This window comes from Nicotiana tabacum, chromosome 7 (genome assembly GCF_000715075.1).
Source record: "Nicotiana tabacum cultivar K326 chromosome 7, ASM71507v2, whole genome shotgun sequence".
Taxonomy (NCBI): Eukaryota; Viridiplantae; Streptophyta; class Magnoliopsida; order Solanales; family Solanaceae; genus Nicotiana; species Nicotiana tabacum.
This window is the reverse complement of record NC_134086.1, coordinates 149,305,478-149,377,226: the sequence shown is the minus strand read 5'-3', so window position 1 is coordinate 149,377,226 and position 71,749 is coordinate 149,305,478. Positions and strand designations below refer to the sequence as shown.

The 71,749-nt window shown below is 37.8% G+C and overlaps 5 protein-coding genes across 10 annotated transcripts; 3 read left to right on the top strand and 2 right to left on the bottom strand.

The window, feature by feature from the left end:
• Positions 1-38,288: 38,288 nt before the first annotated feature.
• On the top strand, positions 38,289-40,250 carry LOC107807320 (WRKY transcription factor 22-like). The gene is made up of 3 exons (XM_016631674.2): positions 38,289-38,929; positions 39,118-39,228; positions 39,363-40,250. Exons 1-3 carry the CDS (start codon positions 38,442-38,444, stop codon positions 39,853-39,855), a joined length of 1,092 nt encoding a protein of 363 aa, XP_016487160.1. The 5' UTR covers positions 38,289-38,441; the 3' UTR covers positions 39,856-40,250.
• Positions 40,251-40,921: 671 nt separating this feature from the next.
• On the bottom strand, positions 40,922-44,328 carry LOC107807319 (uncharacterized). 2 transcript variants are annotated; one of them, XR_012693592.1, is made up of 2 exons: positions 41,626-44,328; positions 40,922-41,075 (listed from the first exon to the last, which is right to left on the bottom strand). XR_012693592.1 is itself a non-coding variant. In XM_016631673.2 (1 exon), exon 1 carries the CDS (start codon positions 44,198-44,200, stop codon positions 41,933-41,935), a length of 2,268 nt encoding a protein of 755 aa, XP_016487159.2. In that variant the 5' UTR covers positions 44,201-44,328; the 3' UTR covers positions 41,543-41,932. The 2 variants fall into 2 exon arrangements, 1 of the variants encoding a protein (XP_016487159.2); XM_016631673.2 differs by lacking the exon at positions 40,922-41,075 and having other exon boundaries at positions 41,543-44,328.
• Positions 44,329-45,016: 688 nt separating this feature from the next.
• On the top strand, positions 45,017-51,573 carry LOC107807317 (uncharacterized). 3 transcript variants are annotated; one of them, XR_001652866.2, is made up of 11 exons: positions 45,017-45,380; positions 45,904-46,040; positions 46,141-46,314; positions 46,571-46,807; positions 46,942-47,042; positions 47,131-47,203; positions 48,056-48,124; positions 48,268-48,375; positions 49,503-49,628; positions 49,798-50,061; positions 51,296-51,573. XR_001652866.2 is itself a non-coding variant. In XM_016631670.2 (10 exons), the coding sequence occupies exons 1-10, from the start codon at positions 45,047-45,049 to the stop codon at positions 49,922-49,924; spliced, it is 1,404 nt and encodes a 467-aa protein (XP_016487156.1). In that variant the 5' UTR covers positions 45,017-45,046; the 3' UTR covers positions 49,925-50,087. The 3 variants fall into 3 exon arrangements, 2 of the variants coding, with proteins under 2 accessions (XP_016487156.1, XP_016487155.1); XM_016631670.2 differs by lacking the exon at positions 51,296-51,573 and having other exon boundaries at positions 49,880-50,087; XM_016631669.2 differs by lacking the exon at positions 51,296-51,573 and having other exon boundaries at positions 49,798-50,087.
• Positions 50,933-58,183, bottom strand: LOC107807314 (E4 SUMO-protein ligase PIAL2-like). 3 transcript variants are annotated; one of them, XM_075217848.1, is made up of 13 exons: positions 57,705-58,183; positions 56,722-56,794; positions 56,349-56,414; positions 54,731-54,796; positions 54,556-54,638; positions 54,088-54,139; positions 53,941-54,012; positions 53,302-53,369; positions 53,161-53,200; positions 52,945-53,029; positions 52,759-52,857; positions 52,572-52,623; positions 50,933-51,623 (listed from the first exon to the last, which is right to left on the bottom strand). In XM_075217848.1, exons 1-13 carry the CDS (start codon positions 57,857-57,859, stop codon positions 51,617-51,619), a joined length of 918 nt encoding a protein of 305 aa, XP_075073949.1. In that variant the 5' UTR covers positions 57,860-58,183; the 3' UTR covers positions 50,933-51,616. The 3 variants fall into 3 exon arrangements, with proteins under 3 accessions (XP_075073949.1, XP_075073947.1, XP_075073948.1); XM_075217846.1 differs by having other exon boundaries at positions 51,112-51,636; XM_075217847.1 differs by lacking the exons at positions 53,161-53,200; positions 53,302-53,369 and having other exon boundaries at positions 51,112-51,636.
• Positions 58,184-68,744: 10,561 nt separating this feature from the next.
• LOC107817682 (desiccation protectant protein Lea14 homolog) lies at positions 68,745-70,548 on the top strand. The gene is made up of 2 exons (XM_016643546.2): positions 68,745-69,022; positions 70,126-70,548. The coding sequence occupies exons 1-2, from the start codon at positions 68,817-68,819 to the stop codon at positions 70,424-70,426; spliced, it is 507 nt and encodes a 168-aa protein (XP_016499032.1). The 5' UTR covers positions 68,745-68,816; the 3' UTR covers positions 70,427-70,548.
• The last annotated feature ends 1,201 nt before the right edge of the window (positions 70,549-71,749 follow it).

The following is a 71,749-nucleotide window of genomic DNA, read 5'->3' as shown; positions in this document are numbered from 1 at the left end:
TGAATGTGCAGAAGACTCATTTGGAACTCCAGCTTTCATTTCATTTTCAATACCAAAACCTTGTGTGAAATAGTCTAAAAACATGTACATGGAAGTAAAGATGAAACAGATGGGTAAGGATTTCAGCAGTAACAACAGTAGAATTAAAATTCAGCAGCAACAGGTGACCAACAAACCAATTTCAAACTTAGGAGGTAATATACAGCAGCCCATAAATCAGTTTTGATCGAACAACAAACCAGATTCAGTCAACTTTCGATGAAATTGACTCAAAATTAGTGAATAAAGATGCAGGATATCTCTATGTATATGAATTCAGTCTATATATTTCCCTCTCTTTGGTCTGTCTCCCTTCCCTTAGGTTGGTATCTCTCTCAGAAAGTTTTCTTCCTTTCAATCTCCTAAACTCTCCAACTCTTCTCTCTAAACCCCCTAACTCTGTCCTAAGTCCCTCCATTTATACCCAAACACTGACCCTGCCAGCTCGTAAGAGCACTCAAGCAGAATTAAGAAACTAATTCTACCCATGATATTCTTTAGAACTCCACTAGAGTATGTTTTGTTCCCCATTAATCCTTGTTTTTCCTTTATTTAACGCTCTAGCAGGTATGGGCAACATATTTTAATCAATTCCTTTTAAGCCTCCCCATACCATCATGTTTTGTTCCGCACTAACACATTAGATTAATGGTTAATTAAGTACTTTATTGATAGCCCACTTAGCAAGACCATTTGCCAAACTTTTAAACCCCCAAAATACCCCTGAAGACCCTGTGACTGCAGCTATAACCAATTATCCTAAGTTTTGAATGCAACCTTATAACTCACTACTATCTAATTAACATTATCATACCAACACTGAATTAAAACCAATGTCAGATTCATTTCAGCCCCTAAATAGTAGGATTCAATTCATCAAACTCAACAACAGCTTAAGCTTGAACCAGATTGAATCAAATAGCAACAAAATAAAGGCCAAGGATTTTAATGATTCCGAACACCCTTACAGGGAATGACACAGTAGGTTCAGGTGACAACCCAAACAACAGTTCATGTATTTTCAAAGCATTTCAACTGACCAAGCAATTCAAAATAATGTGACGACCGACTAAGCGCTTCAAACATTGTGATGAACCAATCCTTAATTTTAACAAACAGACAAACTTAGTTTATCGATTGCGAAATCGGAAATGTTCTAACAAATCGACAAACTGACTAGCTTCAACAATTGACTAAAAGTAACGAGTCAACACCAATTACCAAACCAAAACAAATTGACGTGACAGGAAATTAATCCGAAAAGATACATATCGAATGAAGCCTAAAAAATGAGATGAAATAAAGAAAAGAGAAAATGAGAAAAACGAAAGCTAAATGGCAAACTCCAAATGGAAATGGGAAATACCTAAAATGAACGACCAGCTCGGCTTGAACAAAATCCGACATCTTTTGATTTTGGTCGGAATAGGTCTTAATCACGAGTTCTCCAACGAGAACACACGAATAAAACCTATTTCGGACTCAAATCTTCAATACAGGCTCTCGATTTGAAAACTCAGCGTTCGTTCATTCGAATTGAGATTCGACAAGCTCCGGTTTGATTCGAGTGGAACTAGGGGTGGTTTAGGGCGAGGGAAGTCAGGTGGTGGTATGGTGTTAATTTGGGACTGATTGGGTAGGTTTAAGGTTTAAGGTCTTGTCTTCGATCTAAGATTCGAAGCAGTCGGCCATGATTCGAGGGTGATGGTTAGAGGGGTTAGGTTGGGGAGGTCGAGGGGAAGCTGAGGTATGAATTTGGTGGCTATTGGAGTACCGGCCGCCGGGTTTTGGGCGGTGGAGCAGGTCGGCGACGTCTAGGGTTTTGGGGGCGGGATTCCGGTCTCTGAAGAGACGATTGGAACGATTGGAACGGGGGGATTTGGGAATGGAGACGGGTTTAAGGGTATGGGGGTGTGACATATTAAAACCAAAAGCTTAATCTGGACCGTTGGATGGAAACCAACGGTCCCGATTGAGTCGCTTAACAAAACGGGGCCGTTTGGTTTAGGGTTGGGGACTGGGTCGGGTTGTACCGGGTACAGGGGTGTTGGAATTGGGCTGTAAGGATTTGGGCCTTGGGGATTTAAATTAATTTTGGCCCAATTCTGATTTTCTTTTCTCTTATTAATTATTTTCTTCCTAAATTGTCTAAAAAAAATTAAAACCAAAATCCCAACTCAAATTATAAAACCAAAATTGACTTAAAATACTAATCCACTTCAAATAATATTTATCACAAGTAATTAAATACTAAAAATAAAACAATCACACAATTTGACATTAAACACTTTAAAAATGTAAAGTACGTTATTTTTTGTGCATTTTTCATTTTTTTGTAAAAATAACATTTTACTAAATTAACAAAAAATGTAAAATCAAATCTTAAGTGCAGATGCTATATTTTGGTATTTTTAATTTAAAATTAAATATGCAAACAATCAAGAAAATTGCACAGTAATTCCTAGAATAACACATAATTAAAGCAAAGACCTAATTTGAGAATTCTTTTGGAGTAATTCGTATGAGGCAAAAATTACGTGCTCACAGCTGCCCCTCTTTGCCCGGAAACATGAAGAGTTTTCGTGCAAAGATTAAGTTAGCGAATATGAGCGATTTTTGCCCGTTCGAATACTCCGTGGGAGGCATTTTTTGAAATATTTGACCGGACCTCTGCTTCAAAGGTTTCCTACATATCGTTGGCTATAAAGGAATCATGTCAATGTAGTTCAGGAAGTTTTGGTAGCTGGGACTACCATGGGACTGTGATTTTGCTGTTACTGCTGTTGCATGCTGCTGCTACTGCTTACCGACCTCCTTATTACACCATGCTATAAGAAAACAAGAAGTTAGACTATACTATGAATTACAAATTCCTATATCTTCAGCTTGATCTTGCATCTCTTGTTGCCTTGTTGTCTTGTTGATTTGTGTTTCCTCCGTTGTTTCTTTACTTCTGGATCGACTTGTGTTCTTCCTTCTGATTTCTGCTGGGGATTTTTGTTGTAACCATCCGCTTTACTGACTTCAAACTGATTGCTAGACTTGAAATGTATTCCCTACTCTCCAGGCGGGCTCCTGACTGCTAACTTGAAATGTATTCCCTGCTCTTCAGGCGGGCTCCTGACTTCAACCAAAATAGACGAAAACAAAGGAAATTTTTCTGCCCCAGTTTGGGTATTCCCTTGTTCTCCAGGCGGGCTCCTGACTGCTGAACTTGAATGTATTCCCTACTCTCCAGGCGGGCTCATGACTGCTAACTTGAAATGTATTCCCTGCTCTCTAGGCGGGCTCCTAACTGCTAACTTGAAATTATTCCTTGCTCTCCAGGCGGGCTCCTGACTTCAATGAAACAGATAAAACAAAGAAAACTTTCTGTCCTAGTTTGGAGGTTGGGCACATATGTGAGTGTTAAACTGAATTATACCAAATATTACTAAGAATTCGAAAGCTAGGTCCCATTATCCAGGGGGTCCTGACAATTCTTACCTAAACGACAATTTTAAATCTAAGTTATATCTTCTAAAGGTGTGACTTCCGCTAAATCTTGTTATCTAAGTGGGTCTTAAAGCTACATTCCATTATCTAGGAGGGTCCTGAAAACTCCTAATTACATCCTATCTTAAACATGCAAACTTTGAAACCAACTTATATTCCTTGGGGTATATTTATGCTACTTATGATTGTTTTGATTTTTAAACTAGGTCCCATTTTACAGGAGGGTCCTGAAAATTTCTGACTAATTTTACAAAAGGCGGAAAAAGATGTCATAATCATTAATCTGGGAAAGAAGAGAAGTCAGAATCTTTGTTCTCATGGGGTAATGTCCAAAGTGTATCTCAAACATACAAACTTCAAAGTTCCACTTATAATCTTCTAGGGTGCACTCATGCCAAATTCCGCTACTCATGATTATTTTGAATTTTAAACTAAGTCCTATTTTCCAGGATGGTCCTGAGAATTTCCGTGATCAATTCTGCCTAGTACTTACTCTTCCTACAGATGATTTCCCGAAACAAATGTCATTTTTGCCCCTGTTTCAAATCAAAGAAAATTTCGTCAGTTTAAAACGTGGTGGTTCATCGTGGCATTCCTGCTGGAGGTGGTTTTCTCCTTGCCATTCTTTGCTTCGTCCAACTGTTTTGGACTGATCGAAAAGATTGTTTTGACCTCCTGACTGATCTTTAACTGCAAAATCCCCAACTGCTATTCTCCCCTCCCGACCTTTCTGCCTGAAACCGTACATCTCCCGCGACATTACTGAACCATTCCACAGTTTAAACTTTTGCTTACACCATAGGTCCCATTTTCATCATATTATTTTTTGCATGTTCCAGCTGTATTTTGCTTTGTGCAATTCCGAAACTGGTAGTAAGCTTTGAAATTCCTTCTTACAAGGCTAAACTTGGTAGAGCTTTAGAGAAGTAAAATTAACAACAATGAAATGCAAGGATTTTAAGAATAAAGAAAAGAATCCAAATTTGGATGACTGTTGGAGACAGGAAAGAGGACTTATCTGAGCGGAATCACCGACACCAATGATCATGGTATGCATTTGGATTAATCAGCCCAGTCTATTTAACCAATCTCCTTTCCAATTGTTTTACTTTGTTCTCCAAGATTTCCACAACCCAATTTTACTTTCCGCCAACTTACGGACCTCGTTCGACTTGCAGTGCCCTGAAGTGTTTTCACCGACAAACCTCTCTCATTTGTTGATTCCTCAATTACTTGTCGCCTGATGGTGCCCGTGAAGATTTTTACCAATAAGACTCTCTCATTTTTATTTTCTCTCAGCTTTCGTCGCCTCATGGTGCCCATGAGGGTTTTCACCAATAAGACTCTCTCATTTTTTGATTTTTCTTACTTAAACTGGAGTGTTGCCCCTGATATGAATTCTTTGTACATTGCTTGACTTGACATCTCTCAAAGACTGATCGGAAGGTCTTTCTTTGGACCGTAATGTGTGCTTTTGTATGGGGTTAGAAAGAAAGGATATCAAAGGCTCAAAGCAATTTTGACACGGGTTTAAAGTTACAACTCTTGGAATCACTTTTCTTATTACAAGTACAACTTCTGCCCCAGTTTCTTGCTTGGGGATCTTTTGATATTTTATTTCACTATGACCGAGTCGGGAAGCTGCCTATGTATCCTCAACAGGAATCAGGTCAAACATAGTTCACACGTGAATTTTCTTGTTGTTATACTTTTCACTTCTTTTCTCTTCTCTCTTTCTTTTCTTTCTTTTTCTCTCTTTCTCGTTATTGATTCCAAAAGAGGGGTATGAACGAAATAAATAAGGCTCAAAAAGGGGAACAATGGGTGAAGTATTTAGATAACAGAACAAATTGCCTTCGTCATTCCAATCTTCGAAATAATACCAAATACAAACAATCAACAGTTATAACAAAGAAATCATACATAATATCTTTTTACTGCATCAGAATTGATAGCCATGTCTATGCATTTTCCTTCGATATCCATTAAACATAAAGCATCATTGGACAATACTCTGGTCACAACGAATAACCCTTGCCAATTTGGGGCGAACTTGCCTTTCGCTTCAGCCTGGTGTGGAAGGATACATTTCAGCACCTGCTGGCCCACTTCAAACTTCCTAGGACGTACATTTTTGTTGTATGCTCTTGCCATTCTCTTTTAATACAACTAGCCATGACACACTGCTGCTCATCTTTTTTTATCAATCAAATTCAACTGCTCCAAACGGGTCTTGACCCACTCATTATCATCGATTTCAGCCTCAGCAACAATTCGAAGGGACGAGATTTCAACTTCCGCAGGTATCACTGCTTCAGTTCCATATACCAACAAATAAGGAGTCGCACCTACTGAAGTACGGACAGTAGTGCGATAGCCCAGCAACGCAAACGGTAATTTTTCATGCCATTGCCTGGAACTTTCTACCATTTTCTGAAGTATCTTCTTTATGTTTTTGTTGGCGGCCTCAACTGCTCCATTCGCCTTGGGACGATATGGGGGTAGAATTGCGATGTGTAATCTTAAACTGTTGGCATACCTCTTCCATCAATTTACTGTTAAGATTAGCACAATTATCCGTGATGATCACCTTTGGGATGCCGAATCGACAGATGATATTTGAGTGAACGAAATCGACCACTGCTTTCTTGGTCACCGATTTGAAAGTTTTGGCCTCAACCCACTTGGTGAAATAATCAATGGCTACTAGAATGAATCTATGCCTGTTGGATGTTACTGGCTCAATTGGTCCAATGACATCCATGCCCCAAGCAACGAAGGGCCATGGTGACGACATCGTGTGCAATTCCGATGGTAGAGAATGAATCAAATCTCCGTGTATCTGCCATTGATGACATTTGCGCATAAAACCAATACAATCTCGCTCCATGGTGAGCCAATAATAACCTGCTTGGAGAATTTTCTTTGCCAGCACATACCCGCTCATATGTGGTCCGCAAACTCCTGAATGTACTTCAGACATGACAGCCATAGCTTGTCTAGCATCTATGCATCTTAACAATCCAAGGTCTGGTGTTCTTTTATACAAAACTCCTCCACTTAAGAAGAATCCACTTGCCAACCGTCGAATTGTTCTCTTCTGATCCCCCGTGGCTTGCACTGGATATATCCGCATTCTGATGTACTTCTGGATATCATGAAACCATGGTTCGCCATCAAGTTCTTCTTCAATCACATTACAGTAAGCATGCTGATCTCGGACTTAAATATGCAGAGGATCAACATAAGCTTTGTCCGGATGGTGCAACATTGATGCCAAGGTAGCCAAAGCATCGGCGACCTCATTATGGACCCTTGGAATATGCCTGAACTCCACTGATCGAAACCGTTGACAAAGATCATGTAAACATTGTCGATACGGTATGAGCTTCAAGTCTCGCGTTTCCCATTCTCCTTGAATTTGGTGTACCAGAAGATCCGAGTCTCCCAAGACCAAGACTTCTTGGACATCCATGTCTGTAGCTAGCCTTAAACCCAAAATGCATGCCTCGTACTCAACCATATTGTTGGTGCAGTAGAAACAAAGTTGAGCTGTAACAGGATAGTGATGCCCTATTTCAGAAATAAGCACAACTCCTATCCCTACTCCTTTCATGTTAGCAGCCCCATCGAAGAAAATTTTCCAACCTGGTTTTTCGGCATGTTCTAGCTCGTCAATATGCATCACCTCTTCATCAGGAAAATAAGTCCTCAGTGGCTCATACTCTACATCTACCGGGTTTTCAGCCAAATGATCGGCCAATGCTTGGGCTTTTGTTGCAGTCTGAGTCACATAGATTATGTCAAACTGTATGAGCAAAATCTGCCACTTCGCCTGTCTTCCTGTCGGCATAGGCTTTTGAAAGATATTCTTCAATGGATGCAAGCGTGAAATGAGGTAAGTAGTGTAGGATGACAAATAATGTTTCAATTTCTGTGCCACCCAAGTTAGGGCGCAACATGTCCTTTCTAGGTGAGTGTACTTAACCTCATAAGCTGTGAACTTCTTGCTAAGATAGTAGATGGCTTGTTCTTTCCTGCCGGTGACGTCATGCTGCCCCAGTACACAACCAAATGAATTTTCCAGGATAGTCAAGTAAAGAATCAAAGGTCTCCCTGGTTCTGGTGGTACCAACACAGGCGGGTTAGACAAGTATCTCTTTATCTCGTTGAATGCTTCTTGACACTCATCAGTCCACTTGATCGCATCGTCCTTCTTCAGCAACTTGAAAATAGGCTCACAAGTTGTCGTGAGCTGAGCAATAAATCTGCTGATATAGTTCAGCCTTCCTAACAGACTCATCACTTCAGTCTTGTTCCTCGGAGGGGGCAATTCTTGAATGGCTTTGATCTTCGATGGGTCCAACTCGATGCCTCGCCGTCTACTATGAATCCCAATAGTTTTTCGGATGGAACACCAAATGCACACTTGGCGGGGTTAAGCTTGAGGCTGTACCTGCGAAGCCTCTGGAAGAATTTCCTCAAATCCTCGACGTGGTCGGCCTGATGTTTTGATTTTATGATCACATCATCTACATATACCTCAATCTCCTTGTGTATCATATCATGAAACACAATAGTCATTGCTCTCATATAAGTTGCCCCAACATTCTTCAACCCAAATGGCATTACCCGGTAGCAATAAGTTCCCCATGACGTGATGAAGGCTGTCTTTTCCGCATTTTCTTCGTCCATTAGAATTTGATGATACCCGGCATAGCAATCCACGAAAGATCCAATCTCGCGCTTGGCACAATTGTCAATCAGAATGTGGATATTGGATAGTGGGAAGTTATCCTTCGGACTTGCTTTGTTGAGATTGCGGTAATCGACGCATACTCTGATCTTGCCGTCCTTCTTCGGTACAGGCACAACATTAGCCAACCAAACAGGATATCGAGTGACCCCAATAACCTTTGCATCCAACTGCTTGGTAACTTCTTCTTTAATTATTCATACTCATATCAGTTTTGAATTTCCTCAACTTTTGCTTGACGGGAGGGAATGCTGGATCAGTGGGCAATCTGTGGACCACTAAATCAGTGCTTAAACTCGGTATGTCGTCATATGACCATGCAAAAATATCTTTTTACTCGATGAGTGTTTTGATTAACTCATCCCAGGATTTTCTGCTCGAGGTGGACACTTATTTTAGTCTCTCGGACATTGTCTGTGTCCCCTAAATTGAAGGCTTCTGTGTCATTCAGGTTGGGTTTAGGCTTTTCTTCGAAGTGAATTAACTCCTTACTAATTTCTTCGAAGGCTTCATCCTCATCATCGTATTCTGATTCGTAATCACAATCTACTTCTTGAACTAAAATTTCGGAATCAGATTGATTTTTAAGACTGGGCTAAGGATTCCTTATGCATACCACGTCATTAGAACCAACGTAAAGAGAACTGTATAGGAAAGAAAATAAAAGGAAAACCATCAGGAATAATGAAGAAAGGAAAATTGTATTTTATTTAATGATAAAAGATAACAAGGTTTGCACACTCAAACAGACTGAAAAATGAAATCCGAATTACAACCCTGGAATAATCCGCACAAACTTAAAGAAAAATCAAAGCAAACTACCAAGACTCCTTTCGAGTAGGGAGATGAGTAGCCTTCCAATTATTAAGCTTTGTTGTTGGCCCAAAAAAGTGCACTTCCGCGTTGCTAGAACCTTTTCCAATTTCTACCATGTTCACACTGTCGAACAACTTCTCAAATCTTTCAATTAACTCCTTGTCCGGATCAATCACAGAACTGGGAATTGCTGTCACTGGGCGACTCCTTGTACCAGACTTGACAAATGATCTGGAAAGATGTAGGACCGGCTTTGGAAGGACCTATGTCCTCTGTTTCAATTTCCTGGCTCTTTTTACGTCTGCGGCTGTGGGCTTGAATCCTAGACCAAATGTTCCCAAGTTTTCGGGAAGAGACACGGGTTGTATGATGCCTTTCAGAGCCGATCCCAAACCCTTTCCTGGTACAAAACCATTCTTCAACATTTCATACGCTACCATGACTGATACGACGGTTATCTCCGGATTTGGGATACACTTCCCCTTTGGAACTTTCTCGACTGACATTGTGTCAGAAACGTGGTAGACCCATTGTCTCTTGTCATCTTCCACCTCAATGAATGGCACAATGGTGTTGCTGTGAGCGCACAAATTATCTTCGCCGTGCACAACTATTTCCTGTCTGTCCCATTCAAATTTGACCATCTGATGGAGTATTGATGGTACTTCTTTAGCAACGTGGATCCATGGTCAACGTAATAGAAAATTGTAGGAAACAACTATATCCAGCACTTGGAATTCTATTGCGAATTCTACCGGACCTATAGTTAGTTCCAACATTATGTCCCCGACTGAGTCTTTGCCTCCGCCGTCAAATCCTCGCACACAGATACTGTTCTTATGGATCCACTCATCTTCTACTTTCAGCTTGCTTAGAGTGGAGAGAGGACAAATGTTCGCACTTGAACCGTTGTCAGCCAATACTCGGGTAACCACGGAATACTCACATTTTACTGTCAGGTAAAGGGCTTTGTTGTGCTCAGTACCTTCTACGGGATTTTCATCATCGAAAAAAGTGACTCTGTTTATTTCAAAAATCTTGTTGGCTATATTTTCCAGATGGTTTACCGAGATCTTGTCGGGGACATGGGCCTCATTCAAGATTTTCATCAACGACTGACGGTGCTCATCTGAATGGATTAGAAATGAGAGCAATGAGATCTGAGCGGGCGTTTTCCTCAACTGCTCTACAACAGAATAGTCATGCACTTTCATTTTCCTCAAAAATTCCTCTGCCTCTTCTTTAGTTACAACTTTTTTCACCGACGTTGGATCATCTTTAGTTCTTCTTAACTCTTCGGGAGTAAAACACCTTCCTGAGCGAGTCAAACCTTGTGCTTCACAAACTTCTTCTTTGATTTCTTTTCCTTTGTAAATCACGGTCACATGTTCATAATTCCAAGGAACAGCTTTGTTGTTGATCACTGGAAGCTGAGTTACTGGTTTTATAATAACAAGCTTTGTGCGAGCCCCCTTCACGACCACAACAGGTTTACTTGCAACCCTGGTACTACCACTTTAGCTTTCTCGGGTTTCATTGCAACAATGTTTGAGGACCCTTTCTCGGCTACCACAGTTGGCTTATTGTCTACCCCTTTCAACTGGATCATTGATTTCCCATTAGTTACCTATGAGCTGGTTTCACTGGAACGGACCATCATTACCATCTGCGATGGCTTCTTGGGATCCCCTCCTTTATGTATCAACTCAATCATATGGGTCTTATGGTGAGCTGGCAGTGGATTCTGATTGATATTTGGTGCTTCTGGGGCCTGAACCTCGATCCGATGAGTATCAATAAGCTCTTGCACAGCTGTTTTCAGTTTCCAACATTTCTCTGTATCATGCCCCAGGGCTCCTGACTAGTACTCACAACTCACCGAGTGGTCAAGATTTCTTGGAGGAGGATTTGACATTTTAGGCTCAATTGGATTCAGCATGCCCAACTGCCTCAACCTGTGGAAAAGACTGGTATATGATTCCCCCAGTGGAGTGAAAGTCTTTTGCTTCTGTAACATCTCATTCTTGAAGGCTTGGTTTGGTCGGAAACCCGTTCCAGGGAGGGGGGGGTTTCTATAGGCTCTTGGGGGTGGATATGTATTTTGTGGAGCTGGGTATGGATTTTGTGGAGACGGAGCACGCCATTGTGCGTGTGCCGGAGTTTGGGTATAAGTTTGTGCATGATGGACGGATTTTGAACCCCGTCGCAATCAATGCACCCGCGATTGTCAACACATTTCGACTTCATCGAGATTTGGATTTGGGTCGCATCAATGCGCACCCGAGTTTAAGAAAGTGATTTAATTAAGGGTGTACTTAAAGATTCTAACGTATTGTTATTTTGGAAATACGGTGAAATTCGCTAAACACCATTTCCTAGCCTATACAATAGAATAATTGTGTCATTAACTACTTAAGGACTTTAATTAATTGGGCCCATAATTTGCTGAATTTGAAGTAGAAAATACGGACGAAATACCAAACGAATGGGCCCTGAGCTCACGAAGCCCAACCAGGCCAAGGCTGCGGACACAGCCCCTTTAGAGCCCATTGGCGTCAGGCCCACAGCAGGCCCAAGACTGGGCTTGCATTCACACAGCCCAGGGAGTGAATCCTTGGACCCTATTTCAATCCCTTGTATAACCACAGTCTGGGCTGCCTGCACATCCACCAGGCCCAAAATTGGTTTATCATGAAACTGTACCCAACTCATTTTAGATCCACAATTAAAACAGCATACTGTGAAACTTAAGCAACAGAAAATAATAATCAGTATAAACATGCAATGCTCATTTTCAAAGAACTTCACCCCGGATTATACACAAGAATTTGAATGCCCAGCTGCCCAATTAAACAATTCTAAACATGTAATCTACTCTAATAAACAAGTTTAACATACATATTCTGCCAATTACATAACAAAGGAGTACACTACTGCTATTATTAAAGAGACAGACTACTTTCAATTGAATAACAAGCCTTGAAACACTTCATTTCAACTTCAACACACCATTGAGATTCAGGGAAATGTACCTGGAAATTTGAATATGAAATAGAGAAAAGGTGAGGGTTCAAGTATTTTGAACGACAGCAGCAACAACCCAGCAACACAGACAGATTACTTAAAAATCAGAAATGCAAGCCCATTTCCACAACTAAGGCTGACGTACCCCTGTCCCTCACAACTGAAACCCAATACTGAGAATGAAACTCTGGAACTGTTTCAAATTTCCATTTTTGATGTTTTGTTTTCTGAATAACTTAAAATTGAAATGCCAACTAGAATACAGAACAATAATGAATGCTCAGATTAAAACTTAAGGCTCAAGGCAGAAAATCTGAGAGCCCCGCTTTTCCAAGGCATCTAATGCCCTTTTATAGGCAAAGACCCCTAAGAATGATCTAAGTTCTGATTTCTTTAATTAGTCCCTTTCTATTTTTATTTTGGTCCCTCTATTCTTATCTTGCTAAACAAGTAACTGTAGTGTACTTATTAAAATTTACACTTGAAACCCTTTCTAGAAGGTCCTCAAGCATTCCTCCAACCCTACAATACCCATACTGCCCTTCTTTATACCTAGATATTACTATTCTTATCAAAACTACCATTTTCCCTACCCAGACTACCCCTGAAGCCTCTCAGAATCACTGATCTTACCCTTACCCTTAATAACTAAAACCCAATACCTTAAACCAGTCTAAAACCAATCTAAATCAATTAATTACAATCAGAACCAACTAAAATTAATCAATTAACAAACAGAGATCAGCTAATCAGACTGACTAACTCAAATGTTGTTCAACTAACCAACTCAAATAAGCTAAAACGAAAATAGACTATGATTAAGCTGCCATGAATAACATTAAAAGAACTTAAACTAATTATTAATCCACAAAATTATAATCATTCAATCAATTAACAAACTCAGAAAAATTAACAGAACCCAAAGTTAAACCAAAATTAACAGGACAATAATGAAACAATGACTGTAAGTAACATTTTAACCATGCGAGTAAAGAAACAATAAAGAAAGAACAGAAAAACTCACAAATGCAGAAAGGGCTCCGGTCAGTCAAAAACATACGAACCTTTTCAGATTTTTGATGCGTAACATCCCTAACCATGTGTTCTTACACGAGAACACATGGTTAAGGGTGCTACGGTTCGAAATCAGAAAGGTTTGATTTTAGGGTTCGGGCCAGAATTCTTAGATCTAAAATTTGGAACACTTCAGGGTGATTCGAAAGGAAACAACCATAGATTGGGGTTAAGGAAGGGCTGGGGGTTGTAGGGTGTGAATTTGGGCCGAGTTGGACAAACTATCGATCTGACCGGAAAACTTCAAATCAAGATTCGAAGAGTTCCGGCCATATTTGAGGCAAACCAACGAGTGTAGTGGCAAGAGGAAGGTGAGGGGAACCCATGGTGTTATTTTCAGGGTGAACGGGGTAAGTCACGTTCACCGCCGGCAAGGGTTTTTAGGGCGGTGCAGATTAGGGCTAGGCGAGAAAGGTTGGGGTGGGGAAGACGACGTAAATGGGGTAGGGGGGGGGGGTCTGATTCGGACTATATACTTGAAACCTCGTTAGTTCCGGACCGTTGGATTGATGAGATCCAACGGTCCTGATCCAAGGGCCCCGAAACGACGTCGTTTCATTTTAAAAAAGGACGGACCGGGTATGGACTTGGGCTGGACTTACTTCTCCAATCAAATGCGTTTGGGCCGGGGGGATTTTATGTATTTGGCCCAAATTTCCGGGTTTCACACAAGTTAATTCCATTATGTATTTTATTTCATTTTTGTTTTCTTTTTCTCGTTGTTACAATTTTTCTAATTTTTTCTAATTTTTATTAAGATGTAAAACCTACATAAAATCCTAATTATTTCAAAACAAAGATTAATTAATTCCTAAAAATATGTTTTAAACAAGTAAAAAAAACTATTTCATGACAAATGCAAAAGTGAATTTTTTTTGTGATTTTCATGTTTTGTTCTAAACAATTTAAACCTTAATGGATACTAAAAATGTAAAACTAAACCCTAAATGCCAAAATGCACATTTTTTGTATTTTATAAAAATTAACATGCGCAAATAAAAATGCAACAATTATCAGAAAATGACACTAAAATTCACAAAAATTGTAAAAATCAAGGCAAATTATTTTGTTTGGGATTTTGGGAATTATTCATATATAGGGCAAAAATCACATGCTCACAGTTGCCCCTCTTTGCTCGGAAACGCGAAAGGTTTCCGGGCAAAGACAAGTGAGCAAATACGAGCGATTTTTGCCCATTCGAAAATTCCGTGCGAAGCATTTTTGAAAAGCTTGACCGCATCCTACTTCAAAGGTTGCCTACATATCCTGGGCTAAACAGGAATCAGGTCAGTGTAGTTCGGGAGTGTCTGGTAGCTGGGACTACCAGGAACTGTGATTGCGCTGTGCTTGTTGCTGTTACTGCTGCTGACCTCCCTTATTACATCGTGCCAAAGGTAAAAGAAGCTATACTAACTATGCTCTATAAATTATAAAAATCCTATCTAAATTCTTCACACTTGCTCTTGCACTTCCTTGTAGCCTTGTTCTTTCTCGATAAAAATCCATGATGCTATGCCCTGGTTGGCTGAGATGTTATTCCCTTTCTCCCTACTACGAAATTTAAATAAACTCGATCTTGAATGTATTCCTCTGTTATTCAGGCGGGCTTCTGACTGCTGAACTTAAAATATCTAACACCTCTATTTTCCAGGCGGGCATCCTGATTATTTGAAATTCAAAATACGTGTCTCTGTTTTTCAGGCGGACTCCTGACTTCCAAATGTAACTTGTATGTCTCTGTTCTTCAGGCGGACTCCTGATTGCTAAAATTAAAATGTATGTCTCTGTTTTCCAGGCGGACTCCTGATTACCAAACTTGAAAAGTATGTCTCTGTTCTCCAGGCGGACATCCTGATTTTAAAAACTTGAAAAATATGTCTCTATTCTCCAGGCGGACATCCTGATTTTAAACACTTGAAAAATATGTCTCTATTCTCCAGGCGGACATCCTGATTTTAAAAACTTGAAAAATATGTCTCTATTCTCCAGGCGGACATCCTGATTGTTAAATTTCAAAAGACTTGTCTCTGTCATTTCCTTATGTACTTCAAGATTATCTTGTATTCAATCAAACCGCACTTTGCCATTCCCTTTTCAATAACTGACTTTCTGCCCCTGTTACAATCAAAGAAAATTTTGTTAGTTTAAAATGGTGGTTAGTTGATGGCATTTTTGCTGAAAAATCCTTCCCCTGCAATGCTTTGTGTTGACTGACTTCTGCATGCTGTTTCTGAACCGCTTGACTTTCTAACCAACTTTTAAATTTCCCTACATCCAGCGACCTAAGTGTTTTACACCCCTGCTGTTGTTTTACTTTTCTGACCTTTTGTTTGAGCTTTGCCTTTCCCACGATATTTCCCAATCATTTCCCCAATAAGGCATCCGTTAATTCCCCGATTTCTGACCACCTGAATGCTTTTATACCCATACTGTTGTCTCATCTTTCTGACCCTTTTGCCTAAACCTTCACATTTCCCATAACGTTTCCCAAATATTCTGCCAATGCAACTTCCGGCGCCTTCCCCTATTCCATTTACACCATGTTGTTTTTGGCATGCTCTGACCACGTTGTGCTTTACAATTCCGGAAGAAGGTAGTGAGCTTTGAAGTCTCTTCTGCCCGCTTTGGCCCAAACTAGTACTGGAGTATCTCTGCTAAATGAAGACCCTCAGTAGAAAATGAAATGCAACGATTTTTGAATTAAGGATAAGAAGAATCCAAAACCAGATGACTGTTTTTAAGAAGAGAAGGAAAAGAAACTTATCTGAGCGAGACAGCTGGTACCCATGGTCATGACATGCATTTTGGATTAATCGCCCCAATCTGTCCAAATAACCAACCTTTCAATTGCCATACTTTATTGCCCAGAACTTCCGTCAATTGTTTAAACTACCCAAACCTTTCCCTAGTTTTCGTGCAGTACCTCGAAACATTCTTCAACCAACAAACTTTTGCCTTTTAACTGTCTTCCAACTCACTTTCGCCTCTAGGTGCCCGGGAGGGTTTTCACCCATAAGACTCTCTCGTTTATTTTTCTCTCAGCTCCCGTCGCCTTACGGTGCCCATGAGGGTTTTCACCGATAAGACTCTCTCATTTATTTTCGTTCTTTCTTGCTTGAACCAAAGTGTGGCCGTTGTCACGAATTACTGCTACCTGCTCAATTTGGCATTTATCAAAAATTGATCAGAAGGTCTTTCTTGGACCGTAATGTAGGCTTTTGGATTGGGTTAGAAAGAAAGGTATGAAAGGCTCAAAACAATTCAACTGGGTTCAAATTACAACTTCCGGAATCCAAATTTCATAGCAATCACAATTTCTGCCCCAGTTTCTTGCTTGGGGATTTTAGGATTTTTATTTGATATGACTGAGCCTCGGAATAAGGCTGCCTACGTACCCTTTCGGGATCAAGTCAAACGTAGTTCATTGTATTTAACTTTTGTTGTTGTGATTTTCTTTCTTCCCTTTTCTTTCTTTTCTTTTGTTTTCTCTTCTTTCTCTTCCTTTTGTTTTTCTCTTTTTCCTTTTTCTTTCTTTTCTTTTGTTTTCTCTTCTTTCTCTTCCTTTTGTTTTTCTTTTTTCCTTTATGTTCGGCACCTGTGTTCCTTGATAGTGCCGCTTATTCCGAAAGAGGGGTATGAAAAATAAGTAAATCTCGAAGGGGATAACAAAGGATAAGAGTGTTTGGATAGCAGGACAAAATGCCTTCATCATTTCAATCTTTAAGACACGCCAAATACAAACAAATATATTCAGAAAATAAGGAAATCATACATAATATCTCTTGACCGGGTCAGAATTGATGGCCATTTCTACACATTTTCTTTCTACATCGGTCAGATACAATGCTCCATTAGACAACACTCTGGTTACTACAAATGGTCCCTGCCAGTTTGGTGCGAATTTTCCTTTTGCTTCAGCCCAATGAGGCAAGATCCGCCTCAGTACTAATTGCCCGACTTCAAATTTCCTTGGACGTACTTTCTTGTTGTATGCTCTTGCCATTCTTCGTTGGTACAGTTGGCCGTGACACACTGATGCTAATCTTTTCTCGTCGATCAAACTCAAATGCTCAAGACGGCTTTTCGCCCATTCATCATCATCGATCTCAGCCTCTGCAATGATTCGCAGAGATGGGATTTCTACTTCTGCGGGTATTACTGCCTCGGTACCGTATACCAATGAGTAAGGAGTCGCCCCTACTGAAGTACGCACGGTGGTGCGATATCCTAACAATGCAAAAGGCAATTTCTCGTGCCATTGTCTGGATCCTTCAACCATCTTCCAGAGTATTTTCTTTATATTCTTATTGGCCGCTTCAACCGCACCATTTGCCTTGGGATGGTATGGAGTCGAATGTTTGTGAGTAATCTTAAACTACTCGCATGTCTCTTTCATCAGATGACTATTAAGATTAGCCCCATTATCTGTGATGATTACCTTTGGGATCCCAAACCGACAAATGATATTTGCATGCACAAAATCAACTACAGCCTTCTTGGTCACAGACTTGAATGTCTTAGCTTCCACCCATTTGGTGAAATAATCTATAGCTACCAAGATAAACCTGTGCCCATTTGATGCTGCTGGGTCAATTGGCCCAATGACATCCATGCCCCACGCCACAAAAGGCCATGGTGCGGACATCGTATGTAACTCTGACGGCGGAGAATGAATCAAATCTCCATGCACTTGGCATTGATAACACTTGCGCACAAAACTGATACAGTCCCGCTCCATCGTGAGCCAATAATAACCTGCTCGGAGAATCTTCTTTGCTAGAACATACCCACTCATATGCGGTCCACAAAATCCGGAATGCACCTCAGTTATGATAGTTGTGGCCTGCTGTGCATCTATATATCTCAACAACCCGAGATCTGGCGTTCTTTTGTATAGTACCCCTCCACTAAAGAAGAACCCACTCGCCAACCGTCGAATTGTTCTTTTCTGATCGCCAGTGGCCTGTGTTTTATATGTTCCTGCTTTGATGTACTCTTTGATGTCATGGAACCACGACTCTCCATCGATTTCCTCTTCTATCACATTACAGTAAGCATGCTGATCACGGACCTAAATCTGCAACGGATCAACGTAAGCCTTATCTGGATGGTGCAACATTGACACCAAAGTAGCCAAAGCGTCAACAACCTCATTATGAACCCTTGGAATATGCCTGAATTCTATGGCCTGAAAACGCTGGCAAAGCTCATGCAGGAATTGCCGATACGGTATAAGTTTCAAGTCCCGTGTTTCCCACTCCCCTTGAATCTGGTGTACTAGTAGGTCCGAGTCACCCATGACCAAGACTTCCCGTACACCCATATCCACCGCTAATCTCAATCCCAATATACACGCCTCATATTTTGCCATGTTATTTGTACAGTAGAAACGAAGCCGAGATGTAACGGGGTAATGCTGACCTGTTTCTGAAATAAGTACTGCTCCTATCCCCACGCCCTTCATATTTGCAACCCCATTAAAGAAAAGTTTCCATCCAGACTTCTCGGCTTGTTCTAATTCATCAATGTGCATCACTTCTTCGTCAGGGAAATAGGTTTTCAAAGGCTCATAATCTTCATCAACGGGGTTCTCCGCCAAGTGATCAGCTAATGCCTGTGCTTTCATGGCAGTCCGTGTCACATAAACAATGTCGAATTCTGTAAGTAAGATCTGCCATTTTGCAAGCCTTCCTGTGGGCATGGGTTTCTGAAAAATATATACTTCAGCGGGTCCAGGCGAGATATAAGGTAAGTGGTGTAGGATGACAAATAATGTTTCAATTTCTGTGCTACCCAAGTTAGGGCACAACATGTCCTTTCCAGATGCGTATACTTGACCTCGTAAGATATGAACTTCTTACTGAGATAGTAGATAGCCTGCTCCTTTCTGCCCGTAACATCATGCTGTCCCAGTACACAGCCGAAGGAACTGTCCACAACTGTTAGATATAAAATCAAAGGTCTCCCTAGTTCTGGCGGGACCAACACAGGTGGGTTTGACAAATACTCCTTTATCTTATCAAAAGCCTCCTGACATTCTTCAGTCCATTTGACCGCGGCATCTTTTTTCAGTAACTTGAAAATTAGTTCACACGTTGCCGTGAGCTGAGCAATGAATCTGCTGATATAATTCAATCGTCCCAACAAACTCATCACCTCGGTTTTGTTTTTTTGAGGTGGCAACTCCTGAATAGCTTTGATCTTTGACGGGTCTAATTCAATACCCATTCGGCTGACTACAAATCCCAACAACTTCCCCGATGGCACCCCGAAAGCACATTTCGCAGGATTGAGCTTAAGATTATACCTGCGAAGCCTTTGAAAGAATTTTCTCAAATCCCTGACATGGTCGGATTGTTGTCTAGACTTCACGATCACATCATCCACGTATACCTCGATTTCCTTATGTATCATATCATGGAATATGGTTGTCATGACCCTCATATAAGTTGCCCCAGCGTTTTTCAAACCAAAGGGCATGACTCGATAACAATATGTTCCCCACGACGTGATGAATGCCGTCTTTTCCGCATCTTCCTTGTCCATTAGAATCTGATGATAACCCGCATAACAATCCACAAACGAGCCAATATCATGTTTGGCACAATTGTCGATCAGTATATGGATGTTGGGCAATGGGAAATTATCTTTTGGGCTTGCCTTGTTAAGGTCTCGATAATCGACGCACACCCTGGTCTTGCCATCTTTCTTTGGCACAAGCACAACATTAGCTAACCAGGTGGGGTATTGTGTCACCTGAATGACTTTTGCCTCAAACTGCTTGGTAATCTCTTCCTTGATTTTCACACTTATGTCTGTTTTGAACTTTCTCAACTTCTGCTTGACAGAGAGGAGTGTTGGATCGGTGGGCAATTCATGAACCACCATATCGGTGCTTAAACCCGACATATCATCATAAGACCATGCAAAAATGTCTTTGTACTCATGCAACACCCCAATTATCTCTTCCTTGAGTTGCGGCTCCAAATGAACACTTATTTTAGTTTCCCGAACATTGTCTTGGTCCCCTAGATTAACCGCTTCTGTGTCATTTAGGTTAGGTTTGGGTTTTTCTTCAAAATGACTTAATTCTTTACTAATTTCCTCGTAAGCTTCATCACTGTTACAATCCAACTCATCAGCACACCCAATTTCTTGTATTATTATTTCAGAGTTAGATTGTCTTTTAAAACTGGGCCGAAGATTCCTCATGCATGTCATGTCATTGATATCAGCATAAAAAGAACTGTACAAAGAAAGAAAAGAAAAGAAAAATGGAAAGAGAATTAGGGGCGAGGAAAATTGCATTTCATTAAACATAAAGACAACAAGGTTTTAACTCATCCAAACGGACGGAACATAACGACTAGACTACAAACCCTGGAATAATCCAGGTGACAAAAAGGAAAACAAAACCCACTACCACGACTCCCTCCGAACTGGAAGAGGAGTAGCTTCCCAATTGTTGATGTTAGCACGTGGTCCGATGTACTGTATGTCTGCTCTGCTTGACCCTTCCCCGGCCTCAACCATGTTTACTTCAGCAAATATTTTCTCGAACACCTTATCCAAATTACCTTCCGCCTCAATTAACGAGCCCGATATTTTTGCCAATGACTGTTTCTTGATACCCGGCCTGACGAAGGACCTGGACAATCGAGGAATTGGTTTAGGGAGCACCCAAGCTTTCTTCTTCAACTTACGGGCCTTTCTGACATCTGCCGCTGTTGGTTTGAACCCTAACCCGAAGGTGTCCACATTTTTGGGCAAGGACACGGGCTGAGTAATGCCCTGCAGTTCAACCCCCAAACTCTTCCCGGGAACGAACCCGTTATTCATCATTTCTGATACTACCATGACGGTCGCAGCTGACACCCTGGGACATGGCACGCTTTTACCCTCGGGCACCCTGCTCACCGGAACTGTGTCAAGGATCTGATACACCCATGGACCCTTATCATCTTCGGTCTGTATAAAGGGCACAATGGCATCATTCATGGCGCATGTGGGGTCTTCCCCATGTAACACAATTTCTTGTCGGTCCCACTCAAATTTGACCACTTGGTGCAGCGTGGAGGGCACGGCTTTTGCTGCATGAATCCATGGTCGACCCAACAACAGATTATATGATACTACAACATCCGGCACCTGAAATTCCATCATGAATTCGACTGGGCCAATAGTCAATTTGAGTACAATATCCCCTACCGTGTTTGTTCCTCCTCCGTCGAACCCCCGAACATAGATGCTATTCTTGCGGATTCTATCCTCATCAATCTTTAACTTGTTCAATGTGGATAACGTGCAAATATTAGCACTCGACCCGTTATCAATTAGTGCCCGAGAAACCATTGAACCTTCACATTTGACCGTCAAATACAGAGCCTTGTTATGTTCTGTGCCTTCCATAGGCAATTCATCATCAGAAAATGTTACCCTGTTCACTTCAAAGATTTTGTTGGCAATTGTCTCTAAATGGTCCACTGAAATTTTGTCAGGCACATGAGCCTCATTCAATATCTTCATCAAAGCTCGGCAATGCTCCTCAGAGTGAAGTAACAACGACAACAGCGAATAATGGAATAATCTTGTACCTTCATCCTTTTCAGAAACACTTCTGCCTCTTCTTCCGTTACAGCTTTTTTAACTGGCACTGGATTGTCTTTTGCGCCTTTAGCCTTTCTCAACTCCTCAAGAGCGAAGCAACGTCCCGACCGGGTTAGTCCTTATGCTTCACAACTCTCTTCCTCAATCTCCTTTCCTTTGTATGTCACCACTACCTTGTCATATTTCCACGGTACGGCTTTGCTATCTACCAATGGTAACTGGACTACCGGTTTTATGACAACCGGTTCTACATAAGTTCCCTTCACAAACACCACGGGCGCCGATACTGACCCTGGTACCACTATCTTGACTAGCTCCTACTTTTTCTCCGATACAAACGGTACTTTCCCCATTACTGACACTGGCTTGTCTTTCATTGCTTTTAACTGAACCCCTGGCCTTGCACTCAATGTTTTTCCCTTGGTCTCCGTAGAACAAATCATCATCACCACCTGCGAAGGTTTCTTAGGCTCTGCCCCCTTATGTATCAGTTCGATCATGTTGGCCTCATAATGTGCTGGAAACGGATTTTGATTGATGTTTGGAGCCTCTGGAGCCTGTACCTCAATACGGAGATTATCAATGAGCTCTTGGATTGCGTTTTTCAATTTCCAACACTTTTCAGTGTCGTGCCCCGGCATCCCTGAGCAATACTCGCAGCTAACAGAGTGGTCCAAGTTTCTGGGAAGAGGGTTTGGTGCTTTGGATTCAACTGGGGTCAACATCCCCAACTGTTTCAATCGGTGAAAAAGAGAAGTGTAAGATTCTCCCAACGGAGTAAACATTTTTCTGTTTGGGGCCTTCTCATTTCTAAAAGCTTGGTTTGGGCGGAAGTTGGTTCCTGGTCTGTTATCCCTGGGAGGTGGATAGGTGTTTTGTGAGGGTGGATGGATGTTTTGGGGGTTCGGTGCACGCCATTGTGAGTGCACTGGGGGCTGAGTGTAGGTCTGGGCGTGGTGAATAGAAAAGTGTGGTTCTGATGGTGGATAATAATGTTGCGTTGAACCGTATGGGGTATATTGATAGTTTGGGTGGTGGGGTCTGGGTTGGTTGTAGTAGTGTGGGTGGTTATTGTGCCTAGACCAAACATTAGCTTCAACTGCAGCAACTTCTTCTACAGCACAAGAGAATGCATCAGGATGGTCTTTTCATTTCAGGTTGCTAGTCCTAGACGGACCCAACCCCTGTGTTGAGTCCCCTAAGTCAAAATGCAACGTGATGCAAATAACCGTTCCTACTAGGGATCCGTCATGAAGTCATGTTATTCTATGTTCAAAACCTGGGTCAGTGTTCTAGACTGTGTACCCGAGCGGACGACTCGAGTCGAGGAGGGGGCAACTTACCGGGAACCAAAAGGCCATCCGGCTTCGTAACTTGTCCGACCTCTTTCTTATTTCAAGGTATGACACTAACAGAATAGGGAGTCTCAACCAATAAGCACATCCCCGGAGGTGAAGAGAGAAGGGTGTCGGCACAGTTCATGTACAGTTCAGATAATATCAAAGCGGTAACATTTAACACATTCAGCATGAAACATGTAGGAAAATCAGCTACAATCAAATACAACAATCTATCTAAGCTCGAATTCTGAACCCTGAACCAGAGATTCTGGGTTCGGTCCCCAGCAGAGTCGCCAGAGCTGTCACACCTCCTTTTTCACTACCTACACCCCCGCAAGGGGCGAAAAGGAGTTTTTCCATTTAAAGGACAATCGGAGCGGGATTTAATTATTAATTAATTCAGAGTCGCCACTTGGGAGATTAATGGTGTCCCAAGTCACCGGTTGAATCCCGAACCGAGGAAAAATATGACTCTGTTAACAGTCCGCGAACCAGAAATCCGAGTAAGGAATTCTGTTAACCCGGGAGAAGGTGTTAGGCATTCCCGGGTTCCGTGGTTCTAGCACGGTCGCTTAACTGTCGTATTTGATTTTATCTAATTTCAATACATGCTAGCTTATGTGCCTTTTATTCGTAAACCGCTTTTTATCATTATTTATTTTAAGAATTGCGACGTCATGAAAACGCATTTCGAACCACGTCGCAATCAATGCACCCGTAGTTGTCAACACATTTCGACTCCGTCGAGATTTGGATTTGAGTCGCATCAATGCGCACCCGATTTTTAAGAAAAATTATTTATTTAAATCGTGCCTCAAGATACTAACGTAGTGTCACTTTGGGGAAAAGTCATGAAGTTCGCTAAATGGCTATCCCAAATTCCAATTATTTCGATAATTATTTACTAAAGGACCCAATTTTATTCAATTCGTGCGATAAGGCCCGTCTCAATTTGTAAAGCTCTTTTCTATCATTATTTATTTTATAAGAATTACGATGTCGTGAAAATGCGTTTTGAACCCCGTCGCAATCAATGCGCCCGTGATTGTCAACACATTTCGACTTCATCTAGATTTGGATTTGGGTCGCATCAATGCGCACCCGAGTTTAAGAAAGTGATTTAATTAAGGGTGTACTTAAAGATTCTAACGTATTGTTATTTTGGAAATACGGTAAAATTCGCTAAACACCATTTCCTAGCCTATACAATAGAATAATTGTGTCATTAACTACTTAAGGACTTTAATTAATTGGGCCCATAATTTGCTGAATTTGAAGTAGAAAATACGGACGAAATACCAAACGAATGGGCCCTAAGCTCACGAAGCCCAACCAGGCCAAGGCTGCGGACACAGCCCCTTTAGAGCCCATTGGCGTCAGGCCCACAGCAAGCCCAAGACTGGGCTTGCATTCACACAGCCTAGGGAGTGAATCCTTGGACCCTATTTCAATCCCTTGTATAACCACAGTCTGGGCTGCCTGCACATCCACCAGGCCCAAAATTGGTTTATCATGAAACTGTGCCCAACTCATTTTAGATCCACAATTAAAACAACATACTGTGAAACTTAAGCAACAGAAAAAAATAATCAGTATAAACATGCAATGCTCATTTTCAAAGAACTTCACCCCGGATTATACACAAGAATTTGAATGCCCAGCTGCCCAATTAAACAATTCTAAACATGTAATCTACTCTAATAAACAAGTTTAACATACATATTCTGCCAATTACATAACAAAGGAGTACACTACTGCTATTATTAAAGAGACCGACTACTTTCAATTGAATAACAAGCCTTGAAACACTTCATTTCAACTTCAACACACCATTGAGATTCAGGGAAATGTACCTGGAAATTTGAATATGAAATAGAGAAAAGGTGAGGGTTCAAGTATTTTGAACGACAGCAGCAGCAACCCAGCAATGTGACAACACAGAAACACAGACATATTACTTAAAAATCAGAAATGCAAGCCCATTTCCACAACTCAGGCTGACGTACCCCTGTCCCTCACAATTGAAACCCAATACTGAGAATGAAACTCTGGAACTGTTTCAGATTTCCATTTTTGATGTTTTGTTTTCTGAATAACTTAAAATTGAAATGCCAACTAGAATACAGAACAATAATGAATGCTTAGATTAAAACTTAAGGCTCAAGGCAGAAAATCTGAGAGCCCCGCTTTTCCAAGGCATCTAATGCCCTTTTATAGGCAAAGACCCCTAAGAATGAACTAAGTTCTGATTTCTCTAATTAGTCCCTTTCTATTTTCATTTTGGTCCCTCTATTCTTATCTTGCTAAACAAGTAACTGCAGTGTACTTATTAAAATTTACACTTGAAACCCTTTCTAGAAGGTCCTCAAACATTCCTCCAACCCTACAATACCCATACTGCCCTTCTTTATACCTAGATATTACTATTCTTATCAAAACTACCATTTTCCCTACCCAAACTACCCCTGAAGCCTCTCAGAATCACCGATCTTACCCTTACCCTTAATAACTAAAACCCAATACCTTAAACCAGTCTAAAACCAATCTAAATCAATTAATTACAATCAGAACCAACTAAAATTAATCAATTAACAAACAGAGACCAGCTAATCAGACTGACTAACTCAAATGTTGTTCAACAAACCAACTCAAATAAGCTAAAACGAAAATAGACTGTGATTAAGCTGCCATGAATAACATTAAAAGAACTTAAACTAATTATTAATCCACAAAATTATAATCATTCAATCAATTAACAAACTCACAAAAATTAACATAACCCAAAGTTAAACCAAAATTAACAGGACAATAATGAAACAATGACTGTAAGTAACATTTTAACCATGCGAGTAAAGAAACAATAAAGAACAGAAAAACTCACAAATGCAGAAAGGGCTCCGGCCAGTCAAAAACATACGAACCTTTTCAGATTTTTGACGCGTAACATCCCTAACCATGTGTTCTTACACGAGAACACATGGTTAAGGGTGCTACGGTTCGAAATCAGAAAGGTTTGATTTTAGGGTTCGGGCTAGAATTCTTAGATCTAAAATTTGGAACACTTCAGGGTGATTCGAAAGGAAACAACCATAGATTGGGGTTAAGGAAGGGCTGGGGGTTGTAGGGTGTGAATTTGGGCCGAGTTGGACAAACTATCGATCTGACCGGAAAACTTCAAATCAAGATTCGAAGAGTTCCGACCATATTTGAGGCAAACCAACGAGTGTAGTGGCAAGAGGAAGGTGATGGGAACCCATGGTGTTATTTTCAGGGTGAACGGGGTAAGTCACGTTCACCGCCGGCAAGGGTTTTTTAGGGCGGCGCAGATTAGGGTTAGGCGAGAAAGGGTGGGGTGGGGAAGACGACGTAAATGGGGTAGGGGGGGTCTGATTCGGACATATATATACTTGAAACCTCGTTAGTTCCGGACCGTTGGATTGATGAGATCCAACGGTCCTGATCCAAGGGCCCCGAAACGACGTCGTTTCATTTTAAAAAAGGACGGACCGGGTATGGACTTGGGCTGGACTTACTTCTCCAATCAAATGCGTTTGGGCCAGGGGGATTTTATGTATTTGGCCCAAATTTCCGGGTTTCACACAAGTTAATTCCATTATGTATTTTATCTCATTTTTGTTTTCTTTTTCTCGTTGTTACAATTTTTCTAATTTTTATAAAGATGTAAAACCTACATAAAATCCTAATTATTTAAAAACAAAGATTAATTAATTCTTAAAAATATGTTTTAAACAAGTAAAAAAAACTATTTTATGACAAATGCAAAAATGATTTTTTTTTGTGATTTTCATGTTTTGTTCTAAACAATTTAAACCTTAATGGATACTAAAAATGTAAAACTAAAGCCTAAATGCCAAAATGTACATTTTTTGTATTTTATAAAAATTAACATGCGCAAATAAAAATTCAACAATTATCAGAAAATGACACTAAGATGCACAAAAATTGTAAAAATCAAGGAAAATTATTTTGTTTGGGATTTTGGGAATTATTTATATATAGGGCAAAAATCACATGCTCACACATGTACCTGGAAGTAAAGATGAAACAGATGGGTAAGGATTTCAGCAGTAACAACAGTAGAATTAAAATTCAACAGCAACAGGTGACCAACAAACCAATTTCAAACTTAGGAGGTAATATACAGCAGCCCATAAATCAGTTTTGATCGAACAACAAACCAGATTCAGTCAACTTTCGATGAAATTGACTCAAAATTAGTGAATAAAGATGCAGGATATCTCTATGTATATGAATTCAGTCTATATATTTCCCTCTCTTTGGTCTGTCTCCCTTCTCTTAGGTTGGTATCTCTCTCAGAAAGTTTTCTTCCTTTCAATCTCCTAAACTCTCCAACTCTTCTCTCTAAACCCCCTAACTCTGTCCTAAGTCCCTCAATTTATACCCAAACACTGACCCTGCCAGCTCGTAAGAGCACTCAGGCAGAATTAAGAAACTAATTCTGCCCATGATATTCTTTAGAACTCTACTAGAGTATGTTTTGTTCCCCATTAACCCTTGTCTTTCCTTTATTTAAAGCTCTAGCAGGTATGTACAACATATTTTAATCAATTCCTTTTAAGCCTCCCCATACCATCATGTTTTGTTCCCCTCTAACACATTAGATTAATGGTTAATTAAGTACTTTACTGACAGCCCACTTAGCAAGACCATTTGCCAAACTTTTAAACCCCCAAAATACCCCTGAAGACCCTGTGACTGCAGCTATAACCAATTCTCCTAAGTTCTGAATGCAACCTTATAACTCACTACTATCTAATTAACATTATCATACCAACACTGAATTCAAACCAATGTCAAATTCATTTCAGACCCTAAATAGTAGGATTCAATTCATCAAACTCAACAACAGCTTAAGCTTGAACCAGATTGAATCAAATAGCAACAAAATAAAGGCCAAGGATTTTAATGATTCAGAACACCCTTACAGGGAATGACACAGTAGGTTCAAGTGACAACCAAAACAACAGTTCATGTATTTTCAAAGCATTTCAACTGACCAAGCAATTCAAAACAATGTGACGACCGACTAAGCGATTCAAACATTGTGATGAACCAATCCTTAATTTTAGCAAACGGACAAACTTAGTTTATCGATTGCGAAATCGAAAATGTTCTAACAAATCGACAAACTGACTAGCTTCAACAATTGACTAAAATTAACGAGTCAACACCAATTACCAAACCAAAACAAATTGACGTGACAGGAAATTAATCCGAAAAGATACATATCGAATGAAGCCTAAAAAATGATATGAAACAAAGAAAAGAGAAAATGAGAAAAACGAAAGCTAAATGGCAAACTCCAAATGGAAATGGGAAATACCTAAAATGAACGACCAGATCGGCTTGAACAAAATCCGGCATCTTTTGATTTTGGTCGGAATAGGTCTTAATCACGAGTTCTCCAACGAGAACACACGAATAAAACCTATTTTGGCCTCAAATCTTCAATACAGGCTCTCTATTTGAAAACTCAGCGTTCGTTCATTCGAATTGAGATTCGACAAGCTCCGGTTTGATTCGAGTGGAACTAGGAGTGGTTTAGGGACGAGGGAAGTCAGGTGGTGGTATGGTATTAATTTGGGACTGATTGGGTAGGTTTAAGGTTTGAGGTCTTGTCTTCGATCTAAGATTCGAAGCAGTCGGCCATGATTCGAGGGTGATGGTTAGAGGGGTTAGGTTGGGGAGGTCGGGGGGAAGCTGGGGTGTGAATTTGGTGGCCACTGGAGTACCGGCCGCCGAGTTTTGGATGATGAAGCAGGCCAGCAACGGCTAGGGTTTTGGGGTGGGATTCCGGTCTCTGAAGAGACGATTGGAACCGGGGAGGAGGGGATTTGGGAATGGAGACGGGTTTAAGGGTATGGGGGGGTGACATATTAAAACCAAAAGCTTAATCTGGACCGTTGGATGGACGGAAACCAACGGTCCCGATTGAGTCGCTTAACAAAACGGGGCCGTTTGGTTTAGGGATGGGGACTGGGTTGGGTTGGACTAGGTACATGGGTGTTGGAATTGGGCTGTAAGGATTTGGGCCTTGGGGATTTAAATTAATTTTGGCCCAATTCCGATTTCCTTTTCTCTTATTAATTATTTTCTTCCTAAATTGTCTAAAAAAAAATTAAAACCAAAATCCCAACTCAAATTATAAAACAAAAATTGACTTAAAATACTAATCCACTTCAAATAATATTTATCACAAGTAATTAAATACAAAAAATAAAACAATCACACAATTTGACATTAAACACTTTAAAAATGTAAAGTACGTTATTTTTTGTGCATTTTTTATTTTTTTGTAAAAATAACATTTTACTAAATTAACCAAAAATGTAAAATCAAATCCTAAGTGCAGATGCTATATTTTGGTATTTTTAATTTAAAATTAAATATGCAAACAATCAAGAAAATTGCACAGTAATTCCTAGAATAACACATAAATAAAGCAAAGGCCTAATTTGAGAATTCTTTTGGAGTAATTCGTATGAGGCAAAAATCACGTGCTCACATTATGTACATCAGTTTGAATTCGAATAATATATCAGTTTCTCTCTATACTTGTCTTTACTTTGTAGTCTTTATTTTATAACACGTTATCAGCACGAGACTCTGGCATCTCGAGCAAATACTTTGAAAGTATTAGAGGTAAGAACTTTCTTTTCCTAAATAATGTCAAATCTTTCTAAACTTGAATTTGTAGCCCTGGATATATCGAGGAAAAACTACATGTCTTGGGTGCTTGATGCTGAAATTAATCTTGATGCGATGGGTCTGGCAGACACCATCAAGGATAAAAATCAGGCATCAAACCAAGACCGTGCCAAAGCAATGATATTCCTACGCCATCACCTTGATGAGGGCCTGAAAATGGAATATCTCACTATTAAAGATCCAGTCATACTGTGGAATAATTTGAAAGATAGATATGACCACCTGAAGATGGTCGTTCTTCCACAGGCACGTTATGATTGGACTCATCTAAGGCTACAAGATTTTAAATCTATCAGTGAGTATAATTCTGCTATGTTCAGAATTATTTCCCAATTGAAATTATGTGGTGATAATATTACTGATCATGATATGTTGGAGAAAACTTTCACCACTTTTCATGCCTCGAATATGCTCATGCAGCAGCAATATCGAGAGATGAGATTTAAAAAGTATTCTGAACTTATCTCACATCTTCTTATAGCAGAGCAACATAATGGGCTATTAATGAAAAATCATGAAAGCCGACCTATTGGTTCTTGTCCATTCCCTGAAGTGAATGAGATGAACTTCCACCAAGCTAAACGTGGAAGAGGTCGTGGCCCCAGTAGTGGTCATGGCCGTGGTCGGGGAAGAAACCCCAATCATGGTAATAATAATTCACCAAAGAAGCCTCCTCACCACCAGCAGTGGAAAAGTAAGGAACAAAAGCATTAAGCGGTGCAAGCGCCAAATGCAGAAAATGCATGTTATAGATGTGGAGGAAAAGGGCACTGGTCACGTACCTGACGTACGCCAAAGCACCTGGTTGAGCTTTATCAAGCCTCCCTGAAGAAGACAGAGAAAAATGCTGAAGCAAATTTTATTTCTGAAGATAATTTAGACTTCATGCATTTGGATGTAGCTGATTACTTTGCACTCCCAGAAGGAGAAACAAGTCATGTAATCGGTAGTGAATCTGTAGAAATGTAAATATTTTAATTTTTGTTGTTTGTAATAGATAGTATGGTTATGTAATTGTTGTACATAAATAAAAGTTATGCTTTGATAATGATGTTTACTATAATATATTTTATTTATGTTATTTTGAAGAATATGGATAGCCCTCAAATTATGTTTGGATCAAAGATAAATCATGAAGATATTTGTGTTATTGATAGTAGAACAACTCATGCCATATTCAACGATCAGAAATACTTTTCTTATTTTGCATAAGGAAAAAACAAATGTTTCAACAATTTCTGGTAATATAAGTTTGATTGAAGGCTCTGGAAGAGCCATAATATTTCTGTCTAAGGGAACAAAACTTATTATAGACAATGTATTGTTCTCCTCCAAGTCCCGAAGAAACTTGTTGAGTTTTATAGATATCCGCCGAAATGGGTATCATGTTAAGACAATAGATGAAATGAACAGGGAATATCTTTGTATTACAAAAAATATTTCTGGCCAGAAATGCATTGTAGAAAAGTTACCAACTTTATCTTCTGGCTTATACTATTCAAAAATTAGTACAATTGAAGCACACTCTATCATAAACCAGAAGTTTACGAATTCAAATACTTTTGTGCTTTGGCATGGCCGTTTGGGCCATTCCGAATCAATAATGATGAGACGAATTACTGAAAATTCGAGTGGGCATCCATTAAAGAACTTGAAGATTCTTACAAATGATGAATTTTCTTGTGATGCTTGTTATCAAGGAAAAATGATCACTAGACCATCACCAATGAAGGTTGGTATTGAATCCCCTGCCTTTTTAGAGAGTATACATGGGGATATATGTGGACCTATTCACCCACCAAGTGGGTTGTTTAGATATTTTATGGTCCTAATAGATGCATCTTCAATATGGTCTCATGTGTGCCTACTATCATCTCGCAACCTGGCGTTTGCAAAGCTATTAGCCCAAATAATTCGATTAAGGGCACAATTCCCAGATTATCCTATAAAGGCTATTCGCCTTGATAATGCTGGAGAATTCTCATCTCAAGCTTTTGATGATTATTGTCTATCCTTTGGGATAAAAGTTGAACATCCTGTAGCTTATGTTCATACTCAAAATGGCCTTGCAGAGTCATTTATTAAACGCCTGCAATTGATAGCAAGACCACTACTTATGAAAACAAAATTGCTCACTACTGCTTGAGGCCATGCTATCTTGCATGCAACATCACTTATCTGTCTCAGACCGACACATTATAATAAATATTCTCCGTCACAATTAGTTTTTGGTCATGAACCAAATATTGCCCATCTACGAATCGGATGTGATGTATATGTGCTAGTAGCACCACCACAACGTAGTAAGATGTGACCACAAAGAAGGATAGGAATATATGTTGGGTTTGAATCACCCTCTATTATTCGCTATCTTGAACCATTAACAGGAGATTTATTTACTGCTCGATTTGCAGATTGTCGGTTTGATGAAACAAATTTTCCACAATTAGGGGGAGAGAAAAAGGAAATCAAAAGAGAAATTGTGTGAAAAATTTCATCATTATCTCACTTTGATACCCGTACCCCTATATGTAATTAGGAGGTCCAGAAGATCATCCATTTACAGAATATAGCAAATCAAATGCCAAACACATTTACTGATTTGAAAAGGATAACTAAGTCACATATCCCAGCAGAGAATGTGCCTATCCGAATTGATGTCCCAGTAGGACCATCTACTAGCATGAGAGATAGTGAACCTAAAGCACGCCTGAAGCGTGGTAGGCCTTTGGGTTCTAAGGATCGAAATCCTCGAAAAAGAAAATCGACAAATGATCAAAACGATACTATGAAGGGATCTCCTGAAGAGACCCAAAATTTGATTAGTTCTGAGATTCCTGAAGAAATTAATGAACCCGAAGCTCATGTGAGTGAGGAACTTTTAATAAGTTCGATCGGTAATGAGATTAATTTAAATCGATCTGAAATAGTGGTGGATAATATTTTTGCATATAATGTTGCACTTAATATTATGCAAGATAGTGAGGATCTTGAACCTCGATCTGTCGAAGAATGTCGACAAAGATCTGATTGGCCAAAATGACAAGAGGCAATTCAATCGGAATTGAAGTCACTTGCTAAAAGAGAAGTCTTTAAACCAGTAGTCCAAACACCTGCTGGTATAAAACCAGTTGGTCATAAATGGGTTTTTGTGCGAAAAAGGAATGATAAAAATGAAGTTGAAAGATACAAAGCTCGCCTTGTTGCACAGGGAATCTCACAACGACCTGGAGTCGATTTTGATGAAACATATTCATCTGTTATGGATGCCATAACATTTCGATATCTCATCAGTTTAGCACTACATGAAAAGCTTGAAATACATCTAATGGATGTAGTTACAAATTATATGTACGGTTCACTTGATAATGAAATGTATATGAAAATCCCTGAAGGATTTAAAATGCCTGAAGCAAAATCTCAGGAAATGTATTCAATCAGATTACAAAGATCTTTGTACGGTTTAAAGCAATCTGGGCGCATGTGGTATAATCGTCTTAGTGAATATTTGCTGAAATAAGGTTACATAAATGATGTTATTTTATGAAGAAAATGGCATCAGAATTTGTTATACTTGTTGTTTATGTTGATGACATAAATCTTGTTGGAACTCCAGAAGAGCTCCAAAAGGCAATTGAATATCTTAAGAAAGAATTTGAGATGAAAGATCTTGGAAAGACAAAACTTTGTCTTGGTATGCAAATTAAATATTTAGCAGACGAGATCTTTATCCATCAATCTGCCTATACAGAAAGGGTCTTAAAACGCTTTTACATAGACAAACCGCACCCATTGAGTACACCAATGGTTGTTCGATCACTTGAAGTGAATAAAGATTTGTTCCGACCTCCAGAAGAGGACAAGGAACTCCTTGGTCCCGAAGTACCCTATTTCAGTACAATTGGTGCACTAATGTATCTTGCTAATGCTACAAGGCTTGACATAACATTTTCTGTTAATTTACTAGCAAGATATAGTTATTCTCCTACACGGAAACATTGGAACGGGATTAAGCATATATTGCGATATTTAAAGGGAACTCTTGATATGGGTTTGTTTTATGCTAACAAAGATAGTGCAGACCTTGTTGGTTATGTAGATGCAGGTTATTTATCTAATCCCCATAAAGCTCGATCTCAAACCGGCTACGTATTTACATATGGAGGTACTATCATATCATGACGCTCCACAAAGAAATCTATTGTTGCTACTTCTTCAAATCACGTTGAGATAATAGCTATTCATGAAGCAAGTAGGAAATGCGTATGGTTGAGATCAACAATTCATTTTATTCGAGAAAAATGTGGTTTGAAATGTGAGAAAAGACCCACAATTTTATACGAAGACAATGCTGCATGCATAGCCCAATTGAAGGGAGGATTTATAAAAGGAGATAGAACGAAGCACATTTCACCAAAATTATTCTACACACACGATCTTTAGAAAAGTGGTGACATTGATGTGCAACAAATCCGTTCAAGTGATAATCCAACAGATTTATTCACTAAATCTTTGCCAACTTCAACTTTTGAGAAGATGGTATACAAGATTGGAATGCGGAGACTCAAATATTTGAAACAAGGTTTTCATTAGGGGGAGTAAAATACGCGATGCACTCTTTTCCCTTACTAAGGTTTTTTCCCATGGGGTTTTCCTTATAAGGTTTTTAATGAGGCACCTAGCAATGCGTATTACTAAATATGTGTACTTTTTTTCCTTCATTAGGATTTTTTCCCACGTGGTTTTTCCTAGTAAGGTTTTAATGAGACACACTATCTTTTAATGAACATCCAAGGAGGAGTGTTATAAATATATTATATTATGGATGTTCATTTAGTACTCCGTTGTAAATAATCTTCCTGAATAAGTTTATCCATATGGGACTCCACCGTAAATATGTTTATCTATTTAGTACTCTATTGGAAATAAGCTTCTTGAGAAGCTTATCACTTCGGTACCCGATTATGGATAAACATTACCCTAGGTAGAAGATTATCCATACCGGGTATAATAAGCTTATCCATTCAGTACTCCGTTATGGATAAACATTGCTCTCAGTAGAAGATTATCCATATCTGGTATAATAGCAGTTTACACAGCAGCTTGCGTAGCAGCTTACACAACAGCTTGTAATAGCAGCTTACACAACAACTTGTAGTAGCAGCTTACACAACAGCTTCCTTTTTTCTATAAATAGAAGAGATTTCAGTTCATTATGTACATCAGTTTGAATTCGAATAATATATCAATTTCTCTCGATACTTGTCTTTACTTTATAGTCTTTATTTTATAACATAATCTTCTTAAAAATGATTTTTTTCCACATCACTGTATAAGTGAATCATGAGCGTTGATCTTATCGCATAGGATACTATTAAGTAGCACAGTGCACGCTTATCGTTGTTTTCTTTAACTTTAAAGTGGTTTTTGCAAAGGGTGGTGGGGCCATAATATCAACAGGTGTCATGCCACCTCAGCATTATCTCATGTACTCGCTCGAGTGTGAAAGGTAAAGGTGCTTGTAGCCGTCGATTCTCCTCTCAATAAGTCAATTTGGAATTTCTAATTTACTCCTCCTTTTTTTCCTCTTTTCCCATTTATTCATCCACCGAAAAATACGAATAATAAGCATATAATATCAGTCTTTTACATAAGGTTGTAGTACTTAAGCATGACATGTGTTCTTGCCTCCAATTTATAATTTAAATATAATAAATAAACACAAATGCATGCACCAAGTTCAAATAATTTTTTTGCTTTATCCACCCACTTCAGATTTTTCGCATTGCTACATAATGGCAAGTTTTTAAGAATTATCTAATTTAATAATCTTATTTTAGTAAATTTGAAATTTTATTTTTGGAGTAACTTTGATCTTAATAGGAAATTCAGTCTATAAAAAAAGTTCTCTCCAGAACTCAGATAAATTTATTCCTATATATGCTTTACTTCTTAAGTTATTTTTCAGGCAAAATGCTGTAGTTAAAATTGAAAATAAAAGGTATACATGCCAAAAAAGAAATTAGGTTGTATTGGTCTTTATTGTGAAGCTTAATTAATGCAAGTAGATTAACCAATCACAATTTTATAAAATGGGATAATACTTTTAATGTGCTAATATTGAACTAATGAAAAATAATTTAATAATCAAAGGTTTACAAAATATGTATATTCGAGTTTAAGCATATATTACACGTAAATTATACTATTGTGCAACAAATTTACCTATTGAATTTTTGTGTACGTATTACATATTCCATCTTTGAATAGACGGATCAACAAAGCTCTCGTGAAGTAATAAATATTTATTCATTCTTAATTAAAGTTTCGAGTTTCAAAATTTAAATATGTAATTATCTTTAATTTTTGTTACGGAGCATTTTATTTGTGATATATAATTTTCTGACAAGAATTTAGATTTTGAAAGAAAAAAGAAAAAAATCTTTGAATGGAGGAGCACTCCACATGACCGAGCACCCTATTTCACCTTTTGTCCTTTTCTTTTATTTATTTATAATTTATTTTTTAACGTGTTCTCTCTCTTTTTGTCGGTCAGTGCACGCACTCACGAGACTCGATGTGAGAGAGTGTAAACACATACCGCGTGGACCTTTTCCAATCTGCTAAATCACCCCACCACCCTACCCCTAACCACCCATCCTTTGACAATTTTTAAAGTCAACCCCCCGAAACCACCACAAAAAACAAAAGCAGTTTTTCAATTGTGTGAATCATTGTGGGAGAAAATAATATAAGGACAAAAGATAAGCCCTTTGAATATCTTGATTAAACTAATACTATGTCTACTATGCTAACCAACAAAACCTTAAAATCCTTCTCTCTTTTTTAATTTTCCCTTTTCAGAATCTTACTCAAACCAAGTCTTAGCACTTTAATTAAAAAATTGTTAAGTTGTTGACATGTTAGCTAGCAAATGCTTTGCTTATCCAATGCTAAAGAAGGAAAAATTATGGCTTTCATATGAAAAAGTTAGGAAAGAGAAATTAAAGAGATAAACAGCACCTATGCAACACCATTTTCATTTTCTTCAACAAAATTTTTCCCCACTATGTTTTTCCCCCCAAAGTAACATAAAAGAAAAAAAGGTTCAACCGGATAATATTATTATTGAATTTAGAACTCGTGACATGCTATAAACTGTAGTTAAGTAAACCATGAAACGACTATTTCTAGACGTAGTACAAACTCGTGAGATAAAAGAAATCTCTTAAATTTTACCATTATTTTGACTAAATAATTAATTGATTAGGCAAGACATATCATTGCTTCAGCTTATCGAAGATATGATCCATTATAGGAAGGTATGCAGGTCGATGATTCGGGTCTTTGGCCAAGTGGCGAAGCGACATGGTCATTACAATGTGTACATAGACAAAATATTATATTTAGGGGTCGTTTGGTTAGAATATGATTTATACCGGTATAAGTTATGCCGGTATACGTTATATTGGGATAAGTTATGCTGAGATTGTTATTTATTCATTGTTTGGTATGTTGTATTAAGAATGACAATTGCATAATTTCTAAGAAGAAGGTATAAGTTATACCGGTGCTAATTACCCACCTTCTATAAGGTATAAGTTATCCCAATGTTAAAATTAATACCGGGATAACTTATACCTGATTTGCTAACCAAACAGAGTATTAAGGTGGTATTAAATTTTTATACCACCCTTATACCTTCTTATACCTCATACCAAACGACCCCTTAGAGGTATATAATATATATTGAACATTCTTTGTCGGGAATTTTTATACTTTCTTAAAAATTTGAACACCCTTGGAGAAATTCCTAGTTTCGCCACTACCTAGGCCTACCAGTAGTACTAAGACTATTTTTGCATTATCTTAGTCATGGTTTTTTATTATTATATGTTGTTGTTGTTGTTATTGTTGTTAGTTGTTGTTAGTGTGTCATTCACGCCTGTCAGCATAATGCATTGTTGTCACTTTTGTTTACTACTTGACTCCTTTATCTTATCTCTATTGTTTCTTGAACCAATGGTCTATCAGAAATAATATTTCTATCTTTATAAGGTAGATATAAGGTTTGCGTACACATTACCCTTCTCAGACCTCAATTATGAGATTACACTCAGTTGTTATTATTGTAATATTAGACTTACAAGAATGTGTCTCAAACTAATACACCTATTTTGAAATTGTAATTAGCACATAGATCTTACTTTGACAACTTAAAGCTTGAAATATTGAGGACAAAACAAGTACTAATATGGGTAAAAGAAAGAGCTAGACGTTAGATAGAAATCAAAATGAAAATGGTGTTGTCCCCCACCTTCTCTCTCTAGACTTAGTAATGTAATGAAAACCAGCCAAATCACAAATACACACACTCTCTTTCTATAAATGATAAATGTATTCCACTCATTTACACCTCTCCTCAGATCCCTTTCCCAATCTCTCTCTCTAGCCAAAGTCAGCGCCTTCTTTTGTCTTCTTTTTCTTTCCACTTCCTCTCTCTAACCAAAAGTCAAGGCCATAGCAAAAGGAGAAAGAATATGGAGGATGATTGGGATCTACATGCGGTGGTCAGAGGCTGCGCCGCTAGTTCCACCGCCGCAACCACCACCACTACCACCAGCACCGCCGCCACTACTACTACTCCTACTACTTTTTGCAGCTTCCAACCAAGACAAGATGGAAACTTTTTTAGCTTTCAAGATCCGTTTGTGCCAAGATTTGACAACCCCAACAATACTGCTTTTGAAGAGTTGCATAATCTTTACAAGCCTTTCTTCCCCAAATCTCAACCACAACAACAGGCACCTCTTTCTCCTCAAAATATACCTATTTCACCCCTCTCTGTTCTTGGAGGACTACAAGATCTATCACCCCAACAAACTCTAATAAAACAGCAGCAACAACAACATATTCATCAGCTAAATACAAGAGTACTAACACAACCCAAGCAGTCTCTGTCTGTAAATGGTTCCACAAATAGTACAACTAGTGTTTCACATACTCAAAGCCCAAGACCTAAAAGAAGGTAACTTTAACTATTTTTTTTTTTTAACTTTTCTTTTCATTCTTTTAATTTTAATTCTATGAGAAAAAAATGAAGTTTCTGGATGGAAAGATTAGACCTTTGTCAGTTTGTACATAACCATATAATGAATTCAGCTTCTGTTTTTCTTTTTCTCACATTTATATGGATTTTCTATTTCTTTTTATCAGGAAAAACCAATTGAAGAAGGTATGTCAAGTACCAGCTGAGGGTTTATCTTCTGACATGTGGTCTTGGAGAAAATATGGACAAAAACCCATCAAAGGCTCCCCATACCCAAGGTATGTTCCTTAATAACTTTCTTTTAGTACATTTTAGGCTACTTAAAACACAAAAACAAAGTCCTTTTTCAACAATTTATTTTTTTATTCTTAATTTTGAGACTAACTTTGGTTCATTTCTTTGGTGTAAACAGGGGATATTACAGGTGTAGCACCTCAAAGGGTTGTTCGGCCCGGAAACAAGTGGAGCGAAATAGATCCGACCCGAATATGTTCATTGTCACCTACACATCAGAGCACAACCACCCTATGCCAACTCACCGGAACTCTCTCGCTGGAAGTACCCGCCAGAAGCCGGTGAACTCCGAAGCTGGCACACCAAGTGATTCTAACAAACCAACTAGCTCATCACCCGTATCTTCACCGGCGTGCAATTCTCCGGCGACGGGGAAGCAAGATAGCAGCAGGGAAGAGAAAGAGGACATTTTCGAAGACGATGATGATGAATTTGGCAGTTCTAATATGGGATTAGATAACATGGAACCTGCAGATGATGATTTTTTTGAGGGGTTAGAAGAGCTCGCCGCTAATGCCACCGGAGATTGTTTCTCCGATAACTTTCCGGGGTCTGTGCAATTTCCTTGGCTGACAAATAATGCTACAACCACCGCAGCAGGCGGTGTTTGACTTGCCGGAAAAAGTAGACGTGAGAAAAAGTTGAAGAAATGATGCTTTTCTTCTTATTCACTTTTCTTTTTTCACTTGTAGTTGTAGGAGTATCTTTTTGTCCGTTAGAGATATAGACAGAAAGCAATAGAGAATCTTGAAATCTCCATGTCTTTTTTTAATTTTTTTTTAGTTATGTTTCTCTTTTTGTACGTGTAAGGTATAATTCCATTCCCCATCATTGTAGAGAGACTTGTAGAGAACAAAGGAAAAAAGAGGAGTTTGATTCCAATGTTCTTTGTTAGGATAATAGGAGTATATTGGATGATAAGGTACATAGAATTTGGGTAAAAATCCCTTGGCTGTTAAAATGTTAATTTTATAGTAATCATTATCAATGATTTGAGTTTTTTCAATTGTTAACTTTTGCATACATTTTGTGGTGGTTGTTCATGTTAGTGTGCTTGAGTGTTTGTGCTACTAATTATGTTTGGAGATTTTGAGTCCTACCAAATGGAATCTTGGGAAATTTGCTTGCCAATTTATCCCCAACAGCCACAAGTTTTGCTTTTCGACTGAATTAGACACCTCCAAATACCGGGTGGCATTCCAAGTTCTAACTATTGGAAAATGAAAGTTCAAACTTCAAAGTTTAATTTTCAACATTTTTCAACCTAAAGATCGCCGTGAAAGAGTAAAATTCACCGGGGAGTGAAATGCTCAGGCAGAAAGGAACTCCTCCAATCACCTTTTACTCCTCAATTAAGACAAGGAACTTCATTCTAAGATGCCCTGTTTATGCTCTGATTAGCCAGCTCCTTAATTAATAAGGACATGTTTGATGTGTCCAAAACATTTACAAAGAGCCAGAAAAGCATATTTCTCCCTAGGAAAGAACCAAAAAAAAAGACTGTTATAGCAAAATAGGAAAAAGAAAGAAAACTTACAGGCCAAGCATGAACACTGCATTCAAGGACAAAGCACCATATATCATAAAAAGGGTAATCTCATTCCGCTTATTGTGAAAATACAAGACACTCAAAATATTCATATTCACTTCTTCAACCTTGAAGAGCAAAAGAATGACATGGTGTATATCGAGAAGACAGGAAATAGAAAGATTTAGGGATTGAACCTCGGCCATTGAATAGATCCAGGTAAGAAATTTGAGTCTGTTTTCTTGAAGTACTAGGTTTTAAGGCTTTCCACCGTAGAGAATGATGATCAAACTTGAATGCTATCTGTGGAAGAGGAACTTTAGGCATTAGAAAGAATGACCAAAGACGATGAATAGTTATGATGCTTTTAGGAATTACAGAATCAAAGTAATAGGACTGAAGCCCACCAGCTTCAGCAAACACTGGCACTTGATTATTGGTTTTAAGAATTTTCTTAAGTTTGACCTGAAAGCTCTGAAAAATGCTTTATCAAGAAATAGAAAGAACCTTAACTAATCACCCAAGTACATCTCATATTTTTGAAAGAGAAAAAGTTAGTAGCAAGAACACTATGTTCTTCTTTCCTTTAAATGAAGGATCATAAAAGTGTTGGTGCTTACATCTCACACTCAAATTCACGAAATGTTCAAAGGAACTCACTAGTTATTTGATTCTCTATCTCGTATACATAAAAAGGAAAGAGGAATAGCATTGAGATACGTCCAAAGCCAAAATATTAAGCTCAAAACAAAGTTGACACAGTATAAGCATACATAAACTTCATCTTGCATTAAACCAACTACAACTTGGATGAAATGTCAAAATACAAAAATTCTTGGCGTAGCACACCCACCAAACTTGTAACATCATTTTGTCATGTTGGAATGATTTTCAGTTCATCAGAAGGGCAAGATGGATGGAGATGTCTTCATAGAACATGATTTGTGTACCTACTCAACAACTTATGCATCAAAGCAGCTATCTCAAATGACAGCACAGAGCTTGAAGATCAAATGGGGCCTCGCACATTCCACTTGATCTTAGCCGAAAGGCTGAGAAAGGTATCCAAATGGGACCTCAACTGACTGTAAAAGAATCTCCACCATACCCAGTGAATATCACAGCGGAACTAGGAAGGATATCCTCCACTCCAGTTAGTATTAGGCAGTTGAAGTAGAAACCTCATATCCTTCCAGAAAGCTTCGCAATTTTTCTGTTTCACCAATGGCAGAAAGCCATTGGGTTAGGACTTCCATGGTAATGTAGTCAGGATTACATGCATTTTCAGTCATTTGGTCCATTATTTCAAATGCCTTTTCCACCCAATTCCTTTCCTGAAGGCCTTTAAAGATGGCATTGTATGTGATGGTATTTGGTCTTACCCCTTTGTCCTTCATATCACCCAACAAAGAAATACCAGCTTCTACTTTGTCACTCTTGCAGAGAGCGTCGATCAAAGTATTGTATATGACAGTGTTTGGTGGCACATTTGTAGAAGAACTCATATTCTGGAATATTTTCATAGCTTCATCAACATTTCCAGCTAAACAATATGCATGAATTAGTGCTCCATATGTAACAACATTAGGCAAATAACCATCATCAATCATCCTCTTCATAACTCTATGGGCAGTTGCAAATTGCTCCTTCTGGCTGAAATATGATATCAAAGTGTTGTAGGTGTAGCGATCAGGTTTGATACCTGCCTCCTCCATGTCTCTAAGCATACTATGAGCTTCATCAATCTTATTTTTCCTGCAAAATCCCCCAATCAGAGCATTATAGCAGATAATGTCCAACCCAAACCCAGCTTCTTTCGCCTTTGAAGCGACACAGGAAGCTTCGGTCGTTCTTCGAGCCTGGCAAAGGCCCAAAATCAAACTGTAGTACACTTTGGCATCAGGGAAGCACCCATTTTCTGACATTTCATTAAATAACTTCATTGCTTTGTCAATATTATTGACACTACAAAAGGAAGTAATGAGGATGGTGTAAGTGATCGCATTCCCCTTTACACCTTTCCCTTGCATCTCAGCAAAAAGCTCTATACCACTGTTAACTCTCCCATGCTTGCACATTCCATCAAGCAAAGTATTCAGAGTAATCACATTTGGCACAACCCCGCCCTTTTTCATCCGGTCAAAAAGCTCGTATGACCTCTCAATCTCGCCTGCTTTGCAAAAACCATCTATCAAGCAATTATAGGTAACAGTATTAGGTTCATATCCACTCTCCAGCCTCATCTTTTCCATCAACTTAAACCCTTCTTCTTGCCTCCCTACCTTACAAAGCCCATCAATCAATGTATTGTAGAGAACAAGGTCCGGCTTAACAAGAATGCCATCACTTTCACTGCCTCCCATCTTCTCAAACACCTGCATTGCCTCATCGACCTTGTAACTTTTGCATAAATGATTGATGAGAATCCCAAATGTCACAACATCTGGTTTAATTTCCTTTTCCTTCATCTCATTCATAAGCAAATTCATCTTTTCAAAATCACGCTCCCTACCTAACCCACTCAAAAGGGCATTAAATGAAACAGCTTCCGCCTGACCACCCAACCTCATCATATCATGCAAAAGGTCCCAAGCCTTATTACACTTCCCGCTTCGGCAAAAGTTGGTAATCAATTTAGTAAGCCACACATCATCCAAGAACACACCATGTTCGAAGAATCTCACAACAAGTCCACAAATTTCCTCCACACTCATCCTCCTCCCAACCCAATTTCTCTTCCAAATAGCAGATAAAACAATATCCATCGTACTCTCATTCGGCGGGAAACTACTCTCCCTTTCGAGCATTTCGTCGAGCACCTTGAACCCATCATCAGTATTCCCGCCACGAAACAGGCAATCTAACAGCAAATTAACCACATTTGTGTTTCTTGATTCAGGGTCTAGTGCATTGAACACGGCTATCGATTCCTCAAGCATTTTGGCTCGGCCAAAGCATCGTATAAGAAGAGTCGCAGCATTAATAGATAAAGGGATTTCTCTATCTTTAGCAAAGGAAAAAAGCTGGTAAAGCTTACTGGTTACGTCAGATTTTTCTTCATGCATTGCTTGTTCAAGAATAGCTTGAAATGTGAAGGAAAGAGAAGAAGGGCTTGATGATGAACTGGAGCTACGACTTTTGAAGAATTCAAAGAACTGTAAAGCTTTTTCCGTGGATCCCAATTGACGGGTGATTTTGAGAAGGGAAGTTGGAAAAGGAGGGGTGTGAAGGAATTCAACAAGCTGTGGGTTGGAATTCCAGTCATTGTGATCGGTAGTGTTGAGGAGGGACACTATTTCTGAGATTGGCTGCGGCGGCGGAAGCGGTTTATGTGGATCGTCGAGCTCACCGGAGAAGTGTCTCAGTCCGACGATAGTGCTTGTTTTAGGAAGATGAAGGAGGGATTTTGTTGTAGCTGGGAGTTTCATTGTTCTCAGAGTTTCAGAAGCAGCGGTACTTGCCAGTTGAATGTGAAACCTCGTACTGGGATTGGATAGTCTAAGTCTCACACAATTTTGCGCGGGTCTCCCTCTAGCAAATTATAAAATAAATTGCACTACTTAAAAATATACACTTCTGAATTTATATTGGAGTTCTGTAAATTGTACTATATGTTTTTATAATTTCAATTTCTATTTCTTTCAGTTTTTGAACTAATTTTATTGTTAAAAGGGTGTCAGATTAAAGCTCAGAAATATTAATCTATTATGGAATGGTATCGCTCATAAGCTTATCGGATAGTTTAAATGTGTGCAAGTTTAATTTTATATTCCTATTTTATGATTTATGAAGTTCTAGTTGGTGCCTTTCAAACTTCACGGCAAGTGACAAAACTTTTTTTCTCTTATATTTTTATTTTGATGAGTCGATAATTTGGATGAAATTGAACTTTTTTATTTTTCCAATTAAATATAGTATATTTAATACTACGACAAAAGGTAAGCTTAATGCTACAGAAAAATAACTTACCAAATATAGTAAGTAAAATAAGGAAGATAGAAAAATGATCTATTTCTCTTAGGTTGCTAAAGAAGAATGAAGCATAGCACACCCTCACTCTCCATTCTTATCACCATCTTCTTTTCTAGTGTGAAATATTATAGCTTGTACCTTCTCTTTATGCATAATATATATAGGGAGTATATAATTAATTCTTCTTATTTTTTTTAGATAAATAATGTACTCCTAAGTAATTAGAATTATCACCTTTTTTCATGAGTTGGATAGTATGAAATAGATAACTCTTGACCAACAAAGTAAACTCGGAAGTCAAAATGCGGGCACTTCATTCGTCATTGATAAAGCCACTCCTCCATCTTCACCTCCGATTCCCATTTTCTACTCCCATTTTTTCGCTCTCTCCACTTCGAACAAAATATCTCCACTCCCACTCCTTCACTACTCCTTCACTCCCAAAACTAACTGCCACGGTCGCCAACAAGATGGCCGCCGTCGACGGAAACTCCACGGCGGACCACATCGCCGGCGGTTGGTATTCCGCTCCCGACCTCCGATTGCGCGATCATCGATTTAACGTTCCTCTCAACTACTCTCTCGATCACTCTTCCTCCCCTAAAATCTCCGTATTCGCTCGGGAAGTCGTTGCTGGTATATGTTACTCTAATTTGGTTCATCATTATGGATTTTCATTTGTTTACTCTGTCTAATGATCTTCATATAGTGGATTGCAACTAACTTTGGATTGAGGTATAGTTGTTTGATTGATGGATTCACATTTGTTCCGTTAACTTATGGACATTAGCGTGATTATGTGCTGATTCTATTTGATTCGTATTTTAGGCAGTGTTTGGTCTTGGTTTAGCTCATAGAGAACTAAGAAGGTAATTTCTTGAAGTGAAGCATTAACTTTTAGCTTAACTGATATGAAGTAGTAGGAGTAGTTTTCCAAATACTGTTTAAGCTATTAGATTCAAAACTAAATTACTTGTTTCACATTTGTTCTATTAAGTTAATAAGTTACGCACTTTAGCACGCGTATATATTGATTCTATGAGTAATAACTGTTAGTATTTTCTATTAGGAACAGTTTCTGGTTAATTTATTTTGAGAAGGAGGAAGAACCTTATTTTGGTTAATTTATGCTCTCTACTGATTATCAAGTACACTGCAGTTGGTAAGGAGGAACAACCTTTGCCATATCTGCTATATTTGCAAGGTGGACCGGGCTTTGAATGCCCAAGGCCAACTGAAGCTGGAGGATGGATAAGCAGAGCATGCGAGGAGTACCGTGTAATCTTAATGGATCAGGCGCGCACTCTCTCTCTCTCCCCCTCTCTGTATCTCTCTGGTTCAACCATACTTAAATAAGCAATTTTCTGTGTTCCTTCTATCAATGCTTTTACTGCAGAGGGGAACAGGTTTATCAACATCATTAACACCATCCTCTATGTCACAAGTGAAGTCCGCTGAGGATTTAGTTAACTACTTGAGACATTTCCGAGCTGATAATATAGTACATGATGCTGAGTTCATCCGAAAACGTCTTGTCCCTGGTGCTGGACCTTGGACAATACTTGGACAGGTGGGATAGTTCTTTCCCTTTTCAGTATTTGTTTTTTCTCCTTAACCTGATCGTGCTATTCTCTCAACAAGTTGTTAAAAAGACTACTGCAAGAACATTTTTTTCATTGTCGCTTTGATTATATGTTTTCTAGAAAATTATTTGAAAATCTCTTTTGAGGTACGACTGTCATCTCATATGATGTATTGAAGTCTTAATACTGATACTAGTTATGCTTGGAATTGCCATCTGTGTGATTGGATCCATAATCGTGCAGAGCTTCGGAGGATTTTGTGCCGTTACTTACTTGAGTTTTGCTCCCAAAGGACTCAAACACGTTCTTATAACCGGCGGACTCCCTCCAATTGGAAAAGGATGCACAGCTGATGCTGTTTACAGGGCAGGCTTTGAGCAGCTTGTTCATCAGAATGAAAAATATTACAAGAGGTTTCCACAGGATATTGAAATTGTTCATGATGTCGTAAATTACCTGGCAGAATCTGAAGGAGGAGGGGTAAGGGAACTATACTTGTATACAATAACTTTTTTCATATGAGTCCATCTGATACATACTTTTCCAATAATGTTAATGTTTCTATCTCTCTGCACCCTACTCTATCTCCTTCCTTTTCTCTGTGTGTGACATAGGTGCCTCTTCCATCTGGCGGCATCTTAACACCTCGAGGACTACAACTTCTTGGTCTCTCGGGTCTAGGATCTAGTACTGGTTTTGAACGGTTGCATTACCTGTAAGCCATCATTTTGCTATCTCCTCTTTTTCTTTTCCCCCAAAATATCATACATTTGAATCTTCACCTTTCCATACAATGGTTATAGGTTTGAGAGAGTCTGGGATCCTGTAATAGTTCAAGGAGCAAAAAGGAGAATCAGTGACTACTTCTTGAATGCTGTGAGTTATACATATCGCTGTTTCAAAGAGAAAACATTGAATTTTTATTCTCTGAGTTTAATTTTGATTAATATTGCGTAAAACTAGAGATCTAGTTCAGCAATTAGTAAATATGGTTCATGAACTAAATATGCTGCCATGATATCCTCCTTAAATTTTTTACCATTGAGTTCAAATGCTTTTTGTACAGTTTAATCGGTATAAAAGTTTTCAGTGGCCTGCATTCTTCTCTGTTTATTTATATGGTACTTCTAACGACTCTCTTGATGTTAATTTTTGAATAGGATAATTCATGACTAATTAATCCTGCTTTGACTTCAAATGAAGAAATAAAAAAATAAAGGGAGGAAAGAGAAAAGAACACATGAGCGACCATCCTGATAAGGAAGAATGCAAAAATATTTCATGTGCAATGTGTGATCTCGTATGAACCAGAAATTAAATGTCATGTTAAGTTATTACCAGTTTTGTTTCTCTTGAAAATTTGATATTCTGTTGCATGGTCAAAATAAATTTAAGATGCTGGACAAAAATAAAGTTCTTTCAGATGTGGATTATCTTGGACAGTGACATATTAGCAGCTCATGATGACTTGAGGTGACGACATATAGGTGTTAAGATAACTGTAGAAGTGTTGTGTCCTTGAATGCTAACAAGAAAAAAAGATTTTTTTCATATTTGTTACTGTAGACTGTAAGATTCTTTTCATTTAGGAGATGCTAAGGATCTGAAATTCTGGCCCATTTTTGTGAGAATGAGCTGCCAGCATTTTCTTGGTAATTCGAGATGTATTTAGAAGTGCAGGAGCTGGATGATGATATCTGCTGATTTGAATTCCTTGTGACATTGCAGTATGAGAGATGGATAGCATTTGACGCAAACCCTTTATATGCTCTTTTGCATGAAAGCATATATTGCCAGGTAAACTTTTCAGTAGGAGTATGGCTACAACAGTGTGACTACTTGCCCAAAGGAATTTGTGCATCTATTTTTATAGTTTTGGATACCTATTTTCTGCATGCATGCTTGAACGGTCTAATTCATTGGCTTTTTCTGATATGAAGGGTGCCTCATCACTATGGTCTGCTCATAGAATTAGGGCTGAGAATGAGAACAAATTCGATGCAATTGAGGCAGCAAAAGGCAGCCGCCCCGTACTTTTTACTGGAGAGGTAAGACACAATGTAGACGTTTTTAGTTAAGAACCGCCATAATATAAAACAAGCATCAAACAGAAGTTTTAATTCCACCTTAAATTTTGTTATGATCTGACCTCCACATTGACGGCACGGTAGAGATGTGGCATAGACCATAGTGATTCTGAAATCATATTAATATCAGTTTGTTTATGAGCAACTATGATGTACGCGCTCATCGTTGCACATCCTATATTTCCCTTAGGTCAAGTTCCGACATAATGCTTTTACTTGCTGCAAATGTATATAGCTACTGCTACGTTGTTCTTGATTCTGTTCTAACTGCAAATTGATTCTCTTAATAGAAACAATTCAATTTGCTGTTTAGCGAAGTTCAATTTTCTTCTTCGTCTTCTTCCTAGTTGCTTCCTCATTTAGTAAATGAAAGAGATTTAATTATGGTGCTAAGGGTTCAAATTGCTGGAAATGATGATTTTTGAATGACTAAAGAGAGAATAGACCCTCAGTGGTGAGAGTTCAAACCTCAGAGGACAAATGCAAAGAAATACTATTGTTAGAGTTCAACAGGATTGAATGTCAAATCTTCCTTAGTTAACACTTTTCCTGTGAGGCACATCTGGGGAAAATAATATAAGAAAGTTCCAACTGCATACTGCTCCAAGAAGTCATGGATATTTGGTTGGGGATTGGGGGAAAGATCAATTAAACAATGTGATTGAATAGGAACGACATATGAACAACCAATATATCAGGGACGAAATCATAACCCAAGGCATACTCCACGGACCTGTTCTGAGAACTACTGAAATCATGCTTAATGTACTGGGTTTGAAGGGCTTCTCTGGCCCACATGAGGTGCTTATTGTTGATCAGAGTTGTGAGGTTTGTCTTTGTGATTTAATAAAGCCTACACTTCTTTATTATGGACATTTTGATAAATCACTCATTCAGCTGATATCACATGGATTTGTTTTGCATTTAGTCTGACGGACCATTGATCTGAGGTCAAAAATTTGCAGAATGCATTTATTTCTTTCAGCTGGAATTAAGAGACCCCTTTGTTTATTTTAGGTGAAAAACAGAAAGTTTGAACTTTTCGTATATTGAGCAGAGTGTTGATCGCCTTTTAATTTAACATGTAGATGATATTCCCATGGTTGTTTGATGAAGTCCATGCCTTGAGGCCATTCAAAGATGCGGCCCAGCTATTAGCAGAGAAGAAGGATTGGCCTTCATTATATGATATTGCTGCGTTAGAGGATAACAAGGTATGTGGTATTTCTATTAAAGCTGACAATTTCAGGCTCGTGTCATTCAATATGTTAAGGATTTTAATCTACTTTGACGTCTGTCACTTCTTATAATAGATAAGAAGTGACAGTAACCTGATTGAAGGATTTATACTTCATGTTACACCTGGGCTCTTTTTATATATAGGTACCAGTTGCAGCTGCTGTTTACTATGAAGACATGTATGTTAACTTTAAGCTATCTAAGGAGACTGCTTCTCAAATAGCAGGAATCAGGCTTTGGATTACTAATGAGTACATGCACTCTGGTCTGAGAGATGCCGGAAGTAAAGTTTTGGATCATTTGCTTGCTATGTTAAATGGAAAGAAGCCCCTGTTTTAACTCTATTGGCCACCATCAACACTTTCTCTACAGTGTCGAAGGCTTTAGATAATGCTGATGAATTTATTGGTAATTCTCTTTTTATTTCCTGTAAACCTTTCAATAAATATTTTATGCCGTGCATGGTTACTGTGTCTTAGATATCTTTAACCCCCAATCCACGCACCCACCTGCTCAAAAGATTTTATAACGAAAATAAGCCATTACAATGAACATGTCGTTGCTGAATGTCCTCTTCAGTAGTTTATATGCAGTTTGAAAGAATCAAGAAGGCAAGAACTACATATACCACATTTTGCCTTCATTAAATGCAGTGGAACAGAAGTAGTTGAATTGTTGTTGGCTTTTAGAATTTTACAAGAGCTTGTCTAGAATGTCTTGCCCAAGGATTGCCTCATTATATCTCTGGACCTTTTCTCATCTATGCTTTATGCAAGAAGTACTCCCTTCTTTGTTCTTATCCTTTCGTCCCCACCTCCCCATCTTACAACCCATGGATACACACCATAGTGAAAACGACAAGTGTATGTGTATTCATCTAGTCTAAGAAGTGCATTCCTCTTAGCGAAGGACAAGAAGTCACTTCCATATCAGAAAGGTTTTTATGCATTTTATCATCATCGTTTGTGACAGAGAGGATGGTATCAAAGATCTCATCTTCGAGCATCGAACCTTCTTCGGCAATTAGTAATGTCACTGGGACACTCTAAAGCATCTCATGATCTCTTTTCGCAAATCACATTAAATAATTAGGAACCCCCTTTTCCTCGGCCTTCTCTGTTCTTATCTGTCCCGCACCAACCCTCATTTGGTTTGGATCAATTCAATTGATTAATCATTTAGGTAAAATGTCTAACCACTAGATCTATGAAAATTAGACAAGCAATCTTTCTTCGAGTCAAGTTAACCAGTTGAAATTGAAATCGTGAACTAATTTATATTTATTTTTAGAAGTAGAAATTAAAAATTACTAAGCAATAGTTGATTTTTTACAAAATGTTGAAGTAATAAAATAGCTAATAGATTCTAGACAGTTAATTACACGGAATTTATCTATTGTAGGTGAATAACTTCATGTTAAATAAAGCAGTGAAAACAGCACGCAGAATGAAAAGGATACTATCGATCACACAGTGTAATAACATAAATTGTTGGAAATTTGGAATATAGCCGAATAGGGTCTGCTACTAAGGCTGCCCCTCCCTCGTTTTACCGGAGGGAATCCAGTAATTTGTTCTTGGTGCCAATAAGCTCTCTTATTTCAAATCTATCCTTTGTTCATCAAGCTGGTTAACCATGGCAGAATACATTTCTGAGGTTTCTTCAGTTGTTGCAAGACAAGATGGCGCCAGAAAGGTTCTTCGAGGTTGTTGACTGTAGCCTGCCGGGGCATTTGTTTCCACTGATGTAACTGGAACAGAAGCATGCACAAGTATCCTAGGCTTTGGCATTTGAATTTTATCCAATGTTGCAGCGCTCAGGCTGTATTTACTTTCATGCCGTAGTTGCTCAATGTATTGGCTTTTGCTGTATGTTTGACTTGAGACACTTTTGTCTTGTACAATTGGTTTCCAGGATCCATTTCCGGATGCGACTTCATGAACAACCTCGTTGCCTCCCTCATTCAAGACCTGGCAAGAATTGCTAGGAGATCTAAAACATGAGTTAACTTATCAATATTTCGATAAATCCTTAGTTCTTGATGGCATCCCGGTTTTATGCTTTGAGGAACTGCCAAATAGGTATCGTTGCATGAATTTCCAAGTAGTGATAATCAAGCACTATACCATTAACAGAAACGCAAAAAAGAATTATCACTAATAATCGGTAGCATTATAGTTGTACTTCCCATTAGTCTCAAAAAGGACATCAAATAAACCTACGGAAACACTCAGGCTTGCAGACGCCAAATGCACGCCCAAACAATAATCATATCACCAATATGCAAGTAAACCAGCTAGCAAACTTGATTATTGATCAGTGATGAAACTCTAGTTATGATGATTCGACATTTATCTTTGGATGGACTTACAAACCAACATTTATCTCAGTTTGTAAGTGTATTTGACTACGTATATCTTTCCTATAGATACAACTGCAAGTTCATTTAATGAATATACTTTCCAAGTGAGTTTACTTTTAAGTTGCGTTAGGAGAAACAATCCTCAGGTTTTCGCCTAGGAGTATATTTTAATAGGTTTAGTTAGCAACGAATAGAATCAGAGGGGCTCCTTAAATTAATTGGAGAAACTAAACTCAACCTTTCCAAGGCTGATATCGAGTTCATCATTAGACACAACTGGCAGCAAGCGACCCAACTTGATCCAAGAGGGAAACAACTCAAAAATTTGTAGCCATATAATTAACTCAGATTAGTGGGACTGGGTCCAAAAATTATGTAGCAAGAGGACTGTGCTTCCCTCCAGGTGAGCATCATCTGGTAGGGAAAATCTAAGAGATAAATATAGTGTGTGCCCTACATGGCATTTTTATATTCAAACACTTACCCATAAATATAAAAAAGAGTAGAGAAGGCAAGGCATGAACTAAGAAAAATTGTGTATCATATGATAATTTACCTGAAGGCCCAATTAAGCGAGATTCTCGATGAGTTCTCAACAATTTCTAGATCTGCGTTGAAGTAGGAGCAAATAGTTCTTCAAGTTATACAAAACATCTCCTTACACAAACTATCAAACATATTCACCTAAATGGACTCAAATACAAGTGCATACATCATGGTTGTTTCTTTTTATTTCGGTTTACCTGAACGAGCTAAAGGAAGAGGTCCACTACAATCTTTTATCCCTTGAGATTCTAAAGATGGTAGTAAGCTCATTATGCCAATTATAGCAATATAATGACCTGTAAAAGTTTCTCCATAGTATAGCATAATAGATAAGCACATTCATTATGAAAAATGGTATCCTTAGGGAATAAGTTTGGTATTACCATTAAATTGTCCGACCACTTGTAGAATATTCACACCATATTTGAGCATTTTGGTGATGTTGGTAGGAAGCTGCTGCATATTGTCCTGCAAAATTTCAAGATAATGGAGATTGAATGAGTTGCGCAGTAACACTAATTGATCAACTCCCAAAATTGATAGCAAGAAAATCTTTCAGAGAGAGAAATTAGTTGGTGGGAGAAACAGACTAGGGACACCTTAGTCTTCCCCTCCAGCCGTGTTCCATTTAAAAGAAAGCTACAGTCAAGTAGAGTTGAAAATTAGGCCCCGGCACCAAAGAAAGAATGGAGGATTAGAGTTTAAGCTGACAAAGTAGAATAAATTAAAGTAGGCTATACGTTGTTTCTGGTGGAGCAATGATGCGGGATGCTGTCTCCATATTGTCAACATTTGTTACAAGTAGCAACTGCATGAAATTTAGCCAATAAGATTGGAACATGAAAAAAATAGTACTAGTATTATGTAAGAGCTCAAACAGTGTGATTTAAGTATATTTAAAGTAGTAAAAGTACGAAAATAAAGACCTAACTTCTTTTCTCCAGTCCTGACTGCTCATAGTAGTTGCTACTGGATGACTAGCGTTATTTAATTAGAAGAGGACAGTAGAGGAAGGTAGTGATGATCTGAAGCAAAAGAACTGCGACAGTACTCTAGATTCATATTCTGGAATTCCCCCACTAGTGAAGCCAAAATATGTGAAACAATTAACAATGTAAGGGCCAATTGGACACAAGAACCAGGACCCTCAGGAAATGTAGATTGCAAAAATGTATGAGAGAGAACAGCAACAGTTTCAGAGTAGAAAAGATATTAATAATTAAAAAAAAAAGGGCAACCCGGCACACTAAGCTCCGCTATGCGCGGGTCCGGAGAAGGGCCGGACCATAGAACACTAAATTCTTATTCAACTATAAGCAACATGCTTCAGATGAACCATCTTGCTTTTACACCTCAAAGGATTAAACAAAGGCACTTACTATTTCGTCCTTCCCTGGAGTGACCATTCCCCTTAAAATGTGGAAATCAGCATGAAAAGCTCCAAATCCAGGCTATGCAAAAATAACCAATAAGACCACCAAGGTTTCAAATTGTAGCAAGACCATTTAGTAGACAAATTAACCTGCCTTGATTTGAAAAGCAGCTACTATCCTGTCCATCTTCAGCTTTGGAGAGAATCTGCATTTACAAAGAGGCTTTGACATTATTCTAAAGTGAAAGTAACTGCGGAAATGGGATGGTGATGGTGATTGTTGAGGGAAATAGAAGTGTGAGCTCCATGTATTGACAAAAAAATATAAACTGACCGAGTTAATTTCTAGGACATGACACATGAGTAAACAATAAGGAATAACTTGCTTTAGTAAAAGCAGTTTGATGGCTAACAAAGAAAGAGGAAAATCATATTATCTCAAGAGAAAAAAAAAGAACGGCCAATCAGAAGAACAAAAGTTTAATTGTCAAATTGGCAGTACCAACTACCACGGCTAGAGATGTCACACCATATCCTTCTAAATCTTCTGATGTATTAAGGGAACTGTTAAAAATAGAGGTGCAGTTAGTAATGACATGGCTAACACATTAAGAGTACAGACCTTCTTAATACTTTTGAAACATAAGGGTGGACGTAGCTGGGGTCAACACCAATATCTTCAGCACTGGAGAAGTATCTGTTAACCTGAGCAGGATCCCAAAAATAAGATCGAAAGTCACAAGGTACGAAGTCATTGAAAACCAAAGAGCAGGATCAACATGACAGATTTCACTTACCTCCTGGATAAGTTTAAGCAGATCATTGGTATCTTCATTCTGAAACCACCCAACCTTGCAGGCACACTGATCAGGACACAGATGCAACAAATCCATTTAGTGAAAACTAAGTACAAGACTAAGCAGCTTTGCAACATTTCGGATGGAAATGAACATGATAAAGTGATTTCTTCAGAATGTTGGAAACAATTTAAACCACCACTTATCTCTTCTTTGGTTCACAAAAGAACTCAGTATTTAGAGAGAAGCATATTTGCACTTTTATCTGATTTATCATGTGAGAGGAATGTTATAACGGGTCTGTAGATCTCTTAGAAGTCAAGAACAATTCCACGTCTAACCCTCTAACTAAGCAGTGTTCCTTACTTCTAGTAAATTACCAGAAAAACTATCCTGTCCTTTCTCTCCCTTACCCAACCTAACTCCCCGCCCATATATCATAGATGTTTTAGAACTCATCTTCTGGAGAGGATACTAAATTTGATTTTGTTTTTTGTTTGATTGGGCTCTATAACCATCTAAATCAATAATCATCTGAGTAACTATATGTTTCTATATGCGCTAATACAGTACAAAGTTATTTTCGTAGATTTTAAGAATGGAGTAGCACCAGTAAGTATCTTCATAGGGGTGTTCTTTTTTTTTTTTTTACAGAGCAGATCAGATTCGTCGCTGTCCACCCAAATAAATGGCACATAAATTTTTGACGCCTGCTGTGGGAGACTATTTACTATTCAATACACTAACAAGTTGTTATTTAATTCGCACAGATATTAACAGTATGCTGAAAGTCAAATTTTCTCTAACCTGGACACAATACTTCTGGCTTTTAATTTTCAAAATCACCTCCTTTTCAATATAAAGAAATCTATGTGCTCCTAGAAAGGTTACTTTGGCTACCATACTAGTTATGCCTATCTATAACAGGATTTGTAGTTCCAAGTTTCAGAAGCTAATTTGTGAAACATTTGTTACAAGGAAATAATAAATCTTATTCCAACTCTGTTAGAAACTATAATTTCCTAATTATTCCCTCCGATAAAGAAAATAACCAAGAGAACATTATTAGGAAAGGGGATTCTTAATTGCTTTACCAACACATCTGGAATTGCTGCATTGGAATACCGATATCATGTAACCATCTAAGCAACAATAAGATGTAGTAGGTTGTGTTTGAGGACTGTTTGCTACTTGCTTGCTTATTATTGGTGAGAAATAGGGGTCCTTTGCGGTTGAAGAGGTCAAGAAGATGTGAGTATGATAGTGAAATTAATGGGGGGTCCAGCACAAGTAAAAGTCAGGCAACATTTTAGTCAGCACCTCAAATACAAGGTGTAGAAAAATCACAGAACTTGCACATACAGCACTTGTATATCAATGACCACAACATTATAACAATGCAAAGCGAGCCATAATACTCGGGAAGAAATACAGTAATATCCTGCACTAAAAGAGAATAAATGGTAGCAAAAGTATAAACTGCATACAAGTTCTGGGATGTGCAAGTAGAATTGAGGTATACAAGCTGGAATTAGAAGTTTAGTTGCTATGACTTCAGGTTTTCATATTGGAAACTAATATGACAAATTTTATGAGGAAACATGAAAGATTGGTATACCTTGACAGACATCAGCAACACCATAGAAGCGTCTTGGAGGGAAAAGTCATTCCTATACTTGTACACCTTGAGGCACATGAAAACAGATGATAAATCTCCAGAACACACTCCCATTAGATTCAAAAAATATTCAACATATTCTACAGTGGATGCATCAAGATGCTGCACTTACACTGTGAACAGACCACAGCATCCACTTTTATTTTCAGCTTTTATCTACTTACATTAGATTATGAATGATAGCTTAAAAACATTAAGCAAACTAGAGTTAAGACACAAATGCAGCTTCGAAAGGAAGCATATGTCTGCAGTTTCAATGTTCGTTATAAATTTAAGAAGCTCATTACTCCGTTTGCATCTTGGTCTATCTTACCTGTTTCAACAGTGATGGTAGCTCATGTGATCTTAAGGGGACCTCGTTGTTAGCCACTGCATGATCAATGCCTCTGCATTTGAATTTCAAACATAAGTTTATCTCAAGTAAGAGAATCAGGACCAGCTCGAAAGCAACGAGAAAACTGAATTTAACTCATTTTGTAAAAAGCAACAAATATAGTGGGACTAAAATAGATCTTTGTATGTTCTGCTAAGGAGTAATTGATTGAAATTAAGTCCATTATATATATATGTATATGTATGTCTGTCTGCAAAAGCACATAAAGAGGTTTATGGGTGGGCATCAACTACATTGCATAAGAAATTTGATAAGTACTGTTTAAGCAGCAAATTCCAGTTGTGCGTTCGCATAAGGCTATGCTGTTAGAGGATATTGACTAAACTAAACTTGCCTCAAATTAATCCCTTGTGTTTCACTGTTTGCACCTTAATTTACCTATGTTTTTCATTTTGATGCATTCACATAGACAATTCCACTAAAACATTGACAATTCAATAATTAAAAATGTAGCACAATCAGTACTGATTCAGCTGATTTATTAGGTCAAGCCACAAACATATTAGCTTCATTGGCATAACGTTAAACGTATATGCATAAGTATATCAGCAATTGCACGTAACCTGATCTGCACAACGATTTTATAAGATTCCAACATGAAATACCTAATTTATGACACCACGTTTTGAGAATTAGTCCAGCAGTAAACAGAGCACGCATTTCAAACAATGCCAAACAACTCAAAGCTTGGCCGCAATCCATAGTTCAAATTTTTGTCAAACGATTGAAGCTGAAAAATTCGACTTCAATTTTCCAAAAACAGTTTGTGCTGATGTGATGAAAAAAGTATGTATGTGTGTGTAGAGGTGCACATTTTGCTTTAAATTCTACATCTGCCTCTCTACACACAGTTAGTAAATGAGTTAATTAGTGAGCAGAAATAGAGAAGAATGTATGCGGACTTGGCTAAAGAGAGGCAGAGGTCACTGAAAACTGAAAGATTATTAAGGTGACCACTCTGCATATACAGAGACATCAAATCGGCCACCGTCCCCACCAGCATCGACGCCGTGCCGGCGTTCTGCACCTTCGCCGAGCTGCTTGTTGGTCTCTCCATTTTCGAGAACGCTAAGTAACTGCAGTCTGCTTCTTCTCGTTTTCGAATTCGCTCAACAGCAGTAACAAATTAAAACAACAGCTTTATGTTGCTTTAGTTCACGTTTTTCGCGTTTCTCCATTTTGGCTTGTTCGTGTTCTTCTTGCATGCAGAGCTTTCCCGTTGCCAAGTGTTGCAAAACGTTAAACCGTTGTACAGCTTGCAATTCATGAATTCCAAACTCTGGAATCTCTTCGTTCTCTATTTTTTGCCCGCCAACCCAAAGATAATACTACTACGTGTACTGTTGTTTAGAATTTAGAAATCAAAACCAACCACAAACATGAATTTGGGCTGCTCCATCTTTGAAAGTTAGTCCAAATTCAATTTTGAGAAAATATACCCATTAATTCCAAACTATTTAGGAATTTTTACCTCCTATAGCAAAGATTAATACCTTATTTATTTTAAATAAATACCATTTAAAAAAATTATATTCTATAGATACCTTTTAATGTTTATAGCAAAATATCTAATTTTGGTTACCTTCTGCCCCTAAGCCACTAAATACGCTATTCAGTTACGCTATTTTCTTTCTCTCTCTACTTTGATACATGCCATTCTCTTTCCCCATTCCCTGAAAATTTGTCTGGTATACCTATACCGAAGACTTCTCTGATTCTACAAAATACAACATCACCTCTGAATTCTAACCATGACGGCATAATTGCGGGCAACATTGACCACTTCAGGAAGACCCATGCCTAGAATAATTTAGGAGTCTGGTGCCGTTGGAAGCTTAAAGAATCGGAGTATTATTATGGCAATAATTTGCTGAATCCAAACATGGTTGCCGGGAAGCTAAGGGCTGACCACGACAGTTGGATTGCTTTTCACCACTTTCGAGGCAAGTGAAATTATCAGTTTTTTTACTGTACAGGATGCGTGGAACAGTGAAATTCAGGATTTATGCTCGACGGAGGACTCACCGAAAATTAGGGTTTGTTCTTGAACAAAGACGACAGAGTTTGGGGCTGAGCAACTTGATTTTCTGTTAATATATTTCAACGTATCACGTAGTATTTTCAAGTATTTCATTGTATTCATTGTCTTTTTTTCCATTGTAATTCAATGTATCTCGCTGTATTTCATGTATTTCATTGTATTCACTGTCTTTTTTTATTGTATTTCAATGTATCCCGCTGTATTCTATGTATTTCATTGTATTCACTGTTTCGCTATATGCCATGAATGTATTCATATGTTTTTTTAATTAATATAATTTATGTATTCAGATGTATTATATAATTTCTCTGAAGATTGCTATATTTTTGGGGTATTTTTCGGTTGAGATTTTTTTTTTATACAAGGAAATACAAAATTTGTGTGTTATAATTGAGTTTGTTGAGTTATATTAGGAGTCTATTATGTTAATTGATTCACTTTCCGTTTAAAAACAGTGTAATTCCCTGTTTCACGCCGTGAATACAGTCGAATACAATAATTTGTCCAGCTGTAATCCCATGTTTCACGCCATGAATACAGTCGAATACACTCGAATACAACAACTGATTAGCTGGACTTACTTGATTCACGCCTATTTTTGCTATTGTATTCATGAATACAGTAGCTTAAATACATCTAATACATCTTTAAAAACAGAAAACATATCTACAATCCGTAATATAGCAAATGGTATCTATAAATAGCTAATTACCACTAAAAGATAGTGCTTTATGAAAATTTTCCAACTATTTACCCGTTAATGCCCATGCCTAAATTATTTATTTCTCCTATCCATGCGGCCCAAACTATTTAACCGGCCTTTATTCTATTCGCACTGCCGCGGCCTCACCAACTGCAATAAAGGGCTCCTTAATTTCAAATTTAATCCCTCTGCTTCTTTGTCAAGAGAGTTAGAATGTTTTTTACCTTTTTTTTTTAGTTTTATTATAATAACTTCACTTTTAAGTACTTTGCTGACCTGCTTTAATTTAAGAACTTTTTTAGCCTGTGTCTAAAACTTGGGGCCATTATCATTAGGGGAAGTTTGCCTATGAACTCGAAGAAACTAGTACTCCCATGTACTAGCTCTTACGTGTATTTGAATATTTATCATTGTTGGGCTTGAAGCTCTTGAATTTAAAATTTTTATTTTGAAGATTTCTTGTTTGATTCAAAGTGGATGCTGTTAAATGCTGCTTATAATATCTTGTGGAAGTTCGTACTGAAATTTGATAGCATTTGGAGTTGATTTGAGGTGATTGAGATCAAAATTTTCAGCTAAAATTTGAAGAAGAACATAGTTACCTAATATTATACTGCTACGTATATTGTAATAATCGAAGAAGAACACAGTTACCTAAATATGTTGTAGGAGTATATAGCTATACTGCAGTAGTATATTATTATAGTTTACAATATACTGCAACGTATATTGTAATAATCGAAGAAGAACACAGTTACCTAACAGTATACCCCTACAATATACAATATACTATAGGAGTATATAGTTAAACTGCAACAATATACTATGATAGTATACAATATATTGTTATAGTATACTGTAATAATATGCAATATACTGTAACGGTATGTTGTAATGGTATACAATATACTATAATAGCATACTTATTACCCGTAAATTCACTTGCCTTTTTTCCTTTTAATTTGCTTTAAGCTTTTACCCAGTGCGAGAGGCAAATTGAAAATTCAAATCTTTTTTTTTTTGTTTTGATTTATTCTATGACTTGAATTCCAAGACTTCTGACTTCTCCAAAACATTAATCTACCATTGCAGGACCTTGAAGTTTTGAAACTCATAAATTGGGTTTGTTGAGTTTGTGGTTATTTTGAAACTCAAAACAAGATTTTTTTTAACTCTTTGCATACAATTATATACCTTGTTGGTATAGCTATATGCTATACTGGTATCATATGTTAGTTAATATTTTTTGATTGTATTAACTATATTTAATTGATACACAATTTGATTTTTCTTTAGTAATAGTATAAAAAAAGAATAATAAAAAATAGTGAAAACAGTAAATGAAATTAGATTATGAAGAGAAAAAGAATATAAAAAAAGAAGTTAAATGAAATTAGAAAAGGAAAAAAGAAAAAATAAGAAGAAAACGAGAAAAAAGAAAAGGAGAAAAGAAAAAAAAAAGAAAAAAAGAAAAAAAAGAAAAAAAGAAAAAGAAAAGAAGCATAGAAATAAAAAAGAATTGGAGAATAAAGAAAAAATTCCACACAAAAACTACTATGGGTAGGACATGTAATTAGTTTATGGGTAGAAAAATAAATGAATAGACAAGGGTGAATAGTTTTATTTTTGTGAGTAACTGTGTCATTCCCCCTTCAATTTTTGCGTTTTCTAGTAAAACCAAATTTAGAAATATATACTTTTACCTGCTCTAAAAAATAATATCTGATAAATATATATTTTTAGGAAATTTACACAAAAATACAGTTAGATGAAGCATTTTTCACCCGCCTAACCAAGAAATACAGTTTTCATCCGATAGCCCACAAACATTTCTAAAAATAAGTCAAACTTTGTGTCACGTCCCATTTCCATAACAGGTCATTATGGCGCCCAACACCATTACTGGACAAGCCAACACGGAAAATACTGAATAAACTTTCATTTACATTTACCCAAAAATAGTTAAAATAATTCTTTAAGTTGAAATAAAAATCAGAAATGATTAATAAAGTCATAATAATCACATGACCCCAAAATGATACAGTCTACTAATGTGTGTGCCAAGACCTGGTGTCACAAGCTGTGAGCAACTAGTAGAATATATAAAAGAATCACACTATCCTAATGTCCGAAAACGAATAGACAACAAAAATACATAAGAAAGACTTCTTCAGGCTGCTGAACGACATGGGAGGGAAGTAGCTCACCGTAGAAGTCTCGAGTCCGCTCAGGGATGCGCACCAGACTGAGAGCCAGATACACATGCCTCAGATCCTGTACAATTAAGTACAGAAGTGTAGTATGAGTACATAAACAATATGTACCCAGTAAGTATCCCGTCTAATCTCGAAGAAGTAGAGACGAGAGGCCGACTTGATACTTACTAGGGTCAAATAATATGAGAAGAATTTATGATAAGCATAGATAACACAATTTATTAACGTTTTATGGCAATGAGTAACAGTTCTTTTTCCAAATAATATCATGGTGTCCATTTACATTTTCAAGGCATATATGAAGTTCAGTCCACCGAGAAAAATTAAGTAAAGCATGCACAAATAACACCGAGGGACGTACGACCCGATCCAACATAAAAGTAAAGTGTGCACTGCCGAGTGTCGAAAGGCTCGAACTATAGATGCATCTATTACCCCGCTCGCGAATCACACGTGCGACGCGGTCAAATATAAATAACCTCATCAACAAGCAGACAATAATATATATATCGGAGGGGTAGTTATTCACAGGAATATCCAAATTCTCTTTTAAAAGACCAAACAGGATAAGGTTCTTCCACTAGTCTCATTTACCTTAATCAAAATAATTTATACGAATCCGAATTTATCATCAAGTTACAAGAATATCACGTAGAGCATGCTTTGGGGTCCTAGACTACCCGGACTTAACATAGTAGTAGCTACGCATGGACTCTCGTCACCTATTGCGTACGTAGCCCCTGCATATAATAACAATTAATTCCATTATTACACCTATGGGGACAATTCCCTCTTACAAGGTTAGAAAGGAGACTCACCTCGCTCCAAAGTGCACTTCCAATACCAAGAACGAGCCCAAGCCCTCAATTCGGATCCAAACGATCCCAAACTAGTTAAATGAGGTAAGAACTAGTCAATATAGGTTCGCCAGATCGAATTCTAGCTATTTAAGCAACTTCCCAACCTTTAACACAAGTTTTCTAAAATCCGACCCGAGGCCCACGTGCCCGGATTCCGAAATTTTTCGAAGGAAGTTGTTCTCTATAACCTAAGGATAGATAATATATGATTTCTTATTTATTCCATAGCAAATTTCGTGGTTAAATCTAACTTTTACTAAAATCCTAGGTTTTTGCTCTAACCCCATGATTTCACCTTAATACTTGTGTTAAATCTACCCAAGACAAAATCATTAAACTAGAAATAGGTAGAACACACTTACCTCAAGATGCTAGGTGAAGATCTTCTCTAAAAAAGCTCTAAATTCGCCAATGGAAGAGTGAAAAAGTGATAAAAATAACTTAGAACCCGTATTAAATGAACCTCACTGCCTCAGCGATTTCCGCATCTGCAATAAAGAGGACCGCATCTGCGAAAGGGACTAAAATGGCTGGGACCGCTTCTGCGGTCTTGAGGCCGCATCTGCGGCTTGGGAGCCGTTTCTACGGTTCCTGGCCTGGCCTGGCCTAGGCCGCATCTGCGATGAAAGGACCGCTTCTGCGGTCTTGCACCTGCATTCCACCAACCGCAAGTACGGTTATGACAGAAGCAGCAGCTTCAACTCTTCTAAAAAAATTTCACTTCACTCGAGCCTCGTCCGATTGACGCTCGGGGCTCCAGGGGCCCCGCCCGAACATACCGACAAGTCTGAAATCACGAGACGGACCTACTCAAACCTTCAGAACACCCGAAATAACGCTAAATCTAGGAATCACCCCCTAAAACCAAATGAATCAAACTTATGAGCTTCAAGTTCTTAATTTTTCTCTAACGGGCCAAAACGCCCTTAAACTACTCGGATTGACTCCAAATTTTACAGACAAGTCATAAATGATATTTGGGGCCTGTACCGGACTTTGAAACCAACATACGAGCCCGATACCTATGAAATCAATCATTAATTAGTTTCTTCAAATCTTTAAAACTTCCGATTAACAATTTCTAAAAAAAAATTCATTACTCGAGTTAGGGACCTCGGAATTCAATTTCGGGCATACGCCCAGTTTCCATATTTTTCCACGGACCCTCTGAGACCGTCAAATCACGAATCTGAGTCCGTTTGCTCAAAATTTTGACCAAAGTCAAACTTAGTCTTTTAAGAAAATTCTAAGGAATCGAATGAGCATATTTCACTCCAAACTCTTCCAAATCCCGAACCAACCGTCCCCGCAGGTCGAAAATTAGCTAAAGCAAGCACGAAAAGTTTTATTTAAGGGAACGAGATTCTAGAAGGCAAAACGACTAGGCGGATCGTTACACTTTGCCCACCGTTTACTCATTGTGATTCCTTTTTCCTTTTACCATTTGTTTCACACCTAAATCAGATTCCACATTTTTAACTTTTCCTTTTCTCCCTTTTCTTCCTTATTTTTTTCTTTACTTCCCTCGTTACATATTTCAGATAAATTAAAACTTAGTAAATGAATTGTAGAATCCCTCAAACGCGTACAAGATCTTTTTCATACAACACATACGCAAAAAAGAAGAAGAGAAAAAAGTGTCAAACTTTCATAGAGGCCTCTTATATAGTGACAATGTATATACATCCTTATAAACTGAAAAAATATATATAATTATACAACATTATACACAAATAAACACATTTATACATAATTATACTATATTGTACAGTGGATATAAATACCACTTATACAATATTTCCACTAGAAAACACATTATGTCCGACACTTCGCTTACTGTAAATAATGTATCAACTTGTATAAACGTGTATAATAGTGTATACGAGGTGTTTGTACATCCATATACACTATTATACAGTGTTGATACAAACTGCTATATAGTATAATTTTTTATCCAAACTTGAAGCAGAAGGTATCAGATGATTCAACTCGTCAATAGGTTAACAACTTTAAGGTAATAACAATGATGACCCGAATTTTAAACTTCAACATCTTCCAAAATTAGTGATTATTTTTTGGTGCAAATCAAGTTTGAGAGCTATTTATTTTCAAATCTGTGTGTATTTTCATTTTTCTTTCAAAATCTTCAATTTTCTTTTGCTGGCCACCATCAGACTTGACAAATTTGGACGACGGAGGAGGAGCCTGAGCCTTCTTTGATACATTAATGGCAGAACTACGTAGGGGGTAGGGGTCGAGGGAGGGAGAATAGTCGAGGCTAGGTTAAGAGAGGATGAGGGGATCTTGTGGGTTAGAGAAAAAGAAGCGAGAGTGGGGAGAGAATTTAGTGTGGTGGAAATGAAGAAAGAATAAACCCTAGATGTATGCCTTTAATAATGGGCTAAAGGCTGAAAAAGTTTTTTTCAAGTTATGTACAACATGGGCTAGACCGGGTAAGAACTTCAAACCTAGGCTATTTTCGGTTAGATTGTTAGGCCGAATGACAAGGACCGTAATTCTTCCTATTTTTTTTATGTATAAGTGCATTATATACATATAATATATTTTAAATATATTTTTATACTAGTCAATATAATTAATTTCGATCGAACAATCAAATGTTTATTTTACCCAACAAAATTAGTGAGTGCAAGCGAGGGGTGATCTCTACATTTACCATTTAATTACTATACTAATATTTCTGTGGCGATTCATACCCTTAAGGGCTTATTTGGTTACTAGGTGGGATGATATTTCATGCGTTGGGATATCGTATGGAATTAACTATCCCACTTTGGATAGCTAATTTCATTATTTTGATATAAAATTTATAGAATTACTAGCTAATATTCACAACCAAACATAAAATAAATCAATATTATATTCTACTTCATTAATATCTTTATCCCAGTATCAGGAAAAAGTTCTGAAGTTGAACTGCCAATTTTCAGACATGTCTTAGCGGCCAACATCGGAGGCGATGGTATGAAGTGGCTAAAATTGAAACTTTTTCGAACTTTTGACTGTTCCAATACATCAATTCCAAAAGTGGCTATATGTGCATATGGGCCCGGGCGGGGCTTCAGATGTGTTGACCGAAAACTAGGGCTATAATGTGGGCCGGACCCGGTCCTAAATGGGCTTCGTGGGCAGGTCCTAAGTGGGCCCGGACTTCGTGGGCTTTTTGTAAGAACCAGCCGGGGACCGGGACTACGAACTAATGGTCCCGAGCTAAGTGGGCCAGTCCCGGGCCTATGTGGGCCTAAGTGGGCCCAACGATTACTTTCTATTTTTTTTTTAAATTTTTATTTCACTAGGTTGTTATTGTTGTTGTTGTTTGTATTTTGTATAACTATCGTAATTTATATTAATATAAAGTAAAAATATAAAACAAAAAAACAATCTTATAAAAAGAGTGTTTGAATAAAAGGATGCAAAGGCTTTAAAATCTTTATATTTGAAATTTTTAATATTTCATTAAGAATTTAAGATAATAGAATACAATAAAGATAAAAAAAATTGCATTTATAATTTGCAAGTTCTTTTTTATTTCAAACTTAGAAATTAAAGTTTACATTTAACAACAACTAAAAAAACGAAAAAAGAGTAAAACTAAATTTTCATTGCATAATAATACTTCAAATTAATCTAACAAACCAAAACATTAAGCATAAATATGTATAATAATTTTAAAATAACACAATTGTCTCAAATCAACTTAAATACGAATTTCTGGAGGACGCTCAAGACAACTCTTCATATGCCTCCATAAACAGCCAGTGCCCACCAACTTTAGAGAAAGATTTAAGACTCGATCACAGTTCTTGCACTTTACTTTGTGAAATTCTTCATTTTTTTCTACCACCTCAAAGTGTTCCTAGACATATGAGCGCACTCTAGAAGTACGGGGCATGATTTAACTTGAATTGAGAATTTGAGTTTGAGAAATGAGAGATGAGTGAAGAAAATTGCAATCACTCTTGGATTTTTTCTTATTTTTACTAAATTGCAACAATAAGTAACCAATTATAGAAGAAAATTAGAGAGAGATTGATGATTTGGTGAGAAAAATAAAAGAGTGAGGGGGATTTATAGTTGAAAATAGGAAAAAAGTGTAATAAAAAGTTTAGAGTTAAAATAAAGTGTGTGTGTGGGGGTGGGGGGTGGGGGGGGGGGGTTAACTAGTTATGTTTTTTTTTTCAAATTTAGAGCCGTTGGGCCTGTTTAGACCGGTTGAACCGGCCCACTTCCCAGTCGGTCCCGGTCTCGCGGGCCTAATGCACAAGATCGGCCCACTACCCAACCCACCTTCCCATGGTCCCGGTCCTATCCGATTAGGACCGTTTAGGCCTACCACCCATATGGGCTTGCAGTCTTGAGCCGGGCCCGATCCTAACCGGCCCACAACCCTTAACTGAAACGATAAAATGTAACTGAGACGTTTTACGAATGAATAAAATACTATAAAAAAGTAAAAAGGTGGGGAACCTCCAAGATATATCGGTTGAATAAAAAGAAATCGTAATAGAGACGTATCAAAATAACAAAGCAAAAAAAATATTAAGTTTGCTAACAATTAAAATTTGCACTTTTAAAATGCAATATGTTGTTATAAAATAAATACAGTAAAGTAAAAGATAAGTATAGAGAGAAACTGATATATTATTCAAATTCAAACTGATGTACATAATGAACTGAAATCTTCTCTATTTATAGAAGAAAGGAAGCTGTTGTGTAAGCTGCTACTATACTAGCTGTGTAAGCTGCTACGGCAAGCTGCTACTATACCAGATATGGATAATCTTTTACTGAGAGTAATGTTTATTCATAATGAAGTACTGAAAGGATAAGCTCATTGTACCAGGTATAGATAATCTTCTACTGGGAGTAATGTTTATCCATAACGGAGTACTAAAAGGATAAGCTTATTATACCCGGTATGGATAATCTTCTACCTGGGGCAATGTTTATCCATGACGGAGTATCGAAAGGATAAGCTTATTATACCCGGTATGGATAATCTTCTACCAAAGGTAATGTTTATCCATAACCGGGTACCGAAGTGATAAGCTTCTTCAAGAGGCTTATTTCCAATAGAGTACTAAATAAATAAACATATTTACGGCGGAGTCTCATATGTATAAGCTTTTTAAGGAAGTTTATTTACAACGGAATACTAAATGAACATCCATAATATAATATATTTATAACGGGGAGAATCTTTTTGAGATTGACAAATGAAGAATTCGGGTCATGGGCTATCCGTAAGAGTTGTCGACAGAAGGAATACGTGGTGAAACCTTAAGTCATATAGTGTTAATGTATCCATATTCCATGAATCCATCCCCTAGGAAAGGCACTAAAGAAGCACTTGGCGATAGCGAGCTGTACTAAAACTAAATGTTTACACAAAATTAATAAACATATTATATATTTTTATATTTACTTTCATCGCTTAAATTTAATTATTTAATATATATTTCAACTCACTAAGTCACTTAATTATAATACAGTCAAACCTTTTTATAGCAACATCCTTATATATATAACAATATTTGATTACTATAAAAGTCACACTTTTTTAGAACTAATTTTTTATGTTATGTTATACTAATATATATTCTCTATAATAATACTTTGGTGCAGTATTCAAAAATATTCGGAATAAACAAGACTGTTATAGAAAAGTTTGATCGTAAGTTATTGTGATGTAATAAATACTTGGCACAAGTAAGTTTTTTTTTTTAAAAAAAAAAAATCATACACACGCAAGAGCAATGCAATTTTACTCGGCAACATGGCAAGCTCCACATTGACAACTTTCAAGTCAATGAAGAGTTAACAAGCAGGTACTTTAATTTCCCTCTTTCCGCCCAACCAAAGAGTAGTACGTACGTAATTATTTTTGAAGTGATAGATATCCATGAATGATTCGATCAAACCTTGGACACGGGCTCAAGATACCGACCATCACGTGTAGTGGTGTCGGCATTACAAATTTTTCTTGTTAAAAAAAAAAAAGAGGTATCCACATCATATCTTTGATAGGAGTAACCTTGTTACGTGTCAACTCTCGAAGTCTTTATCACACGGAACCACATCCTATAAATAGACGCTTTACTAATATTCAAAAAGTCGTAGAGTGATTCATCAAGTAATATTGAAAAAGTTCTTAGTTCTTTGATTCAAAAACAATGGCCGGTTTAATAGACAAAGCGAAGAATTTCGTGGCAGAGAAGGTGGTGAACATGGAGAAACCAGAGGCTAGCATAACAGACGTGGATATGGAGAAAGTGAGAATGGACAGCATTTCATATCATGCTAAGGTGGCAGTGAAGAACCCTTACTCCGTTCCCGTACCTATCATGCAGATCTCTTACACCCTTAAATGCTCCGGCAGGTCACTCCTATAATATAAATTAATCTCCTCTTATCATTCTAGATTTGGCTTTGAAGTATAATATTTACTTTTTCTCTTTGTTAATTTTACATGTTGGTCAAGCTTAACTTCCTGATGCAGTTTTCACCTTTCAGATTTATAGAAACTCCTATAAGAAGCAAGTTTTACTTTACTTTTCTTTGTTACCACTTTTTTGTTATATTGAGGTACACCTTGGACTCATCTCGACTAATTCACTGGCTAACTGACCTAGTTTATAGGCATATGCTGGCTAAGTGATTCTACCACACACAAGAGAGTAAAAACTCACGTCTTGCTAGTTTTGTACTAATTGAAATCCCACCTGAGATTTTCAGGTTGTTGCTTTCATGAATACCTCAACTACGAGGCCATCTCTTAGAGGAGAAAGGGTTTTACTTTCTCTCTTAGGGAAATGACTGTGTGCGTGAATATACGCTGACAAACAAAGTGTATAAAAGGGAAAAGTCTGGGATTACATCTTTGCCTCTAAGAATCTAAGTGATAAGGATGATGTTACTTTTTAATTTTGGGCTTTTTTTCCACTTTTAATATATGCCGTAAACTATTTATGGTAACCAAAAAAGTATATAAAATTTGTATATAACGTATATATACACGCAAAAAAATATATTTTTTTGATTATTATTTTAAGAGTGGTTATCTTATACAGTGTCATTTTCCTTTTAGTGGGCCTCTCTAAAAATTAATTAGGAAAAGACATAGTTTGTGCAAAACTTAATCAAACAGGCTTTTAATAAATGAAATATAACGTGTAATTTTATATGAAATTTGATAAATCTCAAAAGATCTAACTTGTCCAACTACAAATATACAACGACATACCTATCCGTCCTACAAACCACATAGGTGACAATAATTGGAATTATTATTAAAAATTAGCATGTTATAGCTTTTAGTCTTGTTTTAAATTTTGCTAATCGATGGTGAATTTTCCAATTACAAATACCATCCAATGTAGGATACTAGGATTGAGACATAATTCATTGACTGATATAACGAACGGAAAATATTTTTATATACTGACTTTTATCATATTTAAATCAATCGATTATGGAGTACAGGGTTATAGTATCAGGAACAATTCCAGACCCAGGGAATATAAAGGCAGATGATACAACCATGTTAGATGTGCCAGTGAAAGTTCCTCACAGTGTGCTAGTTAGCTTGGCTAAGGATATTGGTGCAGATTGGGACATCGACTATACATTGGAATTGGGTCTCACCATTGACCTTCCAGTCATTGGCAACTTCACCATTCCCCTTTCTCATAGTGGCGAGATCGAGCTTCCAACATTGTCCGATTTATGGAAGGGTGGAGAAGAAGAGGAGAAAGAAGATACAGAAAAGGTTAAAGAGATATGAAGTAGTAGCATAGGTATCTAATATGTAATTTCATGTGTTTTTTTACTTCAAAAGTTCTACATAAAGTTTGTATCTTGTTTCAGAATCCAAAAAATTAGAATTCAGTGTGATTCGAAGTGTGCCCAGTTTTTGGTTTAGTTAAATATTGAAAAGTATTTTTCTTCATTCATGAAGCTAGATTTTTTATAAACAAAACCACATTATACGGTAAAGATAAATGCGATAAAGAAGTAGTTCTAACTTCTAATTAAGGAGGTGATAGTCTCACCTTAAATATTTATTACACCGTAGATAACGTGTTATCACATGAGATCTGATTTACGAGTTCAAAAGAAAAATAAGATAGTATATGACACTAATTGTTAAGGAACTTATCTACAAAAGCAAAAATAACCTCACCAAGGAGGCGTTGTAAAGAGAGAATACAATATTACCTTAAAAATGGATAACAATTGAATTTATACGTGATTTTAAGGATATGTGGACTAATTCGATACAAGTAATTAATGACGTTAGATAAACAGACAAAATACAGAACAAATCAAATTGTCAAACCAGTAATGACAGTGAGTCGAGCTCGATTAAAAGCTTAACTAGAAGCCTACTTTCAGTTCCGAGCTAACACTTATGAACTGAATCAAGAACTTTGAATAGCTTGTAAAAGCATAGAAAACAAATGTATATTGCCTTGGGATGCGTGCTACAGAAAGTCCACTGAATAAATAAACCTGCCTTTATAGCAGAGGTGTTCTATCCTAAGTACAATCCTAAGAAAGGTAAAAATCTTCCTTCTTGTTAATTACTGATATGCTGTTGATACGAGCCGAGATCTACGCCGTAATATCTGGTTGGGCGCGTATATCACAGTCCTTTAATTTGATAACAGTGTATGGTCGTTTGGCATTGCTTCCCGAGGTCTCGGAGTTCGGACCGAGTCCGGGGGCATGGTCTCGATGATTCTGAGGGCAAATGTTGTGTTCGGGCCTTGATAGTGAAGGCTCCTATCTTTGACTTCGATTCCTTTTAGTTATGTATTTGCCTTGTTGGCCCCACTGGAGAATCAGGATGCTCATTACTCCTGGTTTTACCCGTATATAGATAGTCCCCTTATTTTTCAGAGAGCAGGTTTGCCAAAAACGATGAGAAACTATCGATGTTCTCCGATTCCTTCCTCCATACGTTATAACAGAAACGTCAAAGAATCGAAATGTCCCATCAGCCACATCGTTCTGACTTCAAACATGCGTCAACCATCGCTTGGTTAACTCTGAATGTGAAGCAACACAAACTTTTTTCTATAAAAGCTTCCATATGTTCTTTTTT

Excerpts from the sequence above, each read along its gene's own strand:
- LOC107807320 (XM_016631674.2), top strand. The coding sequence starts at position 38,442 with ATGGAGGATGATTGGGATCTACATGCGGTGGTCAGAGGCTGCGCCGCT. Across the intron at positions 38,930-39,117 it reads AGCCCAAGACCTAAAAGAAG|GAAAAACCAATTGAAGAAGG; the intron begins GTAACTTTAACT and ends TCTTTTTATCAG. Across the intron at positions 39,229-39,362 it reads AAAGGCTCCCCATACCCAAG|GGGATATTACAGGTGTAGCA; the intron begins GTATGTTCCTTA and ends TGGTGTAAACAG.
- LOC107807319 (XM_016631673.2), bottom strand. The coding sequence starts at position 44,200 with ATGAAACTCCCAGCTACAACAAAATCCCTCCTTCATCTTCCTAAAACA.
- LOC107807317 (XM_016631669.2), top strand. The coding sequence starts at position 45,047 with ATGCGGGCACTTCATTCGTCATTGATAAAGCCACTCCTCCATCTTCAC. Across the intron at positions 47,043-47,130 it reads TTTGAACGGTTGCATTACCT|GTTTGAGAGAGTCTGGGATC; the intron begins GTAAGCCATCAT and ends CAATGGTTATAG. Across the intron at positions 48,125-48,267 it reads ATGAAAGCATATATTGCCAG|GGTGCCTCATCACTATGGTC; the intron begins GTAAACTTTTCA and ends TCTGATATGAAG.
- LOC107807314 (XM_075217846.1), bottom strand. The coding sequence starts at position 57,859 with ATGGAGAGACCAACAAGCAGCTCGGCGAAGGTGCAGAACGCCGGCACG. Across the intron at positions 54,639-54,730 it reads TGCTTAAACTTATCCAGGAG|GTTAACAGATACTTCTCCAG; the intron begins GTAAGTGAAATC and ends GATCCTGCTCAG. Across the intron at positions 53,201-53,301 it reads ATTGCTCCACCAGAAACAAC|CTTTCTTTTAAATGGAACAC; the intron begins GTATAGCCTACT and ends ACTTGACTGTAG.
- LOC107817682 (XM_016643546.2), top strand. The coding sequence starts at position 68,817 with ATGGCCGGTTTAATAGACAAAGCGAAGAATTTCGTGGCAGAGAAGGTG. Across the intron at positions 69,023-70,125 it reads ACCCTTAAATGCTCCGGCAG|GGTTATAGTATCAGGAACAA; the intron begins GTCACTCCTATA and ends TATGGAGTACAG.